General features: G+C 38.0%; 4 protein-coding genes across 4 annotated transcripts; 3 read left to right on the forward strand and 1 right to left on the reverse strand.

Annotated features, from left to right (window-relative positions):
* On the forward strand, positions 13,363-16,255 carry LOC109231114 (H/ACA ribonucleoprotein complex subunit 2-like protein). Its single transcript, XM_019396676.1, has 4 exons — positions 13,363-13,573; positions 13,722-13,791; positions 15,174-15,279; positions 15,783-16,255. The coding sequence occupies exons 1-4, from the start codon at positions 13,444-13,446 to the stop codon at positions 15,942-15,944; spliced, it is 468 nt and encodes a 155-aa protein (XP_019252221.1). The 5' UTR covers positions 13,363-13,443; the 3' UTR covers positions 15,945-16,255.
* LOC109231116 (agmatine deiminase) lies at positions 17,947-24,709 on the forward strand. The gene is made up of 10 exons (XM_019396677.1): positions 17,947-18,108; positions 19,358-19,471; positions 19,566-19,655; positions 19,755-19,839; positions 20,665-20,720; positions 20,824-20,902; positions 21,377-21,511; positions 22,702-22,934; positions 23,803-23,961; positions 24,409-24,709. The coding sequence occupies exons 1-10, from the start codon at positions 18,022-18,024 to the stop codon at positions 24,493-24,495; spliced, it is 1,125 nt and encodes a 374-aa protein (XP_019252222.1). The 5' UTR covers positions 17,947-18,021; the 3' UTR covers positions 24,496-24,709.
* LOC109231117 (serine/threonine-protein kinase 16-like) lies at positions 29,821-34,184 on the forward strand. Its single transcript, XM_019396678.1, has 6 exons — positions 29,821-30,303; positions 31,427-31,569; positions 32,212-32,355; positions 32,483-32,668; positions 32,897-33,021; positions 33,690-34,184. Exons 1-6 carry the CDS (start codon positions 30,099-30,101, stop codon positions 33,916-33,918), a joined length of 1,032 nt encoding a protein of 343 aa, XP_019252223.1. The 5' UTR covers positions 29,821-30,098; the 3' UTR covers positions 33,919-34,184.
* LOC109231118 (uncharacterized protein At1g04910-like) lies at positions 67,289-71,423 on the reverse strand. The gene is made up of 8 exons (XM_019396679.1): positions 70,327-71,423; positions 69,598-69,665; positions 69,421-69,509; positions 69,140-69,305; positions 68,762-69,051; positions 68,479-68,683; positions 68,227-68,384; positions 67,289-68,069 (listed from the first exon to the last, which is right to left on the reverse strand). Exons 1-8 carry the CDS (start codon positions 70,661-70,663, stop codon positions 67,817-67,819), a joined length of 1,566 nt encoding a protein of 521 aa, XP_019252224.1. The 5' UTR covers positions 70,664-71,423; the 3' UTR covers positions 67,289-67,816.

Raw genomic sequence — 72,089 nt, forward strand, 5'->3', positions numbered from 1 at the left:
TTCGACCTCGCTCGAACTGAGAATAAGGCTGTGCCTTCGCCATCAAGATAAGTTCGACCTCGCTCGAACCGAGAATAAGGCTAAGTGCCTTCGCCATCATGATAAGTTCGACCTCGCTCGAACTGGGAATAAGGCTGTGCCTTCGCCATCAAGATAAGTTCGACCTTGCTCGAACTGGGAATAAGGCTAAGTGCCTTAGCCATCAAGATAAGTTCGACCTCAGTCGAACTGGGACTAATGCTAAGTGCCTTCGCCATCAAGATAAGTTCGACCTCGCTCAAACTGAGAATAAGGCTAAGTGCCTTCGCCATCAAGATAAGTTCGACCACGCTCGAACTGAGAATAAGGCTAAGTGCCTTCGCCATCAAGATAAGTTCGACCTCAGTCGAACTGGGACTAAGGCTAAGTGCCTTCGCCATCAAAGTAAGTTCGACCTCGCTCGAACTGAGAATAACGCTAAGTGCCTTCGCCATCAAGATAAGTTCGACCTCAATCGAACTGGGACTAAGGCTAAGTGCCTTCGCCATCAGAGTAAGTTCGACCTCGCTCGAACCAAGAATAAGGCTGTGCCTTCTCCATCAAAATAAGTTTGGCCTCAGTCGAACTGGGACTAAGGCTAAGTGCCTTCGCCATCAAGATGAGTTCGACCCCAGTCAAACTGGGACTAAGGCTAAGTGCCTTTGCCATCAAAGCTAGTTCGACCTCAATCGAACTGGAACTGAGGCCAAGCTTCCTCGCCATAAAATGGCAATTCCACCTCGCTCATATCGAGACGAGGGATAAGAACCGTCGTCAGTTAAGGGCTGATACACCAACCCCCGTCAAATTCAAAAAGTCGACACTTCAAGTTTGCAAAAAAAAAAGAAGAAAAAGAAGGTACGAAATAGGCGCAAGACAAACAACGAAAAAGAAAATTCATTTATCCACAAAGTTGAGAATGCGGGTCATCCCCACTTACACCCGGCCAGGGCCGGTCGACATAAAAAAAAACAAAGAAAAACCACAATGTACGAATGCCAACCGGCAAACGGAACAAAAATAAACAAGAACAAATTCTTTCACTCGGCGCCATCCTCGTCACCACTCGTACCATCGTCAGCCTCGGGCGTCGCCACATCATAACCACAATCAGCACGGGCCTCACGAGCTTTCTGACGTGCCACCTCGAAAGCCGCCTCGGTCACAGTACCTGCCTCCCACAAGTTCTTGAAGATATCACGTTGAGCTTCAGCATAGACCCAAAGGTCATGAGCCTGGTTGGGAACAGCAGTGTGTGACGACCCAACTCGGTCTTGCAGTCGCTGGTTCTCCTCCTCCAAAACCGCAATTCGATCCGATAGAACTTGGGCCTCCTGGTCAAAGACACTAATTCGCTCCTCGAGCCCCTCTTCCCTGAGGGCCGCAGTAGTCCTCTCCGTTTCTCGTTCATCCTCATGAACGCGGATCGCCTCCTCCAACGCCCCGGCCCTCGTCGAGGCATCCCTCTCCCGAAGCCTCAAGGCAGCAATCTCGCCCTCCATCTCCGCCAACTTCCCACTCCACTCCACGGCCATCTCCGCCGCCTTAACCTGGTTCTGCTCCGCCTCTAATTCCATCTCCCTCAAATTATCCCGCAGACGCGCACACTCAGCGGCAATCCCCTTTCCCACCTCGAGCTCCTCATCCTTCATACGAATTTGCTCCTCAAGCTCGCTTTTGCTACCAAGCGCCTGCAGCAGCTCTCGATTCCGCTTTTCCAGCTCCTCGCCCAGAGCTCGGTACAAGGATTGTCCCTCAACCGCCCGTGCAGCTCTCGACACCTGTCACGATAACGGCGATACTTTCCCAGCATCTGCAGAAAGATCCTCGAATGGACATTAGATCTGCGGATGCTCTCCACCTCCAGCAAGTAAGTCTGCAAAAAAGAGAGAACAATTAAAACTAAAGCCCAGGCTAAGACAATGAAGAAACAGCTGGGGTCGCGCAACGTACCCTCAGGCCCATCACGGCCACTTCATTCATCACCTCAACATCAGAAACGCTCCTCAGGGACGCGTTCTCGGCCTCCGAACATAACAACTCAAATTGTGACACCAAGATACTTCCTTGGGTCAGCAGATTCAGATCTGAAGAAACTTCAATAAAACGGGCCGGCCCCCCTACGCGAATCGCAGAGTTGGTAAAGCCCTCCTCAAACACACGGACGACGTCGGGGTCCAAATCAGACTCAGATTCATACCCGTCCACCACATTCTTCCCCCTCTCCGTCGTCGATAGCCCAGAACCACCCGCCGTAGTCGACGAAGTGCGTTCGAAGTATCAACGGCGACCCCTGGAGAGTGACCTTCCGCCTCAGCAGCGGGAACTTCCGACCGGGTCTCCGAAACAGCAACATTCGCTTGGCTTGAACTGACGGGAGCAACTTCAACTAACTGCCCCCTCCCAACGGCACGCGCCACAACAACTTCTCCCTCTGACTCCGTTGGCGGAGAATCCAAATTGATTACCGTTGGAGGAGCGGACACAAAGGCTACCCTCCGCCTTTTCGATGGCCCTTCCTCCTCTCCGGTTGGTGGCGAGTCAGTTCGAGGGCGGGTGGCCCCAGATGGCCCCACGTCCTAAGACACAGACCGTGTCGGAGAGGCGGCCACCGATGATTCAACCGGCGCTTCCCTCAACACCGGACGAAGCGCAGGCGTTGCAGTAAGTCGAGCAGACGCAGCCGGTCGACGGAAAGCTAACCGAGGAGCTCTAACACGGCGAGTTCTCCCTAACCACAACAAACAAACGTTCGATAAGTAAAAGTCAAAATAAGGCAAAACAGAAATGAAGTAGGGCCGCTATTCACCTGTCAGGGGCCTACCTCGACCCATTCCCGGATCCCCTCCAAAGGAGGCAGCGGCAGCTTTTCAGCTGCAAAACATTAAAGTAGATCAATAACTACAAACACAAGGCGTAAAGAAGGTCGAGACAGGGCACTTTTCCAGTCGGGAACGGGGACTTACGTGCAAAGTTCCAAACTTTCGGGAACCCGCTCGGGTCCGCTACAAGGTGCTCAGTCCGAATATAGAAAAAAATTTCAAAGAAGCGACGGTTGGTCATGTCGTCCATCCCAACCACCAAGCCCCTCGACGCTCGGGGGCGTGCATGGATCATGGTGCCACGGATCTTTTGAGGATCAAAGAGACTAAGCACGTGTCTTAGAGTGACCTCCCTACCGGCTAGCTCCGCATACTTGATAAACATGAGAAACAGTTTATAGAGGTAGGGAGAAAGTTGGGCCGGGCACACCTCATAATAACGGCAGAAGTCAACCACCAGCATCGGGAGCGGGAGCGTGTACCCCACTATGAAGGGATAAGCATAGAACGAGCAATACCCTCGACGGTCGATCTGAACCCTATCCTCAGTCTTCGCAAGCGCGATCTCGACATAGCGCGGAATGCCCCACTGCTCCCGCATCTGTGCTATCCCCACTTCCCCCATTAGAGAAGCAGTGTCCACCTGCTCCATGCCGCCCGGTGCGCCAAAATCCACCACCGGATTTCCCGGACGAGGCAAAACTTCATCAACTGAAGGAACTTCTTCACACTCCGCCAGCTCTAAGCCTTTAGTTGACTGAGCGGAATTTTCAACCACCGGAGAATCAGCCGGAAGATTACCGTGAGAGGAAGTTCCTGCCATAATTGACTCACGAGCAAGAGAAAGACGAGCTTTTTTGGGAGAAACGAGGAGATCAATGATGATAACGATTGAAAGATGAGAGAAAAATGCGATTTAGCAGAAGGAAAATTTTCTCAGAATTTCTCTCGAAAGAACGATGAGCGTGCAAAAGGCAAATGGCAGATCCTCTATTTATAAGCAGCACACTCTGTCTTCACGAAACCCAATAGCCACCATTAATATGTGACCGGGCACTAAATGACTCGGTTTCACAGAAACGCGCGCCATTATGAACGACTGCTCGAAATAGCGCTTCACTTACCAACCGACGTTTCGGTTCCAAAACCGCCATGACGGTACGAAAATACCGAAAAGGCGAGCCCTGCCCCTCCTGATTACGCCAATCTGTCCGTCCGCCGAGGTCGTCACAGGCACGACCTCGACGAACAGAGGGACTAACTGTATTGGTAAAAATTTGACCATACGACAGCCACGGAGCCGGCCCGTCCTAACCAACTCATAACGAATGGTCAATGCAACTGACTTAAAATTCATGACAGCTGTTCTTATGGCGAACAAGGGGGTCACGGCCCTTTCGCGACAGGAGGACGTCTCCTCGATTACACTACGACAGCTCGTGACCAGTTCACATAGCTTGAAGCTATAAATACTAAGAAAGAGAACCTTCAAAGGGGGGCTTCTTCTTCAGCTGGGACAGAAAACAGAAAAATGGTAGTATATGCTCCATGAATGGGGCGATGAATAAATGTAAGATCCTGAACCTCTCTAAGGAGAGGCAGATCAAACTATTATGATGAATAAAACCCCGTCCATACCATTCTCCAATGGATGATTCTTACATCTCAAATTTGTCTTCTGATTCAGTGATTAATTATGATTGGCTATGATTTATCCGTTCATTTCTTTCGATTGATTTGCTTAAAAAGTATCTGATAACTTTTGAGTCAAACAACAATGACCCTCTACAAAGCCAATACAAGTACATGGCCATCTTATTTATTTTTTAATTAATTTTATCATATTTTCTTATTTATTTTTCTAACAACTAATTGCATTAAACTCTTAAATAGGTGGGTCCCACTATACTCAACACTCCCCCTCAAGCTGAAGGATGAAACACATCTTTCATTCCCAGCTTGTCTAGTAGGTACTCATGCTGTGGCTTGCATAGGCTCTTGGTTAGCAAATCTGCTAATTGCTCAGTTGTTCCGACATATTGTGTTTTAATCAAGCCTTGGACCAGTTTCTCTCTTACAAAATGACAATCAATGTCAATATGTTTGGGTCGTTCATGAAAGATAGGGTGAGCTGCAATTTGCATTACAGCGTTACTATCACAATGCAACTGTATAGGCTGAGCTATGTCAACTCCAAGCTCCCTAAAGAGTCCTGTCATCCACACCACCTCTGCTACAGTAGATGCCATACTTCTAAGCTCAGCTTCAGCAAAACTCCTGGATACAGTTCCCTGTTTTTTTGATTTCCAAGATATTAATGAATCACCAAATTTTACTATATAGCCTGTCACTGATCTCCTAGATTCTATACAGGCCCCCCAATCAGAGTCACAATATGCATATAGGGATTTGCTTGCTTTTGCAAACATAAACAACCTAAGTCCAAAGGCAGATTTTATGTACCTCACTACTCTTTGAGCAGCTTCTATGTGGGACACCTTAGGTGCATGCATATACTGACTTAGAACTTGAACCACAAAGGCAATATCTGGCCTTGTCATGGTTAAGTACAGCAACCTTCCAACTAGTCTTTGATAGCCTCCCTTGTCTTCAAGTTCTCTATCATCTGCAGAACTAGCTCCTGTTATTTGCTTGTCATACTCAATGGATGTAAGCTTGTGATTGAACTCCAGAGGTGTTGCTGCTGGCTTTGCACCTGCTAGCCCTAGTTCAGAGACTAGTTCCAAAGCATACTTCCTTTGACACATAGCAATTCCTTCCTGGGATCTAGAGAACTCAATCCCTAGAAAGTAATTTAGTTCACCAAGATCTTTCATCTTGAACCTATCTTGCAGATCCTTCCTGACTTGTTGGATCAGACTTAGACTACTCCCAGTCACTAGAAGATCATCCACGTAGACAAGGATAACTACCAATTCAGAATGTATCTTCTGAGTAAACAAGGAGTAGTCATAGTGACTTTGTGCAAATCCCATATCTATAAGGGCTTCAGTCAGTTTTAGATTCCACTGTCTAGGAGCCTGTTTCAAACCATAGAGTGACTTATGCAACCTGCACACATGCTGACACTCCCCCTAGCTTGAAAAGCCATCAGGAACATGCATATATACCTCTTCAAGAAGATCACCTTGAAGAAAGACATTGTGAACATCCATTTGGAACACATACCATTCAGAAGTTGCAGCTAAGGCAACTACAGCTCTCACAGTAACCATCTTTGCCATAGGAGAGAAAGTCTCTGTGTAGTCCAAACCTTCATGTTGACTGTAACCTTTTGCCACTAACCTGGACTTATACCTCTCCACTTCACCAGATGACTTGTATTTGACTTTAAACACCCACTTACACCCTATAGGAACTTTGCCAGGAGGAAGAGGAACAATAGACCAAGTGTTGTTTCCTTCAAGAGCTGAGATTTCTGCTTTCATGGCCTCAACCCACTTGGGATCCCTACTGGCTTCTAAGAATGATTTAGGTTATACAATAGCAGAAAATGCAACAAGAGAAGACCTATAGGCAGAGGACAGTCTATCATAGACTACATGATTTGAAATAGGATATGCTGACTTAGTTGATGGAACCACATAGTCAGCTTGCCACACAGGAGGTTTGGTGGTCCGGGATGATTTTCTGAGTGCCAAGGGAGGAATAAAAGGTGCACCAGCAGAGAGTGGTGGAGAATGTGGTGAGGATAGACTAGGTTGGCCAAGGTCTAAAGGAACGGAAGAAAGAGAAAGGGAAGAAGATTCAGCTGCATCTGTAGAGTGTTGGCTAGGTGAGGTTGCATGAGACTGGTTTGGAAAAGCTGTAGGATACTCAGTATTAGTAGGATCAACTGCTGGCTGAGTAGATTGTTCTACTAGCTTTAGGATAGGGAATAAGGAAGAAGCACCAGAAGTCATATGTTTAAAAGGAAACATTTCTTCTTTGAACACTGTGTCCCTGTAACAAAGAACCTTTTTGAACACAAATCATAGAGAATATATCACTTCTGAGTTGAGGAATAACCCATGTGTACAACTAGAATAGCCCTGGGTCAGAATTTATCTCCTTTCTTCATGGTAGTTGCATAACACAGACTGCCAAATACTTTCAGATGCTGCAATGAAGGAACCTTTTGAAATAGTTTTTCAAAGGGAGATTTTCCTTGTAGTAGTACAGTAGGCAAATGATTTAGGAGATAAAACGTTGTAGATACACATTCTCTCTAGAACCTAAGAGGTAGGAAGGCTTGGAACCTGAGTGCTCTAGCCATGTCTAGGATAGACGTGTGTTTTCTCTCAACTACCCCATTTTGTTGAGGGGTATATGTGCAGGAACTTTGATGTAATATACCTTGAGTCTTCATCAAGAGCTGCATATGATCATTAAAGAATTCTGTCCCATTGTCTGTTCTCAGACATTTGAGTTTGTGATCAAAATGTGTTGAAACCATTGCTATAAAGTTTTTGATTAATTCAACTGTATCTGATTTAGAATGTAGTAGAAATAACCAGGTAAACCTGGAGTAATCATCTACTAAGGTTAGAAAATACCTCTTGCCATCATGTGTAGGCACCCTATAATGGCCCCCAGACATCACCATGCACAATGTCAAAAATACACTTGGAACAAGAAAAACTAGTAGGAAAAGGTAATCTTGATTGCTTAGCTATGGGACATACAGTACAATGATGTTCCTTTAGTTGTATATTATGAAGAGCACCTACAGATCTCAAAACCTTTAAAGGAGCATGTCCTAACCTTTGATGCCACAAAGAGAATACATCACAAGTCTTATTGCTTGCTAGATTACTACACTTATTGACGTCACCTGGAATGGTATGTACAATTGAGTTTGAATGTGTGCCTGGATGATGGACTATAGCTCTGTCTTCTACCTTGAGTATGTATAGACCCAACTCTTCTTTACCAATCCCCAACACCTACCCGCTTGAGAGTTCCTGAAAGATACAAAAATCAGGGTAAAATGCTGCTAGACACTGTAACTCCTTAGTGAGATAGGACACTGAGATGAGGTTATATTTGAATTCTGGGATGTGAAGGATGTTCTGAACCTTCTTATTTTTGAAGAATGAACAAATACCAGTATGAGTGGTAGACATTTGTTCTCCTGTTGGTAAGTGAACTTTATTTCCAGCATTTTCTGGTATTTATCATACTTCTCTAGTAAGTGCAGGCTATGAACCATATGATTTGTTGCTCCTGTATCTATAATCCCGCTACTATATATTAGGCTTGTCATACATGCATGTATACTACTTGTTGTTCCTGTAGTGACGGAATTTGCAACAAGTTCAGCTTCCTTGACCTTTTTCAACAAATGCAGAATTTGCTGGTAATGTTCCTAAGTGAAGAAGTGGGCTGGAGATGTTGTTGGTATCTGATGTCCTTGAGTCTGAATATCTGAGGTTAAGACACCAGAGCTAGTCACACTGTTAGCTTGAGCATTTGATGTCCCTCATTTCCTCTTGTTTTTGAAGTCAGAAGGATAGCCATGGTTTAAAACAGTTCTCTCTAGTGTGACCCTTATACTTGCAGTAGTCACACCAAACAACACCTTTACCAAATGAATTCCTAGGCTTATAGCCTCCACTGAAGTTGGTGTTAACCTGTTCCTCCACCATTGTATCCTCATGTAAACCCTCCATTAGGATTATTGTTAGCCTGTCCTCCAGAATATCCCTTATTACTCATCATAGCAGCTTTATTACCTTCAGCAAATACACCTTTTTCACTAATTCTCTGACTTTCCACATTGACTATCATAGCATAAGCTTGGTTCAGATTAGGTAATGGTCGAGTCATGAGAACCTGATTCTTGGCATTCTCATATGACTCATTTAACCCCGTGAGAGATTGATATAACTTCTGTATTTGATAGTGCTCTACATGTTTCCTCGATTCAGCACAACCACAAGTAGGTGGAGGCGTCAAAGTCTCATACTCATCCCACAATTCTCTCAGTTTAGTGTAGTATACAGACACAGACGATATACCTTGAGTTAATGTGGCAATTTCCTTGTGCAATTAGCAGGCCCTAGATGCATTATCCTTATCAAACCTTTCTTTAAGGTCTTCCCACATTGTGTGGGCACTAGAAGCATACATCACTGAACTAATTAGGCTCGGTGAAACTGTGTTCATTATCCAAGCAAGTACAATAGCATTGCACCTATCCCACAATTCATGTAAACTAGCATCGTACCTGCTTTTTTTTAGAGGTACCTAGTATAAATCCTAGCTTGTTTTTACCATGCAACACAATTTTCATAGATCTACTCCAAATAGAATAGGAACCTTGAAGCTGAATAGAAATTAGAACAGAACCTTGAGCATCAGATGGATGAATGTAGAGAGGATGATTGTGATCTACAAGTTCTGCAGAAGTAGCCGCAGCAATAGGAGCGTCATCTACATCTTCATTGACAGACATTGTCACAGCAGTTGGATCTTCACCAAAAAATCAGAAATTACTTACTCTTGGACACAATTTGACCTTGATTCAACCAGAGAATCAAAATTCCCAAACCCTAGACTGAGCTGAGAAATTTCTGTATTGAAAATGGCTCGATCAAATTGATGAGTAAATGATTCGATATAGCTGATGAATCTAAGATTTCTCACGGCTGAGCTTAAAGAAATCGAGAACCGAGCTCTGATACCATGTTAAGGAGCTCAGCCATGGCAGAAGAAAATTCTAGAAGAAGAAGAAGGAATGGAAGAGAAGACTCTGTTATTCCATACTGAAAGAAAAGAGAATGAATGTATGTACAGTATAAGTAACCGACTTCACTATTAATAACAAAAAACTAACTAACAACTAATAGCATTGAACTCTTAAATAGGTGGGTCCCACTATACTCAACACATTTTATGTACGTTTCTTTCCAATGTTGAGGCCTTTGGAGGAAGGAAAAAAATAGTACCAAAAGCACATCTGCGTGATGTTGTAAACAGTAGCAGAGCCAGAATTTTTACTAAATAGTGTCAAAATTTAAAAAAGTAAATACACGAAGAAGTTAAGGAGATTCAACACATAGTGTGTGTGTATATATATATATATATATATATACACACACACACACACACACACACACACACACACATAAAACAATAATAACATACCGAATGTAATCTCACAAGTGAGGTTTGGGAAGAGTAGTGTGTACAAAAACCTTACTTTTGCCTTGTGAAGATAGTACATAGTATATAAACAATGTAATTTTCATCGATTGACACCCCTTAAAGCTATGTAGCTCTGCCACTTGTAAAAAGGTTAATTTTTATATTAAAAAAACATATGGCAAATAAAAATGAGAGACTTCGGTTCTTGCAAATTAGCAAGGGTTTTTTTATCCAGTTGTTAGAGATCGAGGATCAAGAAAGTTCTTGTTGTTGTTTAGATTTAAATTATTAATATTTAATTTGAGCTTCTTTTTTTGAACTGTTAATAGATCGCTTATGTTATAATGTGATGATTGCATATTGTATAGGGTTAAATTTGGCTCATAACGCCCCCACGCCAAATGGGCACATCCCTTATAATAAGGGCGACCCGAGTGAGGGCACGGCCCAAGTTGGTGAAGAAGAAGTGACGTCGTTTAGTGCCTGACCTTTTTACTGAGTAGAAGCCACCAACTTTTGTACCTTTTTGATTATTTCGAGGGAGGTCTCCTACTATATAAAGGAGACCTCCACATTGTAATAGGAGGATGGTTATTCTCGGATAATACAATTTCTCTCTCTATCTCTCTCTCTTATCTCTTTCTTGATTTTCCAACCATTACTTCCCTCTTAAGCTAAGTCTATTTCACTACGCACTTATAGATCTACAAACATTCTTGAAGCAATAATCATCTCTTGGACTTATTATATTTAATTACGATTTACCCCTATATATTTTCGATTGTTTTTAAGCTTATAAAATAAGAATATAATTTTTGAGCTAAACAACACCCTTCTGGAATAATACTAGGAACGGCATGTTCTCCTCATCCTTCGCCTACAAGCTAATTACTCACCATTCTGATACTGTCACCACTTCCCTCATAAATGGATTTGGGAGACAACTATCACTAATTAAATTAAACACTTCATATGACTACTTGTTCTCAATTGTTTGCCAACTGCTTCTCTCCTTTATTATCAAAACATCACCCTTTATGCCAATTGTAGTATTTGCCAAAATAATTATGAGGATCTGGCCCACCTTTTTATCCAGTGTCGACCCGCAAGCAACGTTTGGACTTATTTCAACATACAACCGCCAACAATTGACCATATTGACTGGTTGATAAGTATTTGCCAGTCCAACACGCCTATCCTTCTAAATCGTTTTACCTCTATTCCCCTCAAAATACTTACCCCTGTCATTCTTTGGCACATTTGGCTGAATCGTAATAGGAATACTTTTGATCAACCTACCACTACCAATGTTTGCCTTCATAACATCATATCTAGGTGCGGATGCACGCATATCGAAGCGGTCACACGACATCGCTTCGTCGGATTTTTTTTACTAAACATATGTACTAACATTGTACGGAAATGGATAAGTAGGTGTCACGCCCCAAAACCGAGGGACATGACCGGCGCTCGACCGGGTAGCCCCAGTCAAGCGGACCTGGGTGCCTTTCCTATCCCACGTGATACCCCGTGTTTTCATTACTCATTAATCAAAAGAAATAGCCATTATAGTTAAAATACCTTTTCACGAAATATACAATAACAACATGGTTACTTAGCGCAGTTTACAACTTACATTGCCCAACATACCAAAATACATGTTACACAAGTTTGTAACCCACATTTACTGTTTACGGAGCCTCTAAGATACACAGAATAATACAGTACCTGCCGGGAACAAGGCTCCGACTATACCTTACACAAAAACCAAAATAAGACTCCAGAGTAAACAGCGGCATGAGCCACGCAGGGCCCCGAAGGAAAGGGGCTCACTAATACAGCTGACGGAAGATGAAGAGGAGCTACGGTCGGTGGACTGGAGTACCTGCTACTGATCCACCTACAATCATAACACGAATGTAGCGCCCCCGGCAAAAGGGACGTCAGTACATTTGAATTGTACTGGTATGTATGAACAAACTTTGCCCTAAGCAAACTCAAACCATACACAAGTAACACGTAGTAATGGAATCAACAATCAAATACACATGAAAGGAAACAATCAAGCCAAACAAATTTACAATCTTTCCATTTCCCCTTCAACATTTTTCACATCAATGATTTCACGACTTTCTCATATTTTCATTTCAGTATGCCCCTGATCATATCACATGCTACACAAATCTGTTTCCTTACCAAGCCGCCTACAGTCCGCTAGCATAAGCCGTCGTCGGGACACATCAAACTCAACATCGACGGAGCTGCAGATCCATTAACACATATTTGAGGCCTTGGGGGTGTATTTAGAGATACACACGGTCACTGGATATGTGGCTATACAAAACATCTTCCACGCACAGACAGTGGCGGAGGTAGGATCTCCACGAAGGGGGTTCAAAAATTTTTTTTGGTAACTAGTGGGTATTGAACCTATGTTTTGAACCCCCTTGATTACTAAACTACACTTTTGGGTTGTGTAAAGGAGGTTCAAAACTTAATATATAGAGATAAAAAACAGATTTTGCCTTATATAAATAGTGTAATTTTTCGACGAAGGGCTTCGGGTAAACCTCCTTCCACCCGCCTAAATCCGCCCCTGCACACAGATGCGCTCCAGGCGGAACTACTAGCACTTTTCCATCCATTGATTGTGGAATCTGATTCACATGTATTATTAAACCATTTACAAACAGAGAACTTAAAATACTTACACTTGCTTATTTCATGCAGATCGATGCTACGTGATCAGAATATTCAACAGCTCTATTCGGGAGGGTGATGGCGTGTCGGATGCTATGGAAAATTTGGCAAAACAGTGGCCGCTACATCCTTTCAAGATGTTTTAGTTTTTGACCACCCACCCAAATTTACTCTTTCGGTGTTAGGTTTTGATGTAAGAGACAAGAGGAACTGAGCATCTTCGCACAGTTTCCCCCGAATGTACTGTCTTAAATTTCATAAATAAATAAATGCTTCGTTTCTTAGCAAATAAAAGATTGGTAATAAATATGTAACTTGTTATAACTTTGAATTACATTAATAGTGAACACTCTTTAAAGATAGTGTAGTTAAGTCCGCACCAATTGGAAAATGAAAGGGCAAAAATCACTTTAAGCCCGCGACTAAAATTATTATATTCGGTAGTCGCAAAAATATATAATTTTTTGTATATATATATAAAATTCTGAGCAGTGTCATTTCGCATTTTAATAAAATGGGATTATTACACAAATAGCGGCTATTTGGGTTAATTCTTCAAATAAATTGGGTTTCAATCAGGCCCAAACAACATACCCATTAAGGAAAAACCGACAGGCCCAAAGTTAGGGGGCCGAGAACTCAAGACCTTAAACCCTAGTAGTCAAGTACCGAATATAGTACATCTTCCTCATAAACCCTACTCTCTGCTTTTCCCTTCCAGAAAAAAACACAGAGACCAGTAGCTTCGGTAGAAATGGGTAGCGATAGCGAAGTAGAGAAAAGTGCACAAAAGGAGAAGAAGAAGCTATTGGCCTTAGCTCCTATTGCCAAACCCCTTGCTGGAAAAAAACTCAACAAACGCATCTTCAAACTTGTTCGCCGAGGTATCCTTTATACTTCTTAAATAGTTCGATTCGTTCATTAGTAATAGCATGGAAGAGTATTATTTTACACTCATTTTAATTTCCGAAACAATAATGTTGGTATTGAGTTGTAGTTGTTTGATTGATTTACCCTTATTTATGATTTCAGCTGCGGAGAAAAAGTGCTTGAAGAGGGGCGTTAAAGAGGTGGTAAAGAGTATTCGACGCGGTCAAAAAGGGTCAGTCAATTTTTTTTGGGTTGTTTATTTTATTTTAAGGTTTTATCTGTATGTTGCTTGGTTGCTTTATTTTCACTGCTATTGGAAACAGACTCTCTATAGGGTCTGCTTACACACTACCTTCCCAGATCCCATTTATGGGATTATACTGTTTTGTTGTTGTTGTTGTTGTTGTTTTATATGTATGGTGATGGGTATTATGTGTTATATTTCGTGTTTATAGTTATGTGCCCTTTTGTTTAATGACATAGGTTTGTTTTTAGATGTCTTTATGCTCTATACTTGTGGATAGAGAAAATAAGGAAGAATGTTATGTCACACTGATGGACATCTTTACTCTTATAAGCTTGGAGATATTTGAATTGACGAATTTTTTCTCTTATTTGTTGTTTCTCAATATACGTACTACATCTATGCTATTTAAAGGGTTATTTCTGGTTTAATGCCTCCTTTTACAATCTTTAGATACATTAGTAGAGAATTGGGAAATATTTTGTCATAAAGTATATTGGTGTATATGTACAACTTCAAGTTGGTTCACCAAATATCACTGTAGAAGAATGGGAATGACATAGAGTTTAGGCTATTATAATCTGAGGAAGTTGTCTCAGCCTCTTTGCGTGTGCTTGGCATGACAGTCATTTTTGTATGTTTGGTTAGTGAGCTGAAAATGTTTTTCAGGAAAAATATATACATGAAAGAATAATAGTATTAGCACTGGAGAGTGTTTTGATTAAATTTTTAAGTCATAGAGATTAACCATAATGTCCAAGTGTTAGTTGGAGCAAGTAATATGGAGTTAAGTTAAGATCGTTGTGGAAAATGACTACTGCATATAAGAGAGAATAGTCATTTTCTCCTGTTCGAAAATTTTTTGGTTGCCAAAAACCCAAGTGACTTGTGAAAAATATTGTTCTGAAAATTACTTTTGTCGTACGAAACACACCTTTCCTTGTCCACACTCCAGATAATTATATTAAATTTGCCTATCTGTGCTGTTCTTCCAGACAACAAAGATATTAAAATCGATGGAATAGACGAAACTTTAGGAGTTAAGTGCAATCTGAAAGTGAGTGAGGCTGGAGTAAAGAGTTGGACTGTTGGGGTTATTGCTGTGATGTGCTTTTATATTGACATCGTCCAATCACAGCATGATATAACAGGCTAGCTTTTTTCAATACTAAATTTTTGCTCTTTATATTGTAATTTAGTTACTTTGACATAAATTTTGTTTGCACAGTTTTCACTCATGATACTGAACTCACACTGATGCTGTGAACCTAGCGCTTTGTCATTTGCATACAAATTTACGAACACATATATTGTTGGTGATAACAGATTTTCTCTATTTCTCATCATCCATTTGATTTTGGTGATTGCAGAGTGTGTGTTATAGCCGGAAATATATCTCCTATAGATGTCATCACCCATGTTCCAATCCTGTGTGAAGAAGCTGAGATACCATATGTCTACGTCTCCTCAAAAGAAGTAAGCTAGACTTTTCAGGCTTTTATGTCATATTATTAATATGTTGTTATCTTGTCTGTTCATTCACTAGTTACAGTTTGCGACTTCATTCGGCTTTGAACCTGTGACATTACACTGACCTTACTATAGTGCTTGTGTAATCGTTTTCATTCTTTATCAGAGTAATCAAGATTGTATATCACTTCTTTCATTGTTTCATGTCATAAGCCCCTTTGGTTCCACCCATTCTTGTCTGGAATTTCACTTGTAGTGCATATTTAAAGTTGTAAGATCCGTTAGGATTTATTTACCGTCTCAAACTCAATAATGCTGTGGTGCTATTAGAATTCAGAACGCTCAACTCTTGTGATTGCGTTGGTCACGAGTGTAGTTTATCAAATATTATAAAGGCTCTATGATGTGTGCTTTCTCTGCCTTTTTTGTCAATGTCATGCATTATGTTCTGTACAACTTCAGGTGTGTTACGTGGTCATGATCGTAAAAATTAGTCAACTCTGTTTCAGGATCTAGCAAATGCCGGAGCCACCAAGAGGCCAACTTGCTGCGTTTTGGTACAAACAAAACCTGCCAAGGGGGAACTTAGCCAGGAGGATCAAGAGAAACTGAAAGCAGATTATGATCAAGTTGTATCAGAAATCGGTGAAATGACATCCTCGATGTTCTGATTATCAACATTATGATTTTAAGTTTGTACCTATTTTCCCTGTACTCAGCTTTAGTAACGAATCTAGTATTTAATCTTTTGAAGCTGAGCTGCACCTGTTTCTTCCTTTGCGTCTTTATTCATATCCAAGTATTCTCCATTTTGTGTGTGACTTGTTGCAGGCTCGTGGTTAATTATTGCGCAATGGATGCAGTAGCAGTGACAATTTGCTGTATTTAGATGACTGAGTCTTAAACAAGTAGGCACTTATTGCCAGAAATAGACACTTTAGGGGTCAGACAAGTGAAGTTGAGATTAGTTATTTTGATATTATTTCTTATTGATCGTTCGGTATATTTTCTAATCCTGGGATCAATTTTACTGCTGTCTCCTGGGATAACTTATCCCACAATCTGGCAGGTATAAGTTATCATGGTACTACTTTTAATCCTTGGATAACTTCTACCAAGCTTAGTAACCAAACAAGGAAAAAAACAGTATAATTTTTATCGTAGTATTATTCTTATTTATCCATCATACCAAATCTTTGATACATGGGATAAGAATAATAGTATCGGGATAAAGTTTAGGGTTAACTTCATCCTATGTTTGATTTGGGTATTCACTAAATGTAATTTGATACTCAGTCTACTGATATATCTCTCATATCCCGATACTATACTGAATATGTTATTATCGACTAACATATTTAGTTCAAATGTTGGCCGCGATAAATTTACTATTCTTTACAGAACTCAAAATGGAGCCATAGACAACAAATATTGATGTTCTAACACTAGGTGCCTCAGTTGATTAATGATCCCTTTAAACTCATTTGGTTTGACATGATATTCATCGTACGATAATATTTGTTTGACAATTAACCTAATTTTTTTTTAACCAAAACCACGGCATCTTAGGTTGTTTACTGCCTCCCCCCATCCCCCAAACCAAAACCCCCCAAACAAAAAGCAATAGATACAGTATCAATTATAAAACCAAATTAATAGAAACAAACCAGGCGAATTTAATATTTAACCTTTTTCTCATTTCATGTCAAATCATGAACCAACTTTCACTTTATTAGTAATAAATTAAATTAAATTAAATGGACCACGAACACGAGTATATTTAACATTATCAAAGAGCACTTTGTGAATTTTAAAGTAATGTGAAAGCAATACAAATTTATCAAGTTTAATTACTACTCCCTCCATCTCATATTATCTGTCATTATTTCTTTTAGACGCCCCTTAAAAAAAATTAATTAAAATGGGATTTTGACTACTTTACCCTTATTCATGTTTTAATATTTAATCTTTCTTCATTGTATTTGAACAAAATTATTCATAATTGAGGTGTTTAGTCTTCAAGGATAATTATTACTAAGGGTAAGAAAGGAAAAAGATAATCAATTTAAACTTTAAAGTGACAAATAATTTGAGACAACTATTTTTAGTAACTAATATGAGACGGATGGAGTATATTAAAGTGTATTTTAAAGATCACATGATATGATTCCCTTCTTTTTAAATAATCTTTTTCACTTTTACTTTTCCACTATCTACTTTGCACACCTCTTAAGAAACAATAAATGAAGTGGTTATTTTACAGTAATACCTATATTAATTGATGCATACTTTTAATGAATTTGAGAAAAATGATTTGAAATGAGTAATTAATACTGTGAGTATAATAAGAAAAAAGAAATTATCATTCTCTTGATATGTTAAAAGTTATGAGTAAAGTGAAAATCTATTTTTAAAATAGTAGATAAATAAAAGTGAATATTTAATTCACCAAAGAGGAAAAACAAAATTCGAGGGCACACTTTATTTGACGAATCTTTTCTTTTGGAAAAACACTACTCTTTAAGTGTCACAACTCCCACGCACTTAATTTTGTTGTCTTTCTGCAGGGTGCAGACTCCTATCTTTGTTCTGTTAATTTAGACGAATCAATAAATAAAAGCCAAAATTGGTGAAATAGCACATATATATATATATATATATATATAGATAGATAGATAGATAGAGAGAGAGAGAGAGAGAGATAGAAGAAGAAGAAGAAAGAAGAAGAAGAAGAAGAAGAGGTTAGAGATGGATCTGAAGGGGACGCCAGTGGAAAATGGATATCGTATGCCTGCTGAATGGGAATCCCACTCTCATTGTTGGATGGGCTGGCCTGTTAGTACTCTCTATTTTTAGCTGTTTATCTTACTATTTTGCTTGCCTTAAATTTTAGTACCATTTTTTTAGCTATGTGTATGATGATGGCTAATCATGGATATTTGCCTCCGTTTAGGTGGAGAAGTTTTACCCGAGCAGTTTCCTTTTAGCTTAAATTAGTCTATTCATGTAGGAGAATTTGATGATTTTTCAATTGCTAGTTCATATTCGACTTGAAATCTAATGAAGTTGCCTTTGACTTTGAGTGGGACTTCGTCCGGATTAGTTGGGCACCAAAGCAGGTACCAGGGTGTGGGAAACCAAGAAAAAAAAATTTAATCTAGAGTGTGGATGCTTCGGCAGATCTAGCTCTATGCTCGGGTTTAACAGAAACCACTGCTTTCAGCTTAGACCTTCTATCCATATACAATAATAATACTAATAACAACGAAATAAATAAATGTATAAAATAATATAAAACATGTACGTGTTTAATATCATCCACTCCAAACCCATTGATTCTAATCCTGGTTTGGCACTATGTGAGTGTGCGTGTGCTTGTGCGGTGGAGGTGTTTCAAATCATCTAGAGAATAGGTTATTAACAAGTGAGAATCCTTTTATGCTTATCAAATATAGCAGTGTAATTCAGCATCATGCCCATATGTAGCTGCAAAAATAAGTACTGTGCCAATTAGGATCATTGGACGATAATGGGATTTGGTGCAACTCATTCTTTCATGTGAGTTTGCATATCATTCAAGAACATGATTCATTTCTTTTCTTGATCGTTGTACAAGTGTTTTTTAAAGCTGTTCTGTTGCAAGTGAGAAGATACTTTATGTGGTTTCTAGAAGAAAGTAGGATCACTGTTCATGATCCTCTCATTTCTGATTATCTAAAGAAGTTGTCTTTGGTTGCTTTTAGTCTCAGATGTCTCCTTTTGAAACTTTATATTGGAGTTCCATCTTAGTAGAGTATGGCTGGTTGAATAGTTTAAGCAATGTGAGCAATCTCACAGTCTGAACTACAGATTTCACATTTCTTAATGACATTCTATGACATCATCTGTATGGTTGACATCTTGACATGACTCTTTATTGTTTCTTAAAAGGCAACACATCTTCTTCCCTGTTCGATTAGTACTTTTATTTTGTTTCCTTTTTTTGGCTCAATTTTCCATGGAGTATGATATTCAGGTAGTAATTTCTTCTCAAGACGCAGAGATTTCGGTTTCTGTCGGCTGATAGCTTATTTTTGAGATGTAGGAGCGTCCAGATAACTGGCGAAACAATGCACTTCATGGTCAACGTGTATTTGCCAATGTAGCATCTGCTATCTCAAGATTCGAACCAGTAACAGTCTGTGCTAGTGCTGCTCAGGTTTGCAGTTTTTGGAAGGCACCAAAAAAGTTTTCTCAGTACGTCATGATAGTCCCTCTTTAGTTCTGAGAAAAATCATATCTATGTTGAACAGTGGGAAAATGCACGCAGCCAGTTACCAAAACATATCAGGGTTGTGGAGATGAGCATGAATGATTCTTGGTTTCGTGATACTGGTCCAACTGTGAGCTTTTGTTTCCTTTCTGTGGAGTGCAACATTGTATTTACTTTTAACTGTCACACCACATGGAGTTACAAGAAAATCATATCTCTATCCATGTAGTTTGTCATCAGAAATACTGCAGCAAATGCAGAACATGTAGCGTCGAGTGTTGCAGGAATTGATTGGACCTTCAATAGCTGGGGTGGTAAGATATTTGGATCTCACTCTTGATATCTATATGAGGAACATGCTGTTTTACTTTTCTTTTTCACGTGAAAGTTATCAACGGGTATATCCTGTCTCAGGAGTTTCATCCGTTAGTTACAAAATGCAGCCCGATTTCCATTAATTGTACCGCAATATTTTTCTTGGGAGGTTTAACTCTCAATACCCCAATCTGCAATTTACGTTGGAAAATTCTCATTGATCCCACTGAAAAAGTCTTTCTTTTTTTCCCCAAATGTTAATCATCATATGATTTAGCTAATGGCCAATCTGGCGTGATGGTACTTTATGTTGAGTTTTTCCTTCCCAAATGCTTGAGGCTTTCATAGCCTTCCAGCTCCAGCATATGACACGATTATTCTACAGCTTTTCATGTCATATGGAATCCAGACAAATATAGTTTGATGATATGTTGAAGGGCTCAGGATATTTATCTTCTGCGTTTTGTAGTCTGCTTTAATTGCCTAGAACTTCTAGAAAGAGAAATATACCTGTGTGTCTTTGTTCTATAAGCAAATAGTATTTCGTATCCGTTAAATATAAGTAATTGACAGGAGCTTTCATCAATTTTAGAATGCTTCTGGAAGTTGCTGAACTTTTCAGACATGTTTGTGCTGATGATCAGTCTGTAGTGTGTTGTTTGTTATTTGAATCTCATGTGTGCTTTGCTTCTGTCTTGCCATAGTAATATTGTCTCAAAATCATATCCAGTAATATAGAGTTGCTCTTAGATTGATCCAAGATTCTTTTGGTTTCTTTCTCGCGGGCGAAACACATTCATGATCATGATATTTAAAATATCTAGGTGTTGATGATGGATGTTACGAAGACTGGAGTCATGACCTTCTTGTTGCAAGAAAGGTCTGCAAGTTTCTTATGCTGCAGATTGTCTTGTTAATAGTACATTATTGGTTACTAAATACACATGTGCTATTGAGTTATCCTTTATGTTCTTCTTGTTTAGATTTTGGCAATTGAAAAGGTCTCAAGGTTTCCACACTCTATGATTCTTGAAGGTGGAAGCATTCATGTGGATGGAGAAGGTACATACATTTTATTTATTTTATGGACTAGACTTGATTTCCTTATAATTTAAAAGTGAGTCTCTTTCTCCATTTCAGAGTAATCATGTTTGAGAGTTGATTTCGATAGCTGTGAATTATTTATGAAGCTCCAGTCATAGACAAACTGCTTCATCTGCCTGTAAGATATTAAGCAAACGAAGTATGGAAGTGAAAAAACAGACTCTTGAACTAAATGACATCTTCTTTAATTTTGTAGCTAGCAATACAAAGTACTGAATTTTCCAAATTTAATTTAGAATGCTTAAGAAAGAGTTGAAAGGTTCTGCTGGTAAATGACTTTCATCTACTTACCCAGTTATCCAGTTCCATGGGGGGTGTCTTCATCTGTTTGCGTTGAATCCCATATCGTATTCTGAATTCAGATGCTACTCTTATGATTGTTGGTTAGATGCAAAGAGCATGCTGTCTTATCCTCTATTATCTTCTCTTCAGGGACTTGTCTCACGACAGAAGAGTGCCTCCTGAATAAAAACAGGAACCCCCATTTGTCTAAGGAACAGATTGAGAATGAACTAAAAGCATATCTTGGAGTCAGGAAGATTATTTGGCTGCCTCGAGGATTGTTTGGTATTCATTCTGCTTGCCGTCTTATATTTTTCTTTGCGCATAGTTGAGATAATGGACTTGTGTCCTTGACCTGCAAAAGTTCGTGCTTTCATGTGGTAGTGTTGGATTTGGCAAAGTTCTATCCTTGGTTGTATCATTAGGATGATGTGTATCCATTCTCATTTTTGCATAAGAGAACAGCCGTGAGAATCTTGAAATTTTATAGGGTAATTAGCACAACTGTTTCCATCGGTGCTTTTAGCATGTTCCCTCATGCAGGTCTCCAAAACTTCTTTTGGTCAATCCTTTTTTCTTCAAGCTGGCCTTTTTTGAGACAGGAACATTAGAAAAGGAGACTGTAAACTGCAGTTTGAGGTTAAGCCAAGTGTGTAAGGTTTTAAGAACTGAACCTGTATGGAAATAAAAAAGAATTGATTATTGAGTCGGTTACAACATTGTGGTAGGATCAAAATACACTTAAATAATTTAAAATACTTGACAAAATTTTAATTATAATGCAGAGTCACGTTCAAAACATAAATAATCTAACATTGTGGTACGGCCCTTCCCCGGAACCCGGGCATAGCGGGAGCTTAGTGCACCAGGCTGCCTTAGTCACGTTCAAAACTTTTCTCTAATTAACAATCCCAAGGGATCTACATAAAAAAGATTACGCCCTCTTTTCCACTTTGTTTGGCATATTTACTATTTGGAGAATCGAAGAGGTTCTTTTTTTTTTTTACCATGTTTTTCTTAAATATTTTTTCAATATTTCCAATTATCAATTATTTTTGACTTATAGTTAGATTGTTTCCAAATATGCTAATTTTATTTCCAAAAATTGAAGAATTTATGTTCGAATTCACCTAGAAAATTAAGTAATTTGACCCTCGTACTCCGAACCATACCAAACAAAATGGAATGGTGGATTATTAATTTTGGTATTCGGAACGAAGTTGGTAGTTTGAAATTTTGTTAATTACTTGAGAGATTACAAACCTATAAAACCCTTTTTTATTAGAGAGTTTAAGTGTCGTTTTCAGATAACATATTGGGATGTTACCCGTTCAAAGAATTCATGTTTTGTTATTTATCTTTCAAACTTTGTGCAGTGGACCTTGAGATGATGTTTCCTTTTTCTTTTTCATTTGTTTACAAAATAATAATAGAGAAGTGAACAGCTAGACTTTAGTTTACTGTTGATGCTGCAGGTGATGATGATACAAATGGTCATATTGACAACATGTGCTGTTTTGTGAAGCCTGGTGTTGTTTTATTGTCTTGGACCGATGATCATTCTGATCCACAGTATGAGAGATCCATTGAAGCCCTTTCTATTCTTGAAACTACTTCTGATGCGAATGGTAGAAAACTACAAGTGATCAAACTCCATGTACCTGGGCCACTCTGTATGACAGATGAGGAGGCAGATGGAATATTTCAGGTGATGTTTCTGGTACCTCTTTGGTGACATTATTACTGCCCGATGAGAAAGGGGTCGAACTCATACTTGTCTTAATGTAATCTACTTGGATCCTAGATTCCATTCCATTAAGGCATTCATTCCCTGTCAAACATAAAATTTTGAAAAGAAAAAGAAAATTGTGGAGCTGTCTAAACAGAAATTTCGATGCATCTCAAGTCGACGTTTGCCAGAATTTGTGAATATGATATAGGCATGATGATTTATTTCTCTTTCTTTTTCTATTTATATGCAAAACATTAATGGGTAGGATGATATTCATCAGTTCGAATTTTGGATCAAAGATAACTATATATGGATTAGATTTGTTTTAAAATGTTGCTGTCTTCCTTTCTGTGGAAATGCAATCATTTTTACTCACAGAACAGTGAAATATCATAAATACGTGTATATAATTAACTGAAACAACTATCCTTTTACGTCATTGAGTTGACTCAAAAGTCAGTCCCCAGAGGAATTGCTTGGCCCTTAGGTTCCGAGCTTCTGCGGGATTTCTTGGTCATGTTCTGTGAAATGACAGAATGTAACTTGACCTTTTGTAACAGCTGCTTGAAATATTCATGATTCAGGGGATATATACCTTTATCTTTTTGAAAAACATGATCTTCTGAAACTGAATTATATCTTGAGGAACATCATATTAATGACATTATAGGTATTATGCAATACTAATCTTTTGTTCTTTCCAAAGTTCTCCAAGCACTTTTGTAGCTTTACAATTCTACTTGCTTTCTTGAGGATCTACACTCGAGGAAAAAATCAAGCATTTTTTCTCTGTTTTTTCTTTCAAGTAAATCATTCTGATTTGATCATACTGTTTTCCTAACAGGATGGTGATGCAAAACCTAGGACTTCCGGTACAAGGCTTGCTGCTTCGTACGTAAACTTCTACATTGCCAATGGCGCTATTATTACTCCGCAATTTGGGGACAAAAAATGGGATGAAGAAGCTATTAGAGTCCTCTCGCTGGCGTTTCCGGATCATGAGGTAAGCAAAGAACTTGGTCTGGTTATTATTTGCAATGGTCATTAGTCATTCGACATAATGGGTAGAGCTGTATGCAAAATTACCAGGCTTTAGTACATTTTAAATAATGATGATTGATATGCTTATGCATTCATGTGCTGAGGAATGTAATTGTTAAACCTACCTTACATACATGCACAAGGTTAGCTCCATTATCATTTAGCATTGTAGATTAGGCGTTGTAAATGAGAGTGTGTTAATGCGTACATAATTATGTCAAACTTTCATCGCAACCACTACATTTGAAATATGCCTTAGAAACGACTAAACTGATTGTACTCTCATTGGAGGTGGGAGGAAAATTCATGTTTCAACTCAAATTCTTGCACCCCATGTCTCCTCATGTTTCAGTCATTAATCTGAACAGTCCCTCCCGAACTCATGTAATTTGAAAATGGTTGGTGGTAGGTGGTAGGAATTGAAGGTGCAAGGGAGATTGTGTTGGGAGGTGGCAATATACATTGTATCACGCAGCAGCAGCCAACCGGCCCATAATATTCACCCATGATTGATTCCGCACTTGACACATGGACTTAATTTTTATGTATTTTCTTTTTTCGTTAAGAGTCTGAAGTGCAAAAATAATAGACTTCTCCAAAGAAAACTTCTGTACTGTTGGATCTGGATTCTTTCCAGGTTACAGCACAAATTGATTTTTGATTGATGAAGTTTTTGGTAAGCTATAGACTTCACTGGAAATTTAGATGCAGATCGTACTGACTCCAGCTTGCTCCTTGGTTCACATATTGTTGCAAACGGACATGTCCGATATGGGCGGGTAATAAAAAATGGATAAATTAACCGACCCGGACCGTATTTAATACGGATAGAAAATGGGTTAACCGACGGATAATATGGATGACTTTTTGAATATGATTACTTTTGGGAGAATTCATGGTCTCTCAAACTTGAGAAATCCCCAATTTGGGTCTTTGCAGTTAAACCCTTTTTTTGTTTAAGTGGATAATATGGTTCTTATCCATATTTGACTTATTTTTAAAAAAGTTATTATCCAATTCATTTTTAAGTGGATAATATGGATGAATAACTGTTTATTTTATCCATTTTGCCACCACTACGTGAAATAAACCAACTATCACTAATGTGCAGATTGAGCTGTGTAATAACATTTTGATTTCGGTGACTGTCAAGCAATTGTCACCTTGAGGTTTATAACGATTTTTGCACTATTAGTGTAGTTTTACCTATTGTAGAAGCTTTCACGGTGCATTGAATTTTACCTGTAATTATTTTATGACTGACTTGTGTAAATACATTTTTCACTGGTCATATGCAGAATTGAAAGTATAAATTTATTTTCTGCGCTAGGCTATGCTATTGGCTCCATTCTTTCAATTTAACGATGTAGATGATTTTTGTGGTATTGCAAAAATGTTACACATAATTTGACTACAAACTAAGCTTTCCACGGGCAGTAAATACTAATGAAGTAATTGCTTTTATCAAAATGCAAAAGTTTTTATTTTGATTTTCTTTTTGTTATTTCAACTCTATAAACTAATTTGAATTGATTTTTGTGGACACCAGCAGTTATGAACTTATGATAATGTTTGAAGCTTGAATCATTTATAGGATTTCATTCGATAATTCATTGTTTACCGATTATGAACACCCCCAACATTTTTAGGTATTTGGAGAAAAAAATGATAATGATCCCTCGTATGGATAATTTTTACATCTTTAAATACATGAGATGACCAGCTATTTTTTTTCACTGTCTATTTACAGAAATATTTTTTCTACCTTCACAAGGTAGGGAAAAGGTCTGTGTACACACTGATCTTTCCAAATCTCAGTTGTGGAGTTATTTGGGTATGTTATTATTGTTTTATATTTACGTTCAAAGGAGTTTACCGTCTGTGGGCATTGTTCCCCAAATCTAAAATCTTATGGTGATTAGGTAAAATTTACCTTGAAAGTAATCTAAAATAATCAAATTCTAAAAATCTGCTTTTTTTTTTTCTAAAAAAGTTAGTAAGAAACATCTAGGCCAGCTTAAATTTAGAATAAAGTAAAATAGGCATCTCAAATTACCGGGAAAAAAAATCCGAAATAGTCAAAGTTACAATTGGTAATTGTAAAATAGCCACAATTTTAAAAGTAATTAAAATTAAGCAACTTTTTCATGTAAAGATAAAATCCAAACAAAAACACCCTTAAAAATCCGAAAAGGTTCCAGCATACTATGTTAGAGTTTGAATTTTTTAAATATGAGATTCCAGAGCGAAGTGCAACAATAGCCACGTTTAAGTCCGCGATTTGAAATATATTCACAATTTATAATGTATTTATACATTAGCCAATTCACCAAAATTTCAGGACTAAGTATCCTGATTTTAGATTTCTGAGCTACTAATTAGAAATTCAGGACAAAGTGTCCTGAATTTCTGAACAACTAATTTAAAACTCAGACATAAGATTCGAACTTCTTGACACAATTTTCGAACTTTAGGACACAATGTCCTAAAGTTTGAACTTTGAGGTTTAAACTCTAGGACGTCGCGTCCTGAAATTTGAGCGAAATTGGCTAATCTTTAAATACATTCTAAATTGTGGATATAAATTAAACACCATGCTTGAAGGTGGCTACTTGGTGTCATTTCCATAAGATTCCAGCATAATGTGTGGTAATTTCATAAGAGACAATTTCACTTTTAGCCGTTCGGTTGAAACTTTTGACAAACTCTAGCCCAAAAATCTATTATGCAATTTGAAGCCAAAAACTAATTATAATAGCTAGCCAAAAACTTAAAAGTCGGCATCTTTACCATTCATCGCTTATAACTGGAAGTCTAGCCCTTCCCAAAATTGAGAACGGCGTTGAGTACTTAACCAATAAGTTAGTAGCAGAAATTAACTAAGATAGTGTTAATATTCCCGATTTCAACACCAAATACAGAACCTACATGAATTATTAACTCGATTTGCAACGAAGATGTAGAAATCGATTTTGCCATCTCATATGTTGATAAAAACAAAGCTAAATCTTTCTTTTACCCACTCAAAATCCAATTTACAAGTGGTGCCGCTTCTTGCTACTTTTGTTTGCTGAGAGATGTTAAACAGAATAAGCGTAAGGTACTCTAGAATTGGTTCCTAAATAAGAATCTTTATGAGGAAAAAAAAAACTACTTACAAAAGATGAGAACTTGCTTAACGTTTTGTTCAAGTAACTATATAAGAAGATTCCTTTTACGTTTTTGGTATCGGAACTGGCACAGTGAGTGATCAAGAACTTTATCTTTTTAAAATTAAAAAAAAAATATAGAAGAGGAACCCCACCTAAAGGATAATATTATGCGCACCTCCATGCTTTAATCGTAGTACTATATAATAATGGGACTTGACTTAAGTTTTTTGAGGGGTTTAGGCGCTTTTTACAATGTTGAAATTAAGAAAATATCCTTTTTAGATCTTTTACATGTAAAAAAATAAATCTCTCATGTGTAAAAACAAATTTCTCGTGTTTAAAAAAAGAGATAGGGTCACTATACAAAACATATACAAAAATAAACTGTCATTATACAATAAATAAACTAAATAGAAAGGGTCAAAATTGTCCATCTACTATTGTTTATTAGTTACTTCTGCCATCCGTTACACTTTTCGTCCAATCTAGCCCCTACCGTTAATCAAGTTTTAAAAACTACCCCTAACCCTAACATTTTGACACTGTGGCAGCTAACCCCCTCAATTTCATTCATGTCAACTGCCATGTCATCGACCCCACCAAATTTTAAGGGTCCCACAAAAAATTTCAAACAAACCTCACCCATCTCCTTAAACTATTCCCATCCCTTTGCCGCACCTTCATCGTCAGGAATACAAACTCCAAAATCACCATCTCCACATCTGAAAAGGCATCACACATTCATCAAACGATTTTTTTCAAACCACCACCTGAGAACACTACACACAGAGTAACCTCCATATTCACCCTCTCCATTAACAACAGAGTATGCATTCATAAAAGATGGTGCTTCATTTCCAGGTCCAACAGTTTATAAACAGAAGCCAATAGCGGTTGAATGAAAGAAAGTCAATGGAGTTTATAATCTAAGCTGCAGATTCTTTGGCAATGGCCTCGTCAATTCCACCAATCATATAGATGACTGCTCTGAAAGGTCATCATATTTTTCATCCAAGACTCATTGGAAAAATCAATTACAAAGGAAATAATTATCATCAGATGCCAGCAGATTGAATCAACTCGTTAAATATGCAAAATATAATAAGAATTTCTCATCTCGAATAAACCCCACCAAATAGGGGAGAAATAATTAGGGAGGAAGAAACTTAAAATAATTTAGCATTTAATTGGAAATAGCTTCACCTCTCAACTTGTTGAAGAAATGGAGAAGGCAATAAAGAGAAATAACATGTGACAAAAGGGTATGGCAGAAGAATAATTGATTCATTTACTCTAATTATGGAGAAAGAAAAGAGCAAGTTGGGGAAAAGGAAATTTATGGAAGAAATTAATGCACCGAATGATTTCTTTGAAGGAGCAGCCGATTCCTCTTGACGAACTATATCTTTTTCAACAGTGGAGGTTTTTTACGGAGAAGAAGGAGCTGCTATGAAGTGGGGCTATTAAATTTAGGGATTTTAAGTGAGTTTAATTATTTATTATGAAGGCATTTTAAAAATAGGTGCTGACTTGGCTATCTACGTGGCACTTTAATTGAGGGGTTAACTGCCACAGTGGAGAAACGTTAGGGTTAGGGGCAATTCTAACAAGTTTATTAACTGTAGGGGCTAGATTGGACGAAAAGTATAACGGATGACAGAAGTAAACAATAAACAATAGTAGAGGGACAATTTTGGATCTTTTCCCTACAAAATATATAGTAAATATAATGCCACTACACAATTTATATACAATAGACTGTAACTATACAAAATATATACAAAATAAACTGTCATTATACAAAACATATACTAAAAATATACAAAATAGATTATCACTATACAAAAATTATACAAAATAGACTGTTATTATACAATTTATAAACAATAGACTGTCACTATACAAAAAATATACAAAAATAGACTATCACTATAAAATTTTTATACAATAGATGTACAGAAATAGACTTTCATTATACAGAAAATATACAAAATAAACTGTCGCTATACAAAATATANTACTAAATAAATTGTCACTATACAATTTATATACAATAGATTGTCACTATACAAATTATATGCAAAATAGACTGTCACTATAAAAAATATATACAAAATAGATTGTCACTATACAAAAATATACTAAATAAACTGTCACTATACTATTTATACACAATAGATTGTCACTATACAAATTATATACAAAATAGATTGTCAATATACAAAATATATACTAAATAGACTGTCACTATATAAAAATTATATAAAATATACCGTCACTATACAAAAAAAGACCGTCACTATACAAAAAATATACAAAATAGACCGTGGCAAAAAAAGGTTACTCTATTGAGTCAGGTAAGGGTCGAACCTGCGGCATTCTGCTTATGAAACAACACTCTATCCACTGAGCTACAAGCGCTTGTGTTGGAGTTCCAATATAATATGTTGCAAGTTTATACGCAAAAGCTCCATAATCTAGCATATTATGTTGGAATTTTTCGTGTGCTGGAGTTCCAACATAATATTCTAGAACTTAATACGTAAGAGATCTATAATCCAGCTGGAACTTTCTGTGTTTCAATAAAATAGTGGTTATTTTTGAATGACTTTTCAAAATGCTAACTTTTTTTTATTATAAGTCCGTACTAACCAAATTACCTCAAAGCTAATGGGGATGGAAGGTATGGCGGTGACACTGAAAAAGGGAAAAATCAACAAATTACGTACGCAAACACATGTAGATCCGAGAAAGAAGTTACCTTGTACAGTTGTACTACTTTCTACTACAAGCATCACAATCAATTGTGTCCCAAATCTCACACACAGCATTTAAGACATAGGAACAGGGTGAGATCCAGAGAAAAAGGAGAAAAAAAAAAAATCTCTCTCAATAGTCAGAGAGAGAACGAGAAGGAGCTGACCATTTGATTGAGAAAACAAAGAAAATGGGATGCTCGTTCTCGGGACTGAATGCTTTGTACGACGGCGCAAATGGTGGAGGGGATGTTTGGATCAATGAGAATCGGTTCAGGATTCTTAAGCAATTAGGGGAAGGTGGTTTGGACAATGTGTTCATCGTCAAGGAGATCATCTCTGACCCTTCTAACCCTAGCTTTTCTAAGAAATTCAAAGACCCTTCTCTTGTCTCAGGTACATATTACTACTGAATTTGTAATCTGAAATTGAAATTACATATGCTCATAGTTCGATTTATATGCAATTTTATCCAAATGGAGTGAATACATATTGAGGATTCATATAGTAATTGGTAGTATGGGATAAAGGCATAGTAGTAGTTGTTGATGCTGAAAATTGGATCAGATTTGTGAATAATAGGAAGATCCATTTATTAGCATTTTTCATTTCTCTTATATTGACAATCAGGTCAGATGTGTTACTGATAGGAAGTTCCATTAATCAGCATTTTTTTGGTCAGTTGACAATTGAGTCAGATTTGTAAAATGGGTCAATGGAGCAGTGTGAAGTTTGAGGATTCTGACTCCGACTAGTTTTGGGATCGAGGTGGATAGTTGAGTAGTTGTTGATGATGACAATGGGATCAGATTTGTGAATAATAGGAAATTCTGGTTGTGATAGTTTTTCTTTTTCTGGAATCTGACAGTTGGATCAGATTTGTGTATTGTAGGAAGTTTCATTTAGGGACATTTGTTCATTTTCCTTATGATCTGAGAAATGGGTCAGATTTGTAAATGGATTTAGATTGAGCATAATGGATTGAGAGTTCTTATACCTCACACCAGCTAATTCAGATAGAGGCATATTGGTAGTTGTTGCTGTTGACTATTAGGTTAGATTTGTGAATAATAGGTTTTCTTGCCCGTTTCAAAATGTTTATGATTCGTATTAGTTGTAGTTGTGAATGATCATGTGGGGAGGTTCTGTATCAATTGGCTCTGCGGATTTGATCTTTTCATGTCTCTGTGGTTCCAATTAGGGATCTGGAACTTGTGAGGAACTGGGATGTTTGCTATTATCCATGTTTTCTTTCCTTTGCATGTGGAAAAACTGCGACTTAGCTTGGGTATTAGATGTTTCTATAGAGTGATCAGATCATCTTGAGAAATGAACTTTTGATCTATAAGCTGATGTTAGAATGGTTAAGCTGATGTCAGATTTATGATTCTTTGTCTTTGACAAGAATAGTACAAACTTTTGTGCATTGTTGTATTTTCATATTTCTCTTGTTATTAAAAATTTGTAAATTGTCATTTTAACATATCGTGTTCATAATGCGTTGCATCTGAATGTTTAGATGATGGAACTTATGCCATGAAGAAAGTTCTTATTCAGAACAATGAACAGTTGGAGTTGGTGAAAGAGGAGATCCGAGTTTCCTCTCTGTTTAGCCATCCCAATCTTCTTCCTCTCCTGGATCATGCTATCATTTCAGTCAAGGTAATTACTGAAACCCCGTGGCACTTGCTTCGGTTGCACATCGAAAAGAAAATTATCGCAGCGGTTTCTAATTTCTTCATTTAGTAATTAACTCAGCTCCGCGTATAGGCTATTTCTAAGCAATTGGGCTTTTCACAATTAATTCGCCGACGTATTAAGTTGAGAGTGCATATCCTGCAAAGCAGGTGAACGCATGCACAACATTTATCGTTTGTCATTCCATGAGTTATTAGATGTGTTTCAAGTAACTGAACCCCAGCGTAATAGATGTATTTCCCTCACTTCACTCTTAAGATGGAGGTGAAAGGCTAAATATAAAGAAGTTTGCACATGCGAATTGTCAAAGAAGTGTATCCTGTAGTTCCTTTCTTTTCACGAGAGGCAAAGGAAAAGGGGGGAGGGGAGTTGCTACCAATCACAGAGGGTTCACATGTCTCATTGAGATGATACACCTTTCTGCTTCTGGGGGATGAGAACTATGTTTGAGCAAGTTGTCATTTGTCACTTATGAAAAGACACGCTCTGCTATTTCTGAACACTATAGGCATGCCAATCTCTCTTTTCTTTGTTCCCTTTCCTCTATGATATTCATTTACCACTGGATTTTCTCTAAAGATCTCATTTTACTTGGATGTTGGATAGGCCTCACAAGATCAGCCCAAGAAGCATGAGGCATACTTGTTATTTCCAGTCCATTTGGATGGGACATTACTGGATAATGCCAAAACCATGAAAGCAAAGAAGGAGTTCTTTTCCACTTCGGAGGTGCTTCAAATATTCCGTCAGGTGAATAATAATCAGTATGCTATGCACAAGAACATCTTATCATTATCTGAGAGGAAAAGAAGATGGGTCAGGTGCTCAAGCAATTATGAAAACTAAAATTGATATACTGAAAAAGGTTTATGTGCAGCTTTGTGCAGGTCTCAAGCATATGCACAACTTTGATCCACCCTATGCACATAATGATGTCAAACCTGCTAATGTACTTTTAACGCATAAGAAAGGACAGACACCTCTTGCAAAATTAATGGATTTTGGAAGTGCACGTCCTGCAAGAAGGCAAATTCGTTCTCGTTCGGAGGCCCTACAGTTGCAGGTTAGTGTGGTTCTTATATTACAGATATATCTTCTGCTCTCGTATGCCTGCAAGCTTCACATATTTTCCTTATTGTGAATCTGGTCAGGGAGTATTCTATCGCTATTTTACTGTATTAACATATAAATATTGCTTTCTTTGTTGGCTCTATTTCTTATTGTTCTCATCTTAAGCCATTCTGGTGCATATTTTTCATCTGATTTCATTCTGTGGTACTGGTTTATTTAGGAATGGGCATCTGAGCATGTTGCAGCACCTTTCCGCGCGCCTGAATTCTGGGATTGCCCAAGCCAATGTGATATTGATGAAAGAACTGATATCTGGTCATTAGGTTGTACTTTATTTGCAATAATGTAAGACTTCTCTCTACTCTTTTGCAGATATTTGTAGCTTTTGCTGTCCAAAAGAAAATATCTTTATTCACTTGTTGACATATCTGTTAGTTGCATCAACATTGTCTAATAAATTGATATTCAGTTCGATCAAGTCATGTAGTTAAGTCAACTCAAGAATGAAATGTCCTGCATTTGACTTGTATATACGTAGAAATTAGAATTAGTATTTTGGTTAGCATACTGAATTTTGGTCTGGTGCTGAGTTGCCTAGTAATTTGGTGGGACAGATTGGATAAATCATCATTGAACGTTGGAATTAGACAGTAATAATTTTCTCAATAAAATGTTGGTTCTAGATGAAGGTCATTATAGAACTCCATAAGGGTTCCTGTCAAGTGAAACTGTAATACTGAGGTGCTCAATTTTTTTATGAGAAGGCGTATTATTAGGGTTGAACTTGTATGTATTCTGAATCTCAAGTGATATCTGCTAGTAGTTTTCATGCGTGGTAGCTTTATCCAAACATCAAGCTAAGTTTTCAGCATCTATTTCTTCTCCAATACAAGGTAAAGAAGCTCATGACATGCATATTTGAACTGGTTTTGGACATTTTTAACTGTGAATTTGGTGTTTATGTCTGTTCCCATGAAACGATAATTAATTTTTCACATCTTTTCTATCTCTAGGTATGGAGTATCTCCTTTCGAGTATGCATTTGAGGAATCTGATGAAAGTCCGCAGTTGGCTATTGTAAATGCACAAATAAAGTGGCCAACTGAGCCTAACACTTCATATCCCGACGCCCTTCACCAGTTTGTGACATGGATGCTTCAGCCTCAAGCTACAGTCCGACCTCGCATAGATGATATTGTAATTCATGTTGACAAATTGATCTCTAAGTATTCCACCCATTGAGTGATGGGAAGAGACATGTTGGATTAGCTTACAGATGCTTCATTCATCCATATAAACATCTTAGCATGTTACAGAATCCACCATAAGTTACTGTCCTTATTTTTCATTTTTTTTCTTCTTGTCAAAATGTGATAGAAGGCACAATAGTTCATTATACCGGAGTAAAGAGGTTTTGGCAGTTGTCCTTTTTTTTCTTTCTAAAAATAATTAATGTTGAATAATCTGTATTTTTGTTCCTATGTCCAAAGGATTTTTTTCTCACCTTATTCTGCAACTCTGCTGTGTGTTCCTTTGTGCCTTGCATGATGCATAAACGTTTAGGGGTCGTTTGGTACATGGGATAAGGTGAGATATTGTAGGATAAAGTGTGGTACTAAATTTATACTATGTTTGATTGGCAGTATAAATTCATCCCGGGATATATTTATACCGCCAATCAAACATAGTATAATTTAGTAACAGACTTAGAGGGTGTTTGGCTAAGCTTATAAGCTGGTCAAACTGGCTTATAAGCACTTTTTAGCTTATCTACGCGTTTGGTAAAACTAAAAGTGCTTATAAGTTAAGTGCTTATAAGCCAAAAATAAGCCAAAAGCCATAAGTTGGTCTCCCCCAACTTATCAAATTTCAGCTTATAAGCACTTTAAGTTTGACCAAAATATTTACTATTCTATCCCTAAAATACTTATTTTTAAAACAAAACTCTTCGTATACCCAATTCTTCAGCTGCATATTATTAATTTCAGCACTTTTATCCAAACACTTAACTGCTTATTTTTTAAATGCGTTTCAGCACTTAAAATGTTTATCAACACCTAATGCTTATCAGCTAAGCCAAACGGGCTCTTAATCGTGGATATCCCATCAATTCTTGGTATTATTTTATCCCACCTAGAGGTGGAATAAATTAGTTTAGGGGTCGTTTGGTACTAATTATACCACATAAAAGATGGAGTAATATAATCCCACAACTGATGGTATAAAGTGGGATAAGATGGGATAAGTGGGATAAGATTTGGGATTATGTTTACACCTTGTTTGGTTAGAGGTACAAATCTATCGCAGGATAAATTTATACCTCCAACCAAACAAGGTACAAATATAATCCCAACTCTTATCCCACCTAATACCTCATACCAAACGACCACTTAGGGATTATAATCCCAGGATTAGAATCCAGGGATAATTTAGTCCGCGTATGAAACGACCCCTTAACTTGTTAGAGGACACAGACCATTATGCTTTCAAAGAAAAACATGAGATAACAAGTACAAAATTTATTCAGCAAATACTAATCCATGTTTAATACTAATACAAAATTTGCACAATAACTAATGGTCCAAATTCTTTGACAATGACTATATCGGTGTTGGTTTAATTATGCTTATTATTTACAGTCGGAGAACATTTCCAAATTTTGGTGACTTAATTAAAGTGTAAAGACAGTTGTGATCTCAAAATCAAATCCACTTTCTTCCTAATAGTTTCAATAGGAAACCTTCTTTAATAATTTGCCAAAAATAGGAGGAATTAAACAACCATATGTATCTTTCAGTCAATGCTTATGCTCTTACCTAACCTTCTGAATTTTCAACCAAACCCAAAATACCATCTTCCACTTTAATTTCAACCTTTATTTAAATACTTTATCTCTATGTTTCTATTGAGTTAATTAAGCTTCAAACTATCTTTTTCTTTCTCCGATCAATATTTTTTAAAAAAATCAATAAAAAACATATTGTTTGAATCCTAGCTATGGCTTCGGTTTGGACTTCAGATTTTTGGCAAATCTGCCTGTTTTGTTACATGACATAGAATAGGTGTCCTTTAGATTTAGTAGAGTTATGCTTGTTCTGGTGCTCATTTTCCTATTGATGAAGGATTCTAATGCTCATACTGACCAAGGTACTATCTTTTTCTTTTTCTAAGATATGAAAGTACTCCCTCCGTTCTAATTTATGATGACGGCGTTCGAATTTCGAGAGTCAAACAAATTATACTTTTATCACAATTTTTCATATATATTTTAAATATTTTGAATTATTAATTATTGTGACCTATAGTATATTTTTACATAATTTTCAAATATGTAAATTTTATTTTCAAAAAATTAAACAACAACAACAACAACAACCCAGTGTGGTCCCACAAGTGAGGTCTGGGGAGGGTAGGATGTACGCAGCCTTACCCCTACCTTGGAAGGGTAGAGAGACTGTTTCCGATAGACCCTCGGCTAAAGAAGGTGAGACAAGCCCTGGTAGCAAGTAATAGCGAGACAATAATTAGAAAACTAAATCGAAGATAGCAACAGATAATATGAAAGGGGTACTGATAACAAGTAGTAGCAGCAAGATAACATATTTAGAAAACTAATTCCAAGGCAGCAGACGAGAATATGAACGAAGTACTGCTAGCAAACTACGAAAATACCAATGGCAAGTAACAACGAAATGAGACATGCGAATATAGCAAACTAAGGAAAAAAGGGTACCGTACTAGTACTAATACTATCGAGCTAGAGAAGACAATGATAGACGCACGACTACCTACTAACCTTCTACCCTAATCTTTAACCTCCACACCCTTCTATCTAGAGTCATGTCCACGGTTAGCTCAAGTTGCGCCATGTCCCGCCTGATCACCTCTCCCCAAGACTTCTTTGGCCTACCTCTACCCCTCCTCTCACCTCCTAAGGCCAACCTCTCACATCTCCTGACAGGAGCATCTGCGCTTCTCCTCATAACATGCCCGAACCATCTCAACCTTGCCTCACGCATCTTTGCCTCCACAGGTGCTACTCCCACCTTATCTCGAATAACTTCATTCCTATTCTATCCAACCTAGTATGCCCACACATCCATCTCAACATCCTCATTGCTGCTACCTTCATTTGCTCGACATGGGAGTTTTTGACTGGCCAACACTCTGCCCCATACAACATAATCGGTCTAACCACTACCTTGTAGAACTTACCCTTAAGTCTCAACGGCACATTCTTATCACACAAGACACCGGAAGCGAGCCTCCACTCCATCCACCATGCTCCGATACGGTGTGTGACATCCTCATCTATCTCCCCATCCTTCTGAAATTTTTAAAAACTTAAAGATTCTATTATATTCAAATGCATGGTCAAAATTAAGAAGTTTGAATCTTAAAAAGCAAAAAGTGTCACATATATTGTGACAAAGGGAGTAAATAATTCCTTTGTTACACTTTGTTTGACTTTTTCTTTTTTATTTAATTTCAAAATAAATGACACACTCCTATTCTTTCTTAATGAGGAACTTTTATACTCAAATAAATTGTGTTGTGACATATTTAAGATCACAAGTTTCAAAAGTTTTATGATCACACATAACGTTATGACATATTTAAAACCATAATTTTTAGAAGTTTTTCTTTTTAAGTTAAACTTTGTACCGAATCAAACTATGACAAATAAAATGAAACTGAGGGAATAATTATTTTTTGGCGAAATTTAAGCAGCTGCTCCGTGCATGCCTTCTGCAGTACTTAGGCCAAAAAAGGGACAGTATATAGATAATCAAGCAACAAAAATATATCTGTCTTCTGAAAAGGGATAGTGAATTTGATTAGCTAGCTTCTTAAAGCGAATAAGATATTTCTCAATCAAGATATATCAAGTAGTATTCCGATCTCTCCATTCCATTTTATGTGCACAATATACTTTTTAATCCCTATTTAAAGAAAAAAAGAAACCCTGCTATATTTAAAAATAATTTAACTTTGAACCTATCATTTTAACCTTAAAACCATAACTACAAAAATGCGACCACATGTTCAAGAGTATATTTTTCTTTTTAAAACTTCGTGCTCAATTAAATTATGCATAATTTGAAATGGGACTACCTGATAATTGATTTCTAGTTGGCAAAACTAGGTACTGCGCCATTGGAAATTAATGAAGTAACTCCTTTTCATTTGCTTGTTAAATTACAATATTTAGTTGAAGTTAATTTTGAAAAAATGTTATTTGAAAAAAACACATTCGAAAGTATAAGAGCATATTTCACTCGGAAAAAACGGAATTATATATTGCGAGTGAAAACTAATACTATAAGTCAGCAACAACAATAAATTCACTGTAATCCCACAAGTAGAATCTCTACCTTATGAAGATAAAAATGTTATTTTTGGTAGACCCTCGGCTCAAGGAATTTGCCTTCAGGGGTCGAGCTGCGGAAGCAGCCACTGATACTTGTATAAAGATAGAAAAATATTCATTTTTTACCTCCTATAGCAAACTATTACACCCTATTTATTATAACCAAAACAATTTTAACATATTATTACTTATAGTTGTCTTTTCTATTTTATAGCAAAATAGGCATTTATTTTATACCCTACCATTGAGACATGAAATACGCCAGTTATGTTCTTTCTCTCTCTCTATCAGCAAGATTCTCAATCCTCTCTCTTCTTCCTCAAATCTCTCTCCCTTTTTCCATCAAGGCAACCGTCATAGCAATCGTTTTTTTTTTTGGCGATGCTGGACTTTCTGAAGCAAAGAGGGAGTAGGCGAATAGATCTAGCCATGGCTACTGATTGATCTTTTGAAAATCTGAAGCAGAGTCAAGAAGATTTGAGGGTCGGGTTTTTGCCCGTCTCCATTTTTAGCTTTATTACAATGTATACAATATTTTGCTTGGCCGTAATATGCCATCTTCGGCAAACTTTCTTCTATTCTTTGCTATTGAGTCACATACAATGATACAAATACATTGTATTCTGTACAAATATACTCAAATACATTGTATTTTGCATAAATATATTATTTTTTGCTTGTTTTTTATGTATTCCGAAAGTCTGTATTTTTTTAATACAACCGCATATCACTATTAACTTTCTTCTTCTTTGCTATTCAGTCACATACAATAATTCAAATATTTTGTATTCTGTACAAATACCCTCAAATACATTATATTTATGTATAAATACATTATTTTTTCGCATGTATTTTATGTATTTTGAAGGTCTGTGTTTTTTTAATACAACCGAATATCACCGCTTTTGTGATTTTTTGTTGTTTGAATAGAGTCGAATTAAAGACGGTGAATTGCTACAATGTATAATAGTGAATAATGAATATCGACGAATTGAATACAATGTATACAGTCGAATTGAATCGAACGGTATATACCCTATTTCTTAATGTTTTGAATACAATTGAATTCAATATAGTGAAATTGAATACAATTTAATATTGCGCTTTTTGTTATTATCTCATTGTAGTTATAAATACATTCGCGAGAATACATGGAATACAGAATTAAACAGCTGCAATCCCTATTTTTTAGGCGGATTACCTCACTGTATTTATAAATACAGTCGCGCGAATACGTGAAATACAATATATAACAATGAAACTTTGTAGAAATGATTTTGTTGAGTTAAATTAGGAATATCGCTAATTGATCATGTTTCCGTTAGTAAACAGCTGGACTCCCTACTTATTAGGCGAATTCCGCGACTGTATCAATGAATATAGTAGCGCGAATACATCAAATACAGTCCCAATAGCTACGAAATATTAGCTATAGGAAGTAAATATGTATATGGTACCTATGGGAAGTTAATAACCACTAAAGTATAGTGGTTTCTGAAAATTCCTATTTATTTAAGGGAAACTTACAAAAATGTCCCAAATAAATCTCAACTTACCAACCTCTAGCCATTAGTCATAAACTTACCAAAACTAGCCAACAAAAATTGAAACACCAAATAATAAGGTTCTTTCTTTCAAAGAATCACATGCAAAAATCACCTTCCATATTTTTAAGCGTGATTAGCAACATTAGATACAAGACGGAAAGGAAATTTCATGGACGGGGTAGCAAATAAGGTGATGAAATACAAAAATATATACAATATTCCAAAAATCTAAGCAAAAAAGGAATTTTTTCAATGGGTATAGTTGAAATTCATTGAAAATATATAGATAAGTCAATATACAAAATTTGAGGAAGATTGAAGGTGATTTGGACTGGTTTTGTATCAAAATTCGTAATTAAATCGAGTTCAAAAAAGTCTTCTGCGACACATGTATCAAACATGTACGCATGTATCTCACACACAGGTATACATGGATATACATGTGATACATAATTGATACAAATATGATACATATGTGATACACAAATGATACACAATGTGATTACACATATAATTTTTTTTTCATTTTCAGTTTTTACGCCGAATTTTCAATTCAAACCACCTCAAAACTTCACCAAATCATCCCAAAATTGAGATTCAAGCTCCTTAAGTTGTGCCCAATCTATTCTAATAACACCCACTCAAAACAAAGCAAAAATTTGATATTTTTTTGCTTCAAATAGCTAATTGGCTAATTTGCTAATATTAGTAATATTTTATCAATTGGCCAATTTTTATAATGAGCTACTTATAAATGGACATAGCTGGTAATTTCCCTTTATTTAATTAGTTATGTTTTCAACATACTTGTGATCCCCTAATTATCCATAAATCGGCCTCCTGCTAGTCCTAGAAAGGATTGGGAAAGATTAGCTTAATTTATACTATTACTATAACAAATTAAGAAGGTATATATCTATCCTTTTTAAATTTATTTGCAAGTTAATTTAAGCTGTTTTCTCATCAACACGATATAATAGAAGTAGAATGCAGAGGCTAGAGAGCCGAATGAACTTTGTGTATGAAAATTGCAGCCTCCTATATTCCAAAGTGTCTCGGTTTTTCCTTTCCTAAGATCTTAGAATAAAAAGAAAAAAAAAACACTAAGGGTGTGTTTGGTATGAAGGAAAATATTTTTTGGAAAATGTTTTCTAATTTTTTCATATTTGATTGGCTTAAATATTTTAGAAAATATTTTCCTCGTGAACTCATTTTCCTCCAATTGGAGGAAAATATTTTTCCAGTCAAAATAAGAGAAAACATTTTTCAAAACTCTTTTTCAACCTTCTTCACACCCTATTCCCCATCTCCACCAACTCACCCCATCCATCCCACTCCCAAACCACCCCTACCCTACCCACCCCAACCTCGCCTACCACCATCCTAAATAGAAATATTATTAAGAGTATTTTCTTTACATGTTGTAAATAATATACTTTCCTTTTTATTTCAACAAAACGAGTATATTCTTTTCATGATGTAAACACATATTTTCTTTCATTTCAACAAAACGAGTACTTTTTTTCATGATCTAGAAAAAGTATTTTCTTTCAATTTTCTTTTTATGATGTTAAAAAGGTATTTTCTTTCATTTCAAAAAACTGAGTATTTTCTTTTCATGATGTAGACAAAGTATTTTTTTTCATTTAACAAAATGAGTAATTTTTTTTTATGTCGTAGAAAGGATAGTTTCTTTTTCAACAAAAAAAAGTATTTTCCTTTTAGTTATCGAGCTCAAATTTCAACGTGGTTCTTTTGTGAAAAAGTAAAGTAACAAATTAGTTTCTTTGGATTTGTGTGAATTTTGAAATGAATAATTAAATTGTTGAAAAAAATAAAGTCCCGAAGGGCGGGGGGGGAGGTGTGTTGAGGAGAGTAGCATAAAAAATTATTTTCCTAAAAATATTTTATACTCTCTAACCAAACACTAGAAAATATTTTCCGAAAAAAGTTTTTCACTCACCAACCAAACAAGGGATAATAAGTGATAAAACCATTTATTTTCCAGGAAAATATTTTTTATGAAAAACATTTTCCTTCGTACCAAACACACCTTAAAATAGTATATATTTATTACTACACCCTACACTGCTACTAGCATTTCTTGGGATTCCTTATCTTGAATTCCTCCACAAACAACAATAAATTTAATATAATTTTACAAGTGGGGTCTAGGAGGGTAGACTGTACGTAGATCTTATCCTATTTTGTGAGAAAAGAGAGGTTAATTATTTCTAATAGACTATCGACTTAAGAAAAGATGAATGAGCAATAGCAATAGCAGCAAGCAGCAAACAACAATACAATAATAGATCAGCCCGACGCAGAAACAAGAACAGGAATAGGAATGAGAAACAGAAACATCAGGTAGTAAAAGAAAATTAGGCATAAGAAAATACAAAGGCAATGTTAATATTACTGGTATGGGAGAGAAATAACAGGGCAATGTTAATAGGGCAACATTATCTTGGATTTCTCAAAGTATACAAATTCCAAGAAATTTTGCCAAAATTCTAAAGAAAATAATCCCCTACCCGGCTTTCTAAAGAAAGAAAAAACAAGAGAATTAATTTCGTTTTAGACCTTTTTCTCCTTATTTTTTTTCCCTCCATTAGGGAAATATTGGGTATGAAAAGAAGGGATAATTTTGAAACGTCACTATTTATGATTCTTTCATTTTTTTATTTCTCAATTACAACTTAGTTGAATAGGGCTACCCAATGAATGGTTGAAAGGTGGAAAGAAATCTAAAAAGAAAAAAAGAAACTGTCAACTACAAAAGAATGCACTAACTAAAGAGTAGAGATTGGAGGTAAGAACACCAATAGAAGAATATTAGAGATCACTGAAAGTGGCTTAGATTTAGCTTTTTGTCATCTCAACTTATTAAGATAAAACTAAAATAAAGGAAAATATGATCGTAACTCAACTTAAAATTTAGCTTATAAAATAATAGTATTCCAAGAGAATATAAAAGGGAAAAAGGCCATTATTGCCCTTGTACTATTGGAAATAAGGCACGTTTGTCCTCCGTTTCACTTTACGTTCAATCCCCACCCTACCGTTAACAAAGTTGATGTAATTTCCCCTAACCCTAACGAATCGTCGATGTGACATCTGACCCCCTCTATTTTTTCCAAGTCAGCTGCCAAGTCAGCTTTCCATGAAGTTGAAAGCCCCAAATCGACTCCCAAATTAGGTTGAGCCAATTTCATTCCCAAAATTTTGACCAGTAACTTGTAACCGTTTGCCCACTAAATAAATAGAAATAACCCATGTAAAAAGAGTAGAGGCCTTCATTTGGTCGAACCTTCTGGTACTTGACAGAAAACGAGAGACCAAACAGGTCAGTATCCTTGCGTCCAGTGTCGATTTCAAGCAAAGGTAAGAAATTATTCCCAACAACTTGATATTTCTGTTAGTTTTATCTCTTTCTTGTATGTAACTGAAGTGAAGTTTTACTGGGGTTTCGAATCCCTTTCAGATTTTTTCTTGATTGGTTAGGGATTCCAGTTCTCCTTTTCTTTATGGAATATTTGAAGATGATAGGTGTGTGTAACCAAAGTGTAGTTGTTATAGGGCTTCTAATTTATTGTTTATTGGAGTTTGGGTTTACAGGGTAGTTCTTGGTTGGTTAGGATTTTCACTTCTCCCTTTCTTTGTCGATAATTTCAAGCTGGTAGGTGTGTGTTTTGCTTTTATATTCTCTCGCATGTGATTTTACATTATTAAACCCTAATTTTGCTCTTTTTATTAGCATGTGCTTCATCTGGTATTGAAAAATTATTTGGTGGTTTAGGGTTTCAATTTTAATATTTTGTGGTCCCAACTTCCTTTGGTTTTTCTATAGAAAATAACTGAATCAGGTTTTTGTATTGACTTTGATTTGTTCTTTTCAACGTTGTTTATTGGAGGGTGGGGCTGGGGACACTTTATTTGTTACTTTAATACTTTAATATATGGTCTCCCATATTCATGGCTACATCTATTAGTTTATTGAGGTTGACTGATGATAACGCCCAACTATGCCTTCTAAAAGACAAGCGATCGTTGCAAATATAATCCGATTTTAAGTCCGGAGTCGAATCCACAGGGAACTAACCTATCTATTACAACTCTTTGGCAATGCTATTATCAACTCAACCAATTTCTAGATGCAAGATTTTTATCAATCAATCTTGGGTTTTTGTTTAACTACTTCAAATAATATTCGAAATAACAATATGCTAGATTAAAGATAATTCAATAGTAAAAAGGTCTAGGGCAGTGATTTCCCCAATTGCTGACTCCTTCGCTATAATCTCGCCGTAATACTCTATGAGGATTAAGAGCTATGGTTTAACGTAATTATCTCTCGATCAACTACGATAATTTACTAGAGCATTCTCTCGAACTACTCTAGCTGACAATATGTACAGCTCTAATTTATCCCACCAAAGCTTCGTTATCTCTAAACCCACTTTTAAGTTCAAGTAATGAATCTCTTCAATTAGCCAAAAGTGATGTTGTTCAACAACAATCTAACCTAATATTCTTTCTCAAGCAATAGGAGGTAATTAGACACGATTAATCAAGGGTCCATTCAATTAATCACCATACAAAACGTAGTTGAACAATTATATAATAAATCCGGCTCGATTATAACAAGTTGAGTCAAAACTTCAACCAACAATTGGTTCCATCAACCCTAGATAATTGTTTAGCTACTCATAACAAAATAAGATAAAACTACAAAGTTGTTCATAATGTATAATTGCAAGAATTAAAAGGAGATAGAAAAACTCTAATGTTTGGTTGATCTTCTCACACTTGTTCTTGCCTCCAAAGTAGTCTAAAAACAAACTTAATTCTATCTTGGGCGAGCTTCTAAAGTTTATAAGGGTTTGGAACAAGTTTTCCCCGAATTACACTTTGGTCCCCATTTTTTGGCATTTGAACAGTTTACCGCGGTCGCAGCAAGACCGCAGCGCGACCGCGGTGAAGGCTGAACATTCTGCCTCACGTAATTGTCTACCGCGGTTCCACCGCAGTCGCGGTGGAATTCACCTCAGTCCATTTTTTGCTTCTTTATGCTCGGGTGCTTCTTGATTAGGCGTTTTCTTCACATTATTGACTCCAAAATACTCTGTAGTGCTTCCTCACTTAAATTATTCCCTGCAAAGCAAAAGAACACCAATTAGAGCATTTTGTTATCAATTCGCCTATAAAACAACAATAAAGCATGGTAATATTAAGGTGTAAATATCATCTCTATAGCCTAATATCAACACCCCACACTTGAATCATTGCTAGTCCTCTAGCAATCCACCACACTCTATCAAAGTTCCTTCCCTAAGCTTTTCCCTTAACGAATCACACCTTGAACAATTTACCAAAGTTGCACCTAGTAGTGAACAACCTTTGCCTCAGAAGTCGAATCTCTCGTACCATGCACTATTCGCACTTACTCAAACTACTCTATACAGAAGTCAAGACTTACCTTTCCTTTGTGAATCACATGCTCTCACATCACACAAGAGAGTAGTTCCACAATTAATATGATTAAAAACAATTAGCAACTCAGATGAACAAAATTCGCTCACTCTCCGAAAGAGCATTCACATGCCACAAAGATGCACCATAGGCTTGCCCATAGTGTAATACTCTACTAATCGAGCCTATCCAGTCTAAGATCAATTAGGACTTCATTTGGTTGTAATGTAGGCTAAGGGATGGGTAAGATATATTAGGATATAGTGACTAACCTCCCTAAGCACTTTTAATACAAAACAAATTAACATTCCATATCATTCTTATGTCAACCAGACATTCCCCACAATTTATTTATAACATCACATTCCTTTAGGTGCATTTGCATCAAGCTACCACTTATCAACTACTACATTTATTCAAAAAAAAAAAAAATTCGTGGCGCTTCTTCTTTTATTCTTCAAAACTGCACCTTTCCTCTATTTTATTGGCTCCACTCAAAACCAAACCACCACTCCACACTTTAACTTTTGCATATGTTAAGGCCATTCAAGTGCTCATGGGAGGTAAAGGGGTTCAAACAGAAGGCTATTCAAATAATTTTGTAAGGTTCGAAATGTGGTTGCCAAAGAAACAGGCTTATAGGCTCAACGGGGTTAACTACGATGTATTACATTCAGGTGGGTTTACGTTATATATCTGGCTTACAAAGAAATGTCTATATCACTTCTAAGACTGAATGAAGCTACTATTTCGCTTTGCAAACACACAGGGCAAGTTCTAGGCATCAAATGTAAAACATAGAATACAGTATAGCTCACACACACATGGCATATGACTCACTCCGGATTGATTTATCAAGACATTCTCTTTTGAGTGTTCAAGTCAGCTACAAACATACAACTTTAAGGCACTTTAGCAAGAGTCAACCATTGAGACTAGGCGTTACACTCTAGTGTCGATTGTGTTCAGGTGTATTAACGCCAAGGAATTCTCTTTCTATTTTAGCTCGTAGCCCATAAATGCTAACTAAAACTAAAAACAAAATAAACAAATACTACCTATACCCGGTTCAAGCTAAGCCCTTGGAAAAGAACCGTGGCCCAAAGAAAAATCAAGGGGGAGTTACTACACTACCTAAAAATAAAAATAAAAATAAAAATAAATCTTTTTGGTATTTTCTCTAGACTAACTTCCCTCAAGAACTGTCTCAATTATCCGTCATCAGGAAGAGTCCTTATATTCACTTTTTTTTGTTCGACTCATGTCCCTCAAGAGACCCATCGAAAGGTGTCCGTCTTTGGGCCAAGTTGAAGTTAATTACATGACCGTACCATACCAATCAAACAAAAATAAAGCAACATCATACAAAGTTACACAATCTATTTACAACAACATCATACAACAACAGCCATCCCCCACCCCACACTTAAAAATATGGCATGTCCCCATGTCAACAAAGAAAGAGCAGAGTAAGGAAGGGGGACTTCCCTGAAGACCAATCCTGATCAGAGACGGTGCCAGGATCGAGGTGACATGCTCGTCCTAGCGCTCAAAGCCATCCCATAATCTTCTTCTCCGACTTTGCCTGTTGAGTGGTCAGAGTGTCAACTCTGGTGCCCAAGTCTGTGACAGAAGTGCGGAGACCAACCATTTCCTGCTCCAGGGCTGTCAAGCGGGTACTTCGGCGGGGCTGTGATGTGCCCGCCTCTTCAACTCTCGGGGGTGGTGGGACCTCAGCTGCCTCAGCATCATCATCATCAGATTCATCATCCGAATCATCAACATGCACCACCGGCTCTATCCCAATTCTTATTTTTCTTGCCAGGAACGGGGCTTTCATTAGCAATTTCCCATCAACTCTAAGGTTTTCAGGGACTCTAGCAGCACGGCACAGCTTGGTGACTAGAGAAGGGAAGTAGAAGCCTTTGAGCAACTCAAGTGATCTAATGAACATCTCGTCATGGAGGAGCCGGGCCACATCAAAATCCCTGTGGGCCATGAAACAGTAGAATGCTGCCGCTCGTGGTTGATTGACATCGATCGTATTGCTGGAGGGCAACAACCGACTATTATTGTGAGCCAACACTTAGCCTCCCAATTAAAAGACTGGGAGTTAAGTATGATCTGGGGCTTTATCCATATGTATTCTCTGTCTGGCACACAGATAGTTTCAAGAAGAGTTGCCCACAAGGCACTTGATCGGCTATAAGCACGATAATCATCATATTCCCCCCTGAACACTGGTTGCCGGTTTACCTTGCGGATGGCCTTGATGGATGCATTTACCCGGGTATTGCGTACAGTGACGACCCCATTCTCATGTTCCGGGCAGTTAGCATAGAATTCCCTTACCACCTAAACATTGGGCTCCTCCAGTTCCTCAAAGAAGATGTCCAGCTGACACCTCCTCAACTCATGAAAGATATTCGGGCATTCCACCTCTAAGGCTTCCCGGTCAATATGCACCTCATGTTACAATTTCTTAGCCGCCTTTGCATTGTACCTGTCCTCCGCCGGTTTGGAGACAAACATAGTGCTGTCAAACTGTGGCGCACCAGCTTGACTCCTAGCTCTCGAGGAACTTCCCGGTCCACTAGTGGAGGATCCGGTGTTGCGTCTCTTCCTAGAGGAATTCATTTTACCTGTCAAACAGAGAAACGCCTATTAGTGAGGGTGTAAGATGTGTGAACTATGGGTGGTAACTCAGACTTCACCACAACCATGTTACATTAGCCCTTATAACTCCATTGGGGCAATTCCCCAAACATCTTGTGAGCAAGACCATTCCTCACACATATAGCCCATATGGATACTTCAATGTTTTCCCCAAATCACAAGTTGTACTATACCATTACAACCCACAATAATTAGTTCAACACCCACAACATACACCTCTCTACCATATTACACATAATCCCTTAACAAGCACCCGCCAAGACAAAATTCAAAAGAAAAAGAACAAAAAGAAATCTACTAGAAATACTACACCATTACAACATTAAACTACATAAAAACTAAAATAAAATACAAAAGATGAGGTAAGGGAGAAGAGACATACCTTGATGGAAGAGAGAATGAGAGGAGTGGGGATGGGGAAAGTATGAGGAGTGAAGAAGAAGAGAGGAAGGATTTGGGAGTTAGGGTTTAGAGAGAGAGGAATTGGGGAAGTGAGGTATTGGGCGGGTGGGTTTAGTTTATTAGGGGGGGTTAAGAAATATAAAATATAAGAAGAAGAAAAGAAAGAAAAAGAAAAAAAATAAAAAAATAAAAACACGTACCTGTTGCCCACGCGGTCGACCGCGGTCCTACCGCGGCCGCGGTGGGTTAATTACTTGGGCAGAATACTCGCCTCTCACCACGGTCCTGCCGCGGTCGTGCCTCGGTCGCGGTGCTGCCCAATTTTTTTTATTTTTTTTATAATCATGGTTACATACACGAATGAAACACAACAATCGTGGGTTGCCTCCCACGCAGCGCCTGATTTAACGTCGCGGCACGACGCAAGCTCGGAGCATCACTCCTCATTCACGTACTGGGGCTCTTCCAACATTATTATATCTCTGTCCCCTTTCTCATTTGTCATTCCAAGGTAGTGTTTCAACCTCTGACCATTCACTGTGAACTTATTCGTCCCCTCCTCTGATTCAATCTCAACAGCTCCACTTGGGAACATTTGCACCACTCTGAAGGGTCCTGACCATCGGGACTTCAACTTACCCGAAAACAATCTCAATCTGGAGTTGTATAACAACACTAGCTCTCCGTATTTGAAGTTTCGATCCACGATGTGCTTGTCATGCATCAGCTTCATCTGTTCTTAGTATAATCTAGCACTCTCGAATGCTTGGAACCTGAATTCCTCTACCTCATGTAACCAAGTGTCTCTGTTAGTGCCTGCTGTCTCCATGTCCAAGTTCAACTGCCGCAATGCCCAAAGTGCTTTGTGCTCAAGCTCTACCAGGAGGTGGCATGCCTTTCGAAATACCAACTTGTACGGTGACATACCAATTGGAGTTTTGAAGGCCGTGCGGTACGCCCACAATGCATCATCCAGCTTCCTTGCCCAATCAGTCCTTGTTGCATTCACTATTTTAGTAAGGACACTTTTAATCTCCCTGTTGGACGCTTCAACTTGCCCGCTCGACTGTGGGTGGTACGGGGTGGTCACCTTATGACGAACTCCATACTTTTCCAACAGCCTTGCGAACGCTCTATTGTAGAAATGTGTTCCGCCATCACTGAGTATAGCTCTTGGGGTGCCAAAACGTGTGAAAATGTTCTTCTTCAGAAAGCCTGTTACCCCTTTAGCATCATTAGTCGGGAGAGCCACTACTTCGACCCACTTGGAGACATATTCAAGTGCTACCAATATGTACTTGTTACCATACGAGCTGACAAATGGCCCCATGAAGTCGATCCCCCACATGTCAAAAACCTCCACCTCTTGAATTGTGGTCATTGGCATCTCGTGTCTGCGAGATATGTTGCCTCTCCTTTGGAATTCATCGCAACTTTTGACCCAATCATGGGCATCCTTGAACAGAGTTGGCCAATACAAGCTCGACTCCAACACCTTAACTGTTGTCCGAATTCCTCCAAAGTGTCCACCATATGGTGAAGCATGGCAAGCCTGCAAAACAGAATTTTGATCTTTCTCGGGGATACACCGCCGGATCATGTTATCTACACAGATTTTAAACAACAGAGGTTCATCCCAATAGTAAGACCGACAATCACGAAAGAAATTTTTCTTTTGAATTGAGGAGAGTTCATAAGGTACAATACCACTTGCTAAATAATTAGCAATGTCAGCATACCACGGTGCCTCCTCCATTGTCATTGCTAGTAACTGTTCATCCGGGAGTGTCTCTGTTATATCCTCAACCTCTACCTTCTTTTCAGCTCCTTCAAACCTTGAGAGGTGGTCAGCCACTTGGTTCTCCGTCCCTTTCTGTCACGTATCTCCAGATCGAATTCTTGTAACAGAAGAACCCAGCGAATCAAGCGTGGCTTTGACTCCTTTTTTTCTATTAGGTACCTAATTGTTGCATGGTCAGTGTAAACAATAACTTTTGAGCCAATCAAGTATGACCTGAATTTGTCGAATGCAAAAACGACAGCCAACATCTCCTTCTCCGTCACGGTGTAATTGAGTTGTGCACCACTTAGCGTCCTGCTTGCATAGTAAATCGGGTGCATCAGTTTATCTTCGCTGCCCCAAGACTGCTCCTATGGCGTAGTCACTTGCATCGCACATGAGCTCAAATAGTTGCTCCCAATTGGGTGCAACAATGATGGGTGTAGTCACCAATATCTTCTTCAACTCCTCAAATGCCAACCTGCAATCATTAGAAAACACAAAGGGGTGATCCTTTCTTAGAAAAATCTTTTATGAATCGCCTGTAGAACCCGGCGTGCCCAAGGAAACTTCTCACCGCCTTTACAGAAGTAGGCGGTGGCAACTTCTCAATCATGTCAACCTTAGCATGGTCAACCTCAATTCCCTTACTGGACACTCGATACCCTAGGACTATCCCTTCTTGTACCATAAAATGGCACTTCTCCCAGTTCAGCACTAAATTTGTCTCCACACATCTTTTGAGCACTCTTCTTAAGTTGTGAAGACAGTCCTCAAATGAATCCCCTACCACAGAGAAATCATCCATAAAAACCTCCATAATGTCCTCCACCATGTCTGTGAAAATGGCTAACATGCACCGTTGAAATGTCGCCGGTGCATTGCAAAGCCCAAAGGGCATTCTCCGAAAGGCGAAGATGCCATACGGACAAGTGAATGATGTTTTATCTCTGTCTTCGGGGGCTATTGATATCTGATTGTACCCTGAATATCCATCCAAGAAACAAAAGTGCGATCGCCCGGCCAGCCTGTCCAACATTTGGTCAATGAATGGTAGGGGGAAGTGGTCCTTCCGAGTGGCTTTGTTCAATTTTCGGTAATCCATGCAAATACGCCGTCCCGTGACTGTACGAGTCGAGATCAACTCGTTGTTCTCATTTTGCACAACCGTCATTCCCCCCTTTTTCGGCACACATTAGACAGGGCTGACCCAACTGCTGTTAGAGATGGGGAAGACAATTCCCGCATCTAACCATTTGATCACTTCCTTCTTCACCACCTCTTTCATATTCGGGTTCAGCCTTCGTTGATGTTCTCTGGAAGGTTTGTGCCCTTCTTCCAAGAGAATCTTGTGCATACAGAAGGCTGGGCTGATACCCTTTATGTCTGCCATGGTCCAACCAATGGCAGTCTTACATTCCTGTAGTACCTGTAGGAGCTGCTCTACCTGCACATCTAGCAAACCGGATGATATAATGACAGGCAAAGTAGAATCAGGGCCTAAAAAAATATACCTGAGGTGAGCTGGGAGCGGTTTCGGCTCCAGCTTGGGTGGTTCCTCTACTGATGTCTTTGCTGGAGGTGTAGCCCTTTTTTCTAACTCAAGGGACTCGAACTGAGGTTCCCTTTTCCAGAATCCTTGGCCTTCAAGTGCCATGACCCACTCAGCTAACCCTTCACCATCCATCTCCTCTAAATTTGCCAGGCAGGCCTCCAGTGGATCTTTAGCAGTCAGCGTCATATCATCTTCGTGCAGGATCACATCCACTGCCTCCACTAGGGAACAATTAGCATATTCACTGGGTCTCCTCATGGATTGCTGAACGTTGAATATGACTTCTTCATCGTTCAGCCTCATTTTTAATTCCCCAGTTTCACAATCGAACAGTGCTCTCCCAGTGGCTAAGAATGGCCTCCCTAAAATGATAGGTATATCCTCATCTACCTGACAATCAAGAATAACAAAGTCTGTAGGGAACACAAACTTCCCCACTTGTACCAACACATTATCAAGAATCCCAGTTGGCCTTTTAACCATGCGGTCAGCCAGTTGCAACAGCATCGAAGTCGGTCTAGCTCTGCCAATGCCCAGTTTGGTGTATATAGCCAGAGGCATCAAATTTATGCTGGCTCCTAAGTCACATAATGCCTTTGCAAATGCATAACTCCCAATAGTACATGGAATAGTAAAGCTACCTGGGTCAGACATCTTTTGAGCCATGGGTCTTGTCACTACTGCACTGCATGTCTGAGTCAGAGTTACTGTGGATAGGTCCTGGAAATCAAACTTCCTTGACATTAGATCTTTCATCATCTTCGCATAGCCTGGCATCTCCCTCAACGCATCCATCAAAGGAATATTCAACTGAATTTGACGCAGCATGTCCATTAATTTCCTGTATTGATCTTCCTTATTTTGTTTTACCGGTCTCTGAGGGAAGGGTACAGGCACCCTTTGTGCACTGGTTGTTCGCTTCTCTTTGTTGGGGTTTTGTGTCACAAGAGGTACCACCTGTTCTGCATCTTGTTCAATCACCTTAGCCTTACCCTTTTCATCCTGACCCTGTTCAACCACCACTTCAGTAAGTTCTACTTGTTCATCTACCTCTAATGGAATTGGAGTGGCTGACGTAGTCTCTTTGCTGGCTTGTGCAATCTCCTGCTCTCTGTCTAAATATCTCCCATTCCGGAGACTTATTGTCATCAGCTGATTCGGGTTTTGCTCCTTGGGGTTAATATTTGTGTCCGCCGGCAATGTATCCTGGGGGCGGTTGTTTAAAGCCATAGACAGCTGCCCCAACTGAGTTTCAATGTTCTTTATAGTTGAATCATGCACTGCCAACTTTTCCTGCATTTTACCATTTGTCCCAATGAGTTGCTGAAGCATACCCCTGATCTCTACCATGTTATTATCTTGCTACTGAGGAGGTGGATGATATGTCAACTGTTGCTGATTTTGCTGTGGATAGCCCTGTTGTCTCTGATAAGGTACTGGCACCAATTGGCCTTGGGGTTGCATACCTCCAGGCTGTTGAATGTTTGGTCTGTACTGCTGATTTGGTGTCGGTCTCCAATGTTGTCCTCCTTGTCTCTCACCCCCAAAGTTGTTGACATAATTCATATCTTCTCTTACCCCTTGATTGTCACCTTCTCCACTCCATGAACACACATAAGACTGATTAACATAGGGTGTACACAGTCCTCCATTTGTTGTGTCAACAATATACACCTGCTTTGTACCCATCTCATCAATCTTCTTTGTCAATATACTCATTTGAGTCATGAGTGTGGCTATGTTCTCTGCATGTGAATTATTTGGGTCAAGATGAACTGAATGTACTATGGGTGCCAGTGCTGTACCTCTATTCATCCACCCCGAATTCTGGGACATCTTGTCAAGAAGGACTTTGCACTCGGTGAATGTCTTACTCAAAAATGCACCTCCAGCTGAAACATCCACATTGGCCTTTAGATTGTCAGCTAACCCCATGTAGAACCTCTGACCGAGCATCTGGTCTGGAATACCATGGTGAGGACACTTCACTAGCATTCCTTTGAATCTTTCCCAAGCTTCCTGCAAGGTTTCAGTTGGCTGCTGCTTGTACTACAATATTTCATCAATCTGCCTTGCAGTCTTATTGGGCGGGTAGAACTTATTCAGGAACTGCTTGACTAATTCCTCCCAAGTGACAATGGAATTTATAGGGAGCAAATTCAACCAAGTCTGAGCTTCCCCAGTCACAGAGAACGAGAACAGTAATAGCTTGATAGCTTCCGGGGTCACATTAGGCTGCCTTTGGGTCATACAAATCGTCAGAAAATTCTTCAAGTGTTGCTGAAGGTATTCAATGTGTGACCCGGAGAACAATCCCTTATTCTGCAGCAGATGCATCATGTTGTTGGTGATCTGGAATGTCTCTGCTTGAATTGGGGGCACAGCTATGGCAGTAGCCAGGTTGTCAGCTGTAGGTTGTGCCCAATCATAAAGTGCAGCTTCTGGCACAAGAGGTGCCACTACTCTAACGTTTTGGGCAGCTGGCGCATCCCCGGCGTTTCCGTTGATGTTCTCTACGCCACCCATGTCAATTTCGAGCTGGTGTGGTTGTTGTGATTGTTGGATCCTCTTGTTAGCACGGTTCAATGCCCTGAATGTTTTCTCGGGGTCTGAGAGTCCTTCAAGCAGTTCTCCAGTCCTCGAAGAATTTCTAGGCATACACCCGAATTTCACAAGAGTTCAAACGTGAGATTTTCAATGAGAAGAATGTTTAACACCTTCGAAAATTGATTTAAACTAATAATTCTAGCACTACTTCTAAGTTGTCATAAACAACACAGTTAGCTCCCCGGCAACGGCGCCAAAATATGATCACGCCCAACTATGCTTTCTAAAAAACAAAGCGGTCGTTGCAAATATAACCCGATTTAAAGTCCGGAGTCGAATCCACAGGGAACTAACCTATCTATTACAACTCTTTGGCAATGCTATTATCAACTCAACCAATTTCTAAGTGCAAGATTTTTATCAATCAATCTTGGGTTTTTGTTTAACTACTTCAAATAATATTGGAAATAACAATATGCTAGATTAAAGATATTCAATAGTAAAAAGGTGTAGGGCAGTGATTTCCCCAATTGCTAGTTTAGGTCTTGACTCATTCGCTATAATCTCGCCGTAATACTCTATGAGAATTAAGAGCTATGGTCTAACGTAATTATCTCTCGATCAACTAGGATAATTTACTAGAGCATTCTCTCGAACTACTCTAGCTGACAATATGTGCAGCTCTAATTTATCCCCCCAAAGCTTCGTTATCTCTAAACCCACTTTTAAGTTCAAGTAATGAATCTCTTCAATTACCCAAAAGTGATGTTGTTCAACAGCAATGTAACCTAATATTCTTTCTCAAGCAATAGGAGGTAATTAGACACGATTAATCAAGGGGCCCATTCAATTAATCACCATACAAAATGTATGAACAATCATATAATAAATCCGACTCGATTATAACAAGTTGAGTCAAAACTTCAACCAACAATTAGTTCCATCAACCCTAGATAATTGTTTAGCTACTCATAACAAAATAAGATAAAACTACAAAGTTGTTCATAATGTATAATTGCAAGAATTAAAAGGAGATAGAAAAACTCTAATGTTTGGTTGATCTTCTCACAATTATTCTTGCCTCCAAAGTAGTCTAAAAACAAGCTTAATTCTGTCTTGGGCGAGCTTCTAAAGTTTATAAGGGTTTGGAACAAGTTTTCCCCGAATTACACTTTGGTCCCCAATTTTTTGGCATTTGAACAGTTTACCGCGGTCATGACAAGACCGCGGCGCGACCGTGGTAAAGGCTGAACATTCTGCCTCACGTAATTGTTTGTCGCGGTTCCACCGCGGTCGGGGTTGATTTCACCTCAGTCCATTTTTTGCTTCTTTATGCTCGGGTGCTTCTTGATTGGGCGTTTTCTTCACATTATTGACTCCAAAATACTCTGTAGTGCTTCCTCACTTAAATTATTCCCTGCAAAGCAAAAGAACACCAATTAGAGCATTTTGTTATCGATTCGCCTATAAAACAACAATAAAGCATGGTAATATTAAGGTGTAAATATCATCTCTATAGCTTATATCAACTGACTTCTTCAATGTGTGCTGATTCTATTTTATTCTGCCTTTATCTGCCTATATCTCTGTACCTTCTATTATTCCATTTTATTTAGCCTTCCATTAGTCTTTGTTTGTTTATGTTGAATGACTTTAGTGTGTATTTTATACTGTTTCTATATTTTTTACCTTATGTGATTTTAGTTTGTCTTAAATATATATATTCTTAATTCTGCAGTTTACTATCAATGGTCCTGCTGGATTTGTTATTTCATCATGGTGGAGAGTGAGGTCAAGAAATCACTCATAGCATACTCAAAAAAATTTTCGCACACCAAGAAAGGTTTTGACTCTGACTTGCTTTTCTATGATAATTTAGTGGATGAATATGTTTCTAACCTAGGGTATATAGGAGTGCAACAACTGATAGTTAATGGTCCATTTGGTACATACTATGAAATAGAAGGTGATTATGGCATTATGACTTTATTGGACTTTGTGAACAACCAGTTTAATGTTATTGACATATTTGTTGTAGAGGAATGTGAGCCAAGTATTAATGTACCTAATATAATCCATCACAATGAGCATGTGAACCTGATTAACTTGAAGCTGCCACTGATTGTGATGAAAGTGATAATTGTGATGACAATGAATATGTTTTTTCTTTAGACTATGATTCTGATAAACTAGAGAAACTTTTTACACAAAAGAAGAGAGACATTAATGATAAATTGACTGACTATAAAGAGTTAGATAGGTCCATGACATTCAAAGATATTGCTGAAGCTAGGAAATTGATAAATATGTATGCACTTGCTAATGGTAATGGGTTAGAGCAACTTAAAAGTGACCTAACTAGGCTTAGGTACATTTGTGAAGCTGGCTGCCCTTTTGTATGTCACATATCTAGGAATACTTCAGGGGGGTGGGGCTGAATTCAGGACCTTAAATTTTGAGCACACTTATGAACCTGCATATGAGAATTATAGAGTTAATGCCAAGACCATTGCTACATACTTCAAGAGATGGTTGCAAGATGATCCAAAAATTAAGGTTAGAGAGATAAGGGCAAGCTTGAAGGCTACATTTAATGTAAATGTTAGTGAGGCAAAGTGTAAGAGGGCAAAAAGATTGATTTTGGAGAGTCTAGAAGGGAGTTTTACTGATAAATATAATAAGTTGGTGGAATATGTTAATGAATTGAAGTTCAGTAATCCTGGAAGTGATGTGGTAGTTAACTTATCAAAGGATGCTCTTGTTGAAGGCAAGAGAAGGTTCCTAAGGATGTACATATATTTTCATGCAATAAAGATAGGATTTAAGAGTGGGTTGAGGCCATTTATAGGGTTGGATGGAACTTTTTTGAAAGGGAAGGTGTTGGCCCAAGTAAAGGTTAGTTTTGAACCATCCCTTGTGTGCATAGAAATGGGCAGATTCGAGCATGTGGGATGCACATGAAGGAGATAAGCTTAAATTGGTACATTTAGTATCTCCTGACCGAAAAAGTTGCATAATTGATAAGGAGAAGGACTCCTTAATCAAAGAGAACACTATCAAAGATAGGGAAGGAGTTAGAAGTTGAAATCAACTAGAACTCTTCCACCAAGGAAGAGTTGCATCAGAACTCTAGTTATTTCTTCATCTACTAACTCTATAAATTGCAGGATGTTCTCACATTACATGTGTTGCACAAAAACGCAGAAGTTAAACGTGAATTGAGAGCAAAATAGCAAGGCGTTTTGCAAGCAGTTCGTGTGTGATTCAAGTGTGCAAACCTGACGCTACATGAACCAGATTGAAGAACCAGCTCCATAAAGAGTTTTATGTGTCTTTCTTTATTTCTAGTTCAATTGTAGTAGGTGTTTTCATATTGTACCTTTCAGCTTTATTTAGAAGCAATTGTAATAGGTACTTTGAGTATTCAAGTTAGAGTAAACTTGAAGTTGTCGCAATAGTTAGAGGCTGTGTGCTACAACGGGATTAGAGTTAGTCTTAGGTTTGCAAAGAGTATTGTAAATGCTGTTTTGGCTCAGTGATTTAGTGAAGTGTTGGGGAAAATCCTACTGAGCAGTAAGTCGTGGTTTTTTCACCGTTTGAGCCGGGTGTTTTCCACGTAAAAATACTTGTGTTCTTTAATTTCTACATTTATTATTCTGCAACAGTAGTAGAAGGAACACATAGAAGAACCAGGTCCTTCCATAATCAGTTTTAGCGAAAATTTGGTCACCACAGAAATCATCCCCCTCTTGTGTGGTATTGAAGTGTAAAACATCATAAGGTTAAGGGTCAACTTTTGGTGGGAGTTGGTCAAGACTCTGCAAACCATTTTTATCCATTAGCTTGGGCTATTGTGGATAAAGAAACAAAAGTCACATGGAATTGGGTTTTTAAAGCCATCTACTATATGTCACTGGACCTTAAAGATGAAGGAATCACTTTTATCTCAGATATGCAAAAGGTATGAACAGCTTACTTCATTATTTTACCAATCTGTACATATAGATTATAATTCTTCTTCTTTCCTTTATATTCAAGGGCTGATTGATTCAATCTCAGGAGTTCTTCTTGAGGCACACCACAAATTTTGTGTTAGACGCATAGAAGCAAATTGGTGCAAGAGATAGGGGTCTGGGGAATACAAGAAATATCATTGGTGGGCAGCTTGGAGTACCTATGAAGAGGACATCCACGATCAGTTAAAGAGTATGAGCCAAGTGGATGATGGGGGTACAACTGTTGTTGAAGATACCTGCTGGATAGGGCATTCTTTGATACTACCTGCAAGAACCAGTGAGTGGATAATAACCTGACTGAGTCAATCAATGCATGGATATTGCAAGCCAGACACAAGCCAATTATAAAGATGTTAGAGGAGATCAGAATCAAGTTAATGGATAAGTAGAATCCCTATCTTTGCAAGTTTTTCTTCCAACTTGATGACTTTATTCACTTCACATTGGTGTATAGCCTTCATGGCAGTTACTTCTTCCTTCAATTTGTCCCTTTGCATCTTAATCTCATCCATCGACGATGTTACCTTAGTCCAATCACTTTGCGGGAAGATTTCATCTTCCCATTCCAAAACCCACATGAACTAGGCTGTCAAACATAGTTCAAAAAGAACATTTAGTTAATCATTACAAAACTCTAAACTAGTAGATTTCATAATTATAGTAAACTTAAAAAAACTAAAATTAAACATCCTTAGGCCTCGGACATTTGTAGAATTTTCTTCCAGGGTTATATGGAGTAGACGAAGTGAAGTGGTTGGCTATAATGCCATAGCGACACCTAATCTATGATGAACAGCTACCTCGCAACATTTATCAACCAAAGCTACGACGAGAATGAAGAAAAGAGAAATTTTGGGAAGATTTCAGTTGAACCCTAAGTTCTCAGCAATGGAGTGTCTTTTGGGGGAGAAGAAGAAGACGTTGGGTACGGGTCAAAAATTTGGGAGTGAAATTGGATCAATCTAATTTGGGAGTCGATTGGGGGCTTTCAACTTAATGGAAAGCTGACTTGGCAGCTGACTTGGAAAAAATAGAGGGGGTCAGCTGCCACATCGACGATCCGTTAGGGTTAGGGGCAATTACATCAACTTTGTTAACGGTAGGGTGGGCAATTACATCAAAGTGAAACGGGAGATGAACATGCATTATTTCCAATAGTACAAGGAAAATAATGGCCTTTTTCCACTGATAGGCCTCCACTCTTTAATGGCCAGTACTACTCTTGGTGAAAAAAGGATGAGAGATCACATCATCGGAGAAGACTATCAGCTATGGGACATTGTCACTGATGGTCCCCTGGCTACCATGAAGAAGAATGCTGAAGAAGTAAATGTGCCAAAAACAAGAGCTGACTGCAGTGCTGAGGACTTGAGCAAGTGGGAAAAGAATGCAAAGGCCAAGAAATGGCTTGTGTGTGGACTTGGTCCAGACGAATACAGTAGAATTCAAAGCAGTACCACTACTAAGGAAATTTGGGGTACTTTGCAAGTGGCCTATGAAGTAACACCTCAAGTGAAGAGGTCCAGAGGAACACTGCTATATTCTCAATATGAGAATTTCACCATGAAGGAAGAGGAAACCATCCAGGAGATGTATACAAGGTTCAACCCAAGAAGAATAAAGGATCAACAAAGGCTATGGTTGCTGCCTAGGGAGAAAGCTCAGATGAGGACTCGGAGGATGAAGATGGAGATGAACAACCACTTATGGCAATTGGAGAATCCGATGAGGAATCTGAGGTAAGTATAATTCATCTCAATGACAAGATTAAATTTTTGTCTAAAGAAAGGCTATCTGAGTTACTCCTGGATTTTGTTGATGAATCTGAGGATCTAAATAATGAAAAGGAACAACTGTCTAAGGAGTGCGTAATTTTGAAAGCTAAGTGCAAAAATCTGGAACTTAGGGCTAGTGAAAGTTATAGTAAAAATGCTGGGTTAAAGAACCAGGATCATGAACTTGACACTACTGTCCTAGAGCTAAGATCCTAAAATCTAAAACTGAAATTAGGAACAGGTAAAAAGAAAGCTGATCACACACAACTCACATTAGAAGAAAACCTAGGAAAAATGAAAGACGAGTTATACAAAAGAGATGAGCAGATAAGAGTCCTTAAGAAGGATCTAAGCAAGGTTAAGCACGAGCTAGCCAGAACTTGTAAATGGAATAGGTCCTCCGATGCACTTTCATGGCTACATGAACACCATAGTAGCAATAAGAGAGGACTTGGCTACGGGACCCCTGCACCTAAGTGGGATCCCAAAAGCAAGTACCTCACACTTCCTGAGAACAAAATTTGCACACACTGTGGTAAAACTGGTCACTATAAAAGTGAATGTATTGCAAAAGAAAAGGCTAGTCAAAAGAATAAAGAATTTGTTCAAGGGAAAAATAGGCTGCCAGGTTGGGCTAAAAAGAATTTGATTCACCCTTTTGCCTATAGAAAGGGACCCAAACTAGTTTGGGTTCCTAAGACTAACCCCTGATTTCCTTTTGCGGGTCCAAGTGAAGGGGAGCAGCCAAATATGGTACATGGATAGTGGCTGTTCAAAGCATATGACAGGAAGCAAGAACCAGTTCCTTTCACTTGAGGACCTCAAAGGAGGTAATGTCTCCTTTGGAAATGGGAAGAAAGGTGAGATCATTGGGGTTGGAAAGGTAGGTAAGACTGATTCTCACTCTATTGAGAATGTCTACTTGATAGATGGCCTAAAGTACAGTCTAATCAGTGTATCACAATTATGTGATAGAGGTAACTTGGTAGCATTCACCTCTACCAAATGTTTTGTGATTAATCTTACCACTGACAAGATTGTTTTGCAGGGAAAAAGAGTAAACAATACATACATTGTAGATTTGTCCACACTTTCAGAAAATGAACTCACTTGCTTAAGTGTGTTGGACAATGATCCCCTCCTTTGGCACAAGAGACTTGGACATGCAAGTCTGAGTCAACTCAACAAATTAGTCTCCAAGGATCTGGTGATAGGGCTGCCTAACATCAAGTTCAAGGAAGACAAAGTTTGTGAGGCTTGTGCAAGGGGGAAGCAGGTAAGATCCTCTTTTAAATGCAAGAAAGTGGTAAGCACCACCAGAACGATGGAACTGGTCCATATGGATCTCTGTGGTCCAATGAGAACATTAAGCAGAGGTGGTAAAAGATATGTGATGGTGCTTGTTGATGATTACTCTAGGTTTACTTGGACATTGTTTTTAACATCTAAAGATGAAACATTTGACATGTTTACTTCTTTTGTTAGAAAAACTCAGAAACAACTAGGTAATCAACTTGCATCAATTAGGTCTGATCATGGAACTGAATTTAAAAATGCTAAGTTTGCTGAATTTTGTGATGAGCATGGCATAGATCATAATTTTTCTGCTCCTAGGACTCCACAACAAAATGGAGTAGTTTAAAGAAAGTATAGGACATCAGAGGAAATGGCTAAGACTATGCTACTTGCTAGTAAATTGCCTCATAGCTTCTCGGCAGAAGCTGTGAACACTGCATGCTACATCATAAATAGTTGCATGACTAGACCTCTTGTTAAGAAGATCCCCTATGAGTCACTTAAAGAGAGAAAGCTAAATATATCCCATCTAAGGGCATTCAGATGCAAGTGCTTTGTGTACAATAATGGCAAAGACTCCCTAGGTAAGTATGATCCCAGAAGTGATGAGGGAGTATTCTTGGGATATTCTTCACATAGTAAAACTTATAAGATATACAGTAAAAGAACTATGTGTGTAAAAAAATGTATATGTTATTTTATTTTTTAAACTTTCTTTCTGAGAGGCAGGAACAAGATAATGAAGAGATTGGGCTGATAAGAAATTCAAACGGTGAAACCACAGTCCAGCCTGAAGATGCATCACAGGAAGGAACAGGTGATGGAACAGGTCCTTCCACCCAGGGCAACATGATAGGGGGAACTGACTAGAGAGGAACTGATACTCATACCTCGAGGGAACCTGTCCATGAACCTATTCCTCAGTAACAAAACCAGGAAGGAAAATCCAAAGGAATCCCACTTGACTGTTTTCAAGAGAATATTGAGATACTTGAAAGGAACTTTGCCTTTGGTATCCAAAATGTAGTAACTTTAACCTAGTGGGATATGCTGACGCTGACTATGCAGGTTTCCTTGTGGACAGGAAGAGCACCTCAGGTATGGCACACTTTCTTGGTTCATGTCTTGTGTCGTGGGCTACCAAAAAGCAAAATTCAGTGATCTTATCTATTGTTGAAGCGGAGTATGTTGCTACTGCTTCATGTTGTGCTCAATTGCTATGGATCAAACAACAATTATTGAACTTTGGAATTGATGCTGGTTGCATACCTATTTTTTGTTATAACACTAGTGCTATTAGTATGACAAAGAACCCGGTTCATCATAAGAGAACTAAGCACATAGATGTTAGGCACCATTTTATAAGGGACAACTATGAGAAAGGCTTGATCACTATGGAGTTTTGTGCTACTCACAAGCAAATTGCTGACACCTTCACAAAAGCCTTAAGTAGAGATCACTTTGACAGGAACAGGTTGAAATTAGGGATGATTAAGATCGCCTAAAAGGACCAGTTCAAGATTAAACGAAAAAATTGAAAAAAAATTTGGTTAGAAAGTTTGTAAATTGTGTATAATTAGATTAAATCTTGCTCAGTCTCATACTTTCCATAGTATACTCTTATGCCATGTGTAAAAATGACTCATTAATCTCTAATGATATTTTCTCTATTTTGGCAAATTTAGACTTACACAAGAGAATTATCAGTGAAGAACCTGGTTCATCAAGATAACACGACACTCTGCATAATTTGAAATAACTATATTTGGATCATGAGCAGAGTCCTACCAAATACCAAAGCTCTTTTGAACTTATCCGTTACAAGTGAACCAGTTACGTTCAAGACTCCTGACCGTATTAAACTACCTAGATTCTTTTAAGTCTACTACTCAGGGGGAAGAAAGTGGTTCTTCCGAAACTGAACAGGTATATTCTGATTCTAAAGTTTCTCCTGAGACAATTTCTAAAGTTGCTGCAAATTTGGAGAATAGATTTGTAGGATCTATAGCAGGTGTTGAGACTACAGAGTCTGAAGAATTTTGTGGTAAAAATGAAAAAAAAAAGAAGAGCAGGGGTGCTAGGAGTACTGTGAGGGGAAAGGGGACAAGAGTGGCTGATCTTCACCCACTCCTGTGAGTTTAACCAAAGACGCAGGTGCAATGGTTGTTTGGGGAGATGAACCCGGTTCATCTGTAGAGGAAACCCTCGCAGACCTGCTGAAGAAAGTGACTGAAAGCTATAATCCAGCTTCTTGATAGAGTTATCAATGGCACCGAAACTCATACCATTCCCTATGGCTTCATTCTCACAACTGTGCTTGCACATTTCAATGTACCTATGAAAAAGTGGGAGGTTAGTACAAACATGGATCATTTTTGGGTTAATACTCTGCTTGCTTGCTATTATGAAGTCAATGTCACTCCTAAAGAACCTAGTTCATCCAGAAAGGTACCGGTGAATAGCAAGGTCAGAGCCTTGGTGCAAGAAAGTGGGGCTAAGGATGCTGAGATTGAAAGGCTGAAGAAGAGGTTGGTTGAGATGGAGACTAAGAGAGACGCTCTCAGAACTGAGCTGGCAAGAGAAAAAAAGAAGAATGATGGCATTCTTCAAGATATACTGAAACTCCTCCAAGTCAAAAACCAAGCACCTAGTTCTTCCCAGCCTTAAGCCTCCTAGCCTAGTGTAGATTAAACAGTGACCCAGTTCGGGACGTTTTGTTTCTTTTGCTCATGTTTTCAGTATTTTTATTTCTTCTTATGTTTTATGGTAGAATCTTATCAATCATCAATGAAATTCATTGTTTTTGTTCTAACTGTTTGTTTATATTTTTTGATGGTTAAAATTCTTAGCTTGATCTATGATGATTAATCCATGATTGCATTTCTTTAAAATTTGGTTATCTCACATTTTTATGCAACTTTTCGATGATGCCAAAAGGGGGAAAAGAAGTTGTGCTTTATACTCTGAACAGTGATGTTTATAACCTAATGTACCTGGTCCTTGATGATAAGTGATAAAAAGGAAAAATGTTTCTAACATTGTGTTGATGTTGAGCTGAGTTGAAACAGGGCCTAAGCTTATGAAAAGCACAGAGTTTGTCATCATCAAAAAGGGGGAATTTGTTGGCCCAAGTAAAGGTTAGTTTTGAAGACTGACAAAGGAACTCATGCATAAACCAGGTCCATCCCTCCAGATCCATCCCTTGTGTGCATAGAAATGGGCAGATTCGAGCATGTGGGATGCATGTGAAGGAGATAAGCTTAAATTTGTGTATTTAGTATCTCCTGATCGAAAAGGTTGCATAATTGATAAGGAGAAGGACTCCTTAATCAAATAGAACACTATCCAAGATAGGGAAGGAGTTAGAAGTTGAAATCAACTAGAACTCTTCCACCAAGGAAGAGTTGCATCAGAACTCTAGTTATTTCGTCATCTACTAACTCTATAAATTGCAGGATGTTCTCACATTACATGTGGTGCAAAAAAACGCAGAAGTTAAACGTGAATTGAGAGAAAATTAGCAAGGCTTTTTGCAAGCAGTTCGTGTGTGATTCAAGTGTGCAAACTTGAAGCTACATGAACCAAATTGAAGAACCAGCTCCATAAAGAGTTTTATGTGTCTTTCTTTATTTCTAGTTCAATTGTAGTAGGTCATATTGTACCTTTCAGCTTTATCTAGAAGCAATTGTAATAGGTACTTTAAGTATTCAAGTTATAGTAAACTTGAAGTTGTCGTAACAGTTAGAGGTTGTGTGCTACAATGGGATTACAGTTAGTCTTAGGTTTACAAAGAGTGTTGTAAATGTTGTTTTGACTCAGTGATTTAGTAAAGTGTTGGGGAAAATCCTACTGAGTAGTATGTCGTGGTTTTTTCACCTTTTGAGCTGGGTGTTTTCCACGTAAAAATACTTGTGTTTTTTACTTTCTACATTCATTTCTGATTGATTCAATCTCAGAAATTCTTCTTGAGGCACACCACATATTTTATGTAAGACGCATAGAAGCAAACTGGTGCAAGAGATGGGGGTCTGGGAAATACAAAAAATATCTTTGGTGGGCGGCTTGGAGTACCTATGAAGAGGACTTCCAAGATCAGTTAAAGAGTATGAGTCAAGTGGATGATGAGGGTAAAGCTGCTGTTGAAGATACCTGCTGGATAGGGCATTCTTTGATACTACCTGCAAGAACCAGTCAATGGATAATAACCTGACTGAGTCAATCAATGCATGGATATTGCAAGCCAAACACAAGCCAATTATAAAGATGTTAGAGGAGATCAGAATCAAGTTAGTGGATAAGTAGCATCCCTGTCTTTGCAAGTTTTTCTTCCAACGTGATGACTTTATTCACTTCATATTGGTGTATAGCCTTCATGGCAATTACTTCTTCCTTCAATTTGTCCCTTTGCATCTTAATCTCATCCATCGACGATTTACATTAGTCCAATCACTTTATGGGAAGATTTCATCTTCCCATTCCAAAACCCACATGAACTAGGTTGTCAAACATAATTCGAAAAGAACATTTAGATAATCATTACAAAACTCTAAACTAGTAGATTTTATAATTATAGTAAACTTAAAAAAAAAATAGAAAACTGAAATTAAACAACCTTAGGCCTCGGAAAAAAAATAGAAAACTGAAATTAAACAACCTTAGGCCTCGGACATTTGTAGAATTTTCTTCCAGGGTTATATGGAGTAGACGAAGTGAAGTGGTTGGCTATAATGCCACAGCGACACCTAATCTGTGATAACAACTACCTTGCAACATTTATCAACCAAAGCTACGACGAGAATGAAGAAAAGAGAAATTTTGGGAAGATTTCAGTCGAACCCTAAGTTCTCAGCAATGGAGTGTCTTTTGGGGGAGAAGAAGAAGCCGTTGGGTACTGGTCAAAATTTGGGAGTGAAATTGGGTCAATCTAATTTGGGAGTCGATTGGGGGCTTTCAACTTCATGGAAAGCTGACTTGGCAGCTGACTTGGAAAAAATAGAGGGGGTCAGCTGCCACATCGACGATCCGTTAGGGTTAGGGGCAATTACATCAACTTTGTTAACGGTAGGGTCGGATTGAACGTAAAATAAAACGGGAGACGAACATGCATTATTTCCAATAGTACAGGGATAATAATGGCCTTTTTCCAGTATAAAAAAACAACAACTTATTTACTCAATCAACATAGGATACTTACTAGTGGATATGTTACATATTCTATCTGGTCCACTTTAATTATTTTTTTGATCTTATTTTGTGGTACACAAATATTTGAGTTTTTCAAATATCAAGAAGGAATTAACTTTCTTTTTTCAAGGTTGATTTTGAGTAAAGAGTCTTGGAGTATTTATTATGTTTTCAAAGAATAAATTAAGGTTAATATGGTAAATTTTATTTTTAATCAATGTTAAATGGTGAATTTCTTAATATGTGTGCAAACAGCCAAATAATCAATTAAAGTGAACGGGAGGTAGTACATGAATATAAAATAATAATGTTTGAATGCATCTTCAAAGAAAGAACGAATGAAGGAAGAAGAGAATATGATAATCCCACCATTAACTACAATAATCAGCATTATTATCACATCTTACCAACCAAATACAACCCACAATAACATCTCCATTATCCCCTATGGAATATATCCAGATAATCCCCTGTCCATAATCATTCACAAAGAATGTTTTAACCACTCTTTCTTCTTTTGGATTTATATAAAACTAATGTAATTATTTATAATTTATTTGAATACTGAATTCATTGGAACATCCCACCTTTGAACTTGAATAATAGGTACAATGATTTCATATAACCAACCCCAACTAGTCTAGGATTAACGTGTAGCCGCTACAGAATCTAAAAGATTCAATGTCCATTGCAGCAGCCAGGGAACGATTTCACGGTCTTCGGCATATCAAACTAAAAAAATAACAGCCCTATGCACTAAGCTCTCGCTATGCTTGGGGGGTCTGGGGAGGGGGGGTGAGGTCCGGGGAAGGATCGGACAACAAGGATCTATTGTACGCGGCCTTAATTACCCTACATTTCTACAAGAGGTGGTTTCCACGATTCGGACTCGTGACCTTATTGTCACATGGCAATAACTTTACCAGTTACGCCAACGCTCCCCTTACAAACTAAACCTTTCAAATTATCAATTATCAACTCTATAAACATGTAGACTAAAAAATTAAAAGGAGATAAACTCCTATTATATATAGCAAATAAATTTCCATGAACTGCTCAAGTTTCAGGAATGTTACAACATGAACAATGTAGAGCAACCAGCAGTGTGTACAAAGGGGGAAAAGAAATGAGGAAACTAAGCAATGTGTATAAAGGGGCCGCAACTAAGGTATGGGATGGAGCCTTAAATTTGTGAATCCAGAGCTTCCAGTTAAACAAATCTACGTTTCACCCCTCTTGGTGTACACTGCAGGCTGCAGTGATGTAACTCGCAAACGGAGTGCAGCTCCTATATACATGAATTCGGTTGTTAATTTGCGTAGAACATTCTAATGTACCATTCCCGAGCGCTTCCTACATCTACTGGGGCATTAAAATGCACCTTCCCTGAACTTCAACCGCCTCCATGCGATAATCTGCTTTCTGAACTGTCATGCAGTGTTGAAGAGTATTCTCTAAGCATGTAACGGAACTGCATGGGTAGTCTTTTCTTCTAACCAAATGTAACCACCACCGTGTTTTAAATGCTACTTGATGTTTCATCCTCATTAGATGGTTCTAAGCATTCCCACGGGTTGGAGTAGAAATAATCCTCTTCTTTAGGCCGGTCTGGAATCACCAACCTCTTTGTAGGGTTTCCCATGCGTTCAGCGTGAGCTTCCTTAACAGCAGCAGAAAACTCATCCCACGTCAAGGATCCAGCATTATATTGGTCTATCAAATCTACTAGATGCTTTCTGTCCAGCAAGATCGTTTTCTTGAATCCAAGATATCTGCATAGAATGGGAAAACTTCAAGTCCTTAACGAAAAGCTACTTACAAAGTACATTCTCAACAATGGAAGCTGAAATTTGTATCAAGACCAGTAACTCCATGGATGTCGTGCGCGCAAGCTGGCCCAGACACCATGGTTATAAAAAAAAACAGTACCTGCGATGTCCTTCAACAACTTTAGCCATGTTTCCATCATATGTCGGGACAAAAATATCACTCTCCAGTGAAACAAGATAATCTAATGCTGCCATCTGTGAAGAGTGATTTTGAAAGAACCTAAGCTCAGAAGGCTCAAGTAGTGTTTCCTTCCTCACCTGCTCATAATAAGGACCCAGCACAAAAGGTGAGATGGCAAATTAAGGCAACATATATGAAAGCTTTTAAGGAAAACTTGCACTTTCTGAGTACCAGATTTGGATAAGCTGCCGTAAGACTAGCCATTCTCCTTGTTCCGCCATATATCTCCCCAGCAGCAATATAAACTTGGATGCTAGGATCAATGTCCAATGCCCTTAATGTCAAAGCAGTCTCCTCGGGTGTCAAAGGACAGAAACCATCTCTCCTTTTCAAATCAGAGTTTATGATTTTTTCTTTCCACCACGGATAAGCGTATCTGTAAAAAGTATTGGATCAGCCGAAGAAAGAGGGGAAACTTAAGGCCACCACTAAATACGAGATACTACTATTTTACCTCATTCTTGTCAACTCTTCAACCTCCTCCTTGTTGCAGCCCTGAGTACAACCAGAGAAAGCTAACATATCCATTTCATATCTCAGGTGCAGCACCATAAAAGGACCTTTTTGCCTGAGAAGTCGAATAACCTTTTTACCCAACTCTTCTATCTGAGGGGTGAATTTTAAGGCACTAAAATTGACTCGGCACCGCAGCTTCTGAATTTCCAAAGGTTGACCATTATTAGCAAGCCGAGCATCAGTTCTATTCAAGTGAACAACTTTGTATTTCCGAATTAAAGGAAGGACCTGTATTCAGCAAATGTGACCTTCATCAGTACTAGGAAAGAGGATGCAAGTAACAAGCACAACGCAATAGCGTCATGTAACCACAAACCTGATTGTGGTAGTAAGAAATATCAGACCAACTAATAGGAGGCATGGTATAAATCATTCCTAGCTGTACTCTCCTCTTCAGTCTCGGGGGTAGCTCTCTCAATATTCGAACTTCATCCCTCAAAGACATTATAAAATTATCAACATCAAATATGTCTTGAAACTCACTGCAAGTCAAAAGAACAAAAAGACATTTTACATTGTACAACAGTCCACAGATCATCAGACAATCTTCCTAAAGAGCTGGTGATTCGAACGAACAAGATACTTAGGGAAACACACCTTGGATCAGCCCAAAAGGAGGTTTTATCTAGCTCAGGCACTATAAGAGTCACATTCAAATATCTCGCAATAGCAACCATATCACATATCTGCAACACAGGGGAAGATGTCAATGGTTTAGTCTTGTCATATTAGATCCTTATGTGCCATGAAGTGATAAAATCTAAAGTTACTTACTGCTGCCCGCATTTGATTAAGACCTCCGTTACATGAAACCATGAGATAACCATTATTCTTGTAAACCCCTGGATTCAGAAACCATCAGAACTGTCAGTCTCACGAAATGTGCAGGTTAGAAGACATAACTGAAAATCAATGGGAAAAAACTACGACAGAGCAAAAAGAAACCAAATCCATAGAAGGACATTGCCCAATTTTTTTTTTCCTTTGAGGCATAATAAGTGCTGATAAAAAAATTTACATAACCTGAATTGAAGTCTTTTTTAAGTTATTCAACTAAGATATCCTAGCAATACTCTCAAACATTTTGACTACACACTTCACGATTCTCTCAATTAAAATTAGCATTACGCTACAAACTTCCTCTTTCAACAATATGCATACATGACATTAATTAAGCTATATATGCATCAATATTTTCAAATTCTATTTTCTATAACAAACACCATATGGAAGGTGATTTCCCTTTTATCCACAGCTGTCCAACATACTACTGGTAAGATATTAGGAAAAACATTTAATCTATCCACATCTCAAAATACCAAACTAGTTAGTCTGGGTCGGCTTTGATCATAGTTAGACTACTTTTAAGCTGATTTAACATATTGCAACACTCCTCATTTATCTGGACTTGGGACGAGCTATTAGTAAAACATATTAACAAGCCATATTAGTAAAACATATACACACTAAAAATGAGAGTTGTAAGTTAAAAAGACTACTCACTCTTAGGGGGAAGAACTCTAGCAGGGACCTCGAGTCGCGATTTAACAACCAATGCTGCAGCAGACTCCTGAGAAAAGCAACAAGGCCAACCTTTCAAAACTCTAGGCCCCCAAAGTTCCCCCAATGTTGTCAATTGGACCAAACAAGTCCACAACAATACCATTGTTGTAGCCCTTATCATCCATAACTTCATTCTAGACCGCGAAAAAACTACGGAACTCTTCAGTTTCTCCACACGACTAACTCCTAAAGTTGTCCCTTTTAGCCCCATTACACCCAATCCCCACCTCCTTCTCCTCCTTTCTCTCTCTTCCATTTCTCCCTCTATTCTGCACATATCCCTCCCATACACTTCAATTTACACCAAAAAGCTCATGCCTTTCGGATAATGTAGGATCCGAAATCCCATCAACAGGTTTACCCGACACTTGTATTCATAAATTGTAGCAGATTTTCCAGTGGATCACTCAAACTGCACACAAACTGACTCGAACACTACCACTAAAAATAGGATCCAAAACCAATTAGAAACTAAAAAAAATTATTCCTAGTCCAGTTACTTGATAAATTGAACAAATCTAGGAGAACCCTACGTGTTACAAAGACAAATAATGTCTATCAAAATGTTCAAATCCGAGCACTAAATGTGAGAAAATTTTGGATTCTTTAACCTCTCTATAAGTTTCTGTTCAAACACAGAAGAAAAATCCGAACATTTCTAGCACAATATAGAAAAGATTCAATCTTTAAGTGATCAAAGAAGAGAACCCCAACTGATTTTTTCAACTTTTTCAAAATCAATATTAAAGCTAGAGAAGAATGAATGACTATAATCTCTGAAGGGGTTTTTCCGGCTAGGCGGCAGTGTAATCACCGGAATCCTGAAACGCCGGTGGGGGGAAAAGGTAGCTGAGGATGAGAATAGGAGAGAGAAAAAAGAGAATGATAAGCACGAACTGTAGCGTAGGTTAGAGAACGGTGTGGTTGAATGTACTTGATTATTTCTTAAACGTGGTCATTGGTTGGAGAGTGGTTATCTTATGTGGAGAAGTTCACATTTGTTTCGTGTTCTTGTTTGCTTATTTTGAGTAGCAACTGCATGTGGATATGGTGAGCTAAACTATGGGTATTTATAGTGAAAATAAGATAAGAACTATACAAAAAACAAAAATAATAATAATAATAATAGACAAGAACTACTATATTTTTGTTTTGTTAGTAGACACTAGACAATATTAACATTCAAACAACATTTGAACATTGATGAAGCAAATCAAATATAGTTTTGTTGTTGTCTCTCTTTTACAAATTCAACCAGGTCGACCATTTAACCGATCATCACTCTTAGGGGGAGAACAAGCTACTCATCTGCTGAAAGGGATGCGAAATTTATCACTCTTAGGGATCTCGAGTAGGAATTCAACCAAGTGTATTATTTGCCATCAGATAATATTAAATCATAAAAAAATGTGTACATATATAAAATACCTAGTTTGCGGAAGCTATAAATCTGCTAACCTCAACACTTTAACCATTTATATCATGGATATTGATCACGCCCAACTATGCCCTCTAAAAAAGGACTCTGCGGACGTTGCAAATATAACCCGAGTATTATGCCCAGGGTCGAATTCACAGAGAGTTAACCTATCAATCACTATCTTTAGACCCACTAAACTCTTCAGAACCAGTTTTCCAGATGTTTGAATCACAGTTGAAGGTTGCTTTACTAACTACGATTGCAAGTAAATCAAACAGCTGTA

This window comes from Nicotiana attenuata, chromosome 8 (genome assembly GCF_001879085.1).
Source record: "Nicotiana attenuata strain UT chromosome 8, NIATTr2, whole genome shotgun sequence".
In the NCBI taxonomy this organism is placed as follows: domain Eukaryota; kingdom Viridiplantae; phylum Streptophyta; class Magnoliopsida; order Solanales; family Solanaceae; genus Nicotiana; species Nicotiana attenuata.

Excerpts from the sequence above, each read along its gene's own strand:
- LOC109231114 (XM_019396676.1), top strand. The coding sequence starts at position 13,444 with ATGGGTAGCGATAGCGAAGTAGAGAAAAGTGCACAAAAGGAGAAGAAG. Across the intron at positions 13,574-13,721 it reads CTTCAAACTTGTTCGCCGAG|CTGCGGAGAAAAAGTGCTTG; the intron begins GTATCCTTTATA and ends TTATGATTTCAG. Across the intron at positions 15,280-15,782 it reads TCTACGTCTCCTCAAAAGAA|GATCTAGCAAATGCCGGAGC; the intron begins GTAAGCTAGACT and ends ACTCTGTTTCAG.
- LOC109231116 (XM_019396677.1), top strand. The coding sequence starts at position 18,022 with ATGGATCTGAAGGGGACGCCAGTGGAAAATGGATATCGTATGCCTGCT. Across the intron at positions 20,721-20,823 it reads ACCTTCTTGTTGCAAGAAAG|ATTTTGGCAATTGAAAAGGT; the intron begins GTCTGCAAGTTT and ends CTTCTTGTTTAG. Across the intron at positions 22,935-23,802 it reads AGGCAGATGGAATATTTCAG|GATGGTGATGCAAAACCTAG; the intron begins GTGATGTTTCTG and ends TTTTCCTAACAG.
- LOC109231118 (XM_019396679.1), bottom strand. The coding sequence starts at position 70,663 with ATGTGCAGAATAGAGGGAGAAATGGAAGAGAGAGAAAGGAGGAGAAGG. Across the intron at positions 69,510-69,597 it reads TTAATCAAATGCGGGCAGCA|ATATGTGATATGGTTGCTAT; the intron begins GTAAGTAACTTT and ends CCTGTGTTGCAG. Across the intron at positions 68,385-68,478 it reads CGGCAGCTTATCCAAATCTG|GTGAGGAAGGAAACACTACT; the intron begins GTACTCAGAAAG and ends TATTATGAGCAG.
- LOC109231117 (XM_019396678.1), top strand. The coding sequence starts at position 30,099 with ATGGGATGCTCGTTCTCGGGACTGAATGCTTTGTACGACGGCGCAAAT. Across the intron at positions 31,570-32,211 it reads ATGCTATCATTTCAGTCAAG|GCCTCACAAGATCAGCCCAA; the intron begins GTAATTACTGAA and ends GATGTTGGATAG. Across the intron at positions 32,669-32,896 it reads CGGAGGCCCTACAGTTGCAG|GAATGGGCATCTGAGCATGT; the intron begins GTTAGTGTGGTT and ends TGGTTTATTTAG.